At 40.5% G+C, this 72,089-nt stretch overlaps 1 protein-coding gene across 8 annotated transcripts; it reads right to left on the reverse strand.

Moving 5' to 3' along the window:
• Positions 1 to 2,847: 2,847 nt before the first annotated feature.
• WDR11 (WD repeat domain 11) lies at positions 2,848 to 57,573 on the reverse strand. Of its 8 annotated transcripts, none has more exons than XM_064269233.1 (29): positions 57,440 to 57,573; positions 56,285 to 56,396; positions 51,498 to 51,651; positions 50,372 to 50,545; positions 48,809 to 48,995; positions 46,382 to 46,547; positions 45,892 to 46,006; positions 44,248 to 44,443; positions 43,882 to 43,985; positions 40,100 to 40,276; positions 36,610 to 36,694; positions 30,836 to 30,942; positions 28,738 to 28,813; positions 23,924 to 24,032; positions 21,918 to 22,042; positions 20,934 to 21,081; positions 16,764 to 16,870; positions 16,217 to 16,331; positions 15,677 to 15,848; positions 12,284 to 12,392; positions 11,056 to 11,118; positions 9,868 to 9,933; positions 8,889 to 9,066; positions 8,054 to 8,149; positions 7,408 to 7,573; positions 6,755 to 6,852; positions 6,183 to 6,328; positions 5,059 to 5,138; positions 2,848 to 3,854 (listed from the first exon to the last, which is right to left on the reverse strand). In XM_064269233.1, exons 1-29 carry the CDS (start codon positions 57,523 to 57,525, stop codon positions 3,697 to 3,699), a joined length of 3,675 nt encoding a protein of 1,224 aa, XP_064125303.1. In that variant the 5' UTR covers positions 57,526 to 57,573; the 3' UTR covers positions 2,848 to 3,696. The 8 variants fall into 8 exon arrangements, 6 of the variants coding, with proteins under 6 accessions (XP_064125303.1, XP_064125300.1, XP_064125299.1 ...); XM_064269231.1 differs by lacking the exon at positions 2,848 to 3,854 and adding an exon at positions 3,884 to 4,651 and having other exon boundaries at positions 5,012 to 5,138; positions 44,236 to 44,443; XM_064269230.1 differs by lacking the exon at positions 2,848 to 3,854 and having other exon boundaries at positions 3,883 to 5,138; positions 43,882 to 43,982.
• Positions 57,574 to 72,089: the final 14,516 nt, after the last annotated feature.

Raw genomic sequence — 72,089 nt, forward strand, 5'->3', positions numbered from 1 at the left:
TGACTTCTTGACTGCTGCCTCCATGGGCGTTGATTGTGGATCCAAATAGAACGAAATCCTTGAAAACTTCAATATTTTCTCTGTTCATCATGATGTTGCTTATTGATCCAGTTATGAGGATTTTGGTTTTCTTTATGTTGAGGTGCAATCCTTACTGAAGGCTGCGGTCTTTGATCTTCATCAATAAGTGCTTCAAGTACTCTTTACTTCAGCAAGCAAGGTTGTGTCGTCTGCCTATCACAGGTTGTTCATGCAACTTCCTCCAATCCTGAAGCCACATCTTCTTCATACAGTGCAGCTTCCCAGATTATTTGCTCAGCATACAGATTGAATAAGTACAGTAAAAGGATACAACCCTGACGCACACCTTTCCTGACTTTAAACCACACAGTAGCCCCTTGTTTAGTTCAAACACCTGCATCTTGGTCTACGCACAGGTTCCTCATGAGCACAGTTAAGTATTCTGGAATTCTCGTTCTTCACAATGTTATCCATAATTTGTTACGATCCACACAGTCAAATGCCTTTGCATAGTCAATAAACCACATGTAAACATCTTTCTGGTGTTCTCTGCTTTCAGCCAGGATCCATCTGACATCAGCAACATCCCTCATTCCTCATCCTCTTCTGAATCCAGCTTGAACTTCTGACAGTTCTGTTGATGTACTGCTGCAACCACTTTGAATAATCTTCAGCAAAATTTTATTTGTGTGGGATATTAATGATATTGTTCAATAATTTCCACATTCTGTTTGATCACCTTTCTTTGGAATGGGCATATATATGGATCTCTTCCAGTTGGTCAGGTAGCTGTCTTCCAAATTTCTTGACATAGACAAGTGAGCATGTCTAGCACTGCATTCATTTGTTGAAACATCTCAATTGGTATTCCATCAATTCCTGGAGCCTTGTTTTTCATCATTCTCTTCAGTGCAGCTTGGACTTCTTCCTTCAGCACCATCCATTCTGGATCACATGCTACCTCCTGAAATGGTTGGACACCAACCAATTCTTTTTGGTACAGTGACTCTGTATTCCTTCCATCTTCTTCGATGCTTCCTACGTCGTTCAGCATTTTCCCCAGAGAATCCTTTAATATTTCAATTTGAGGCTTGATTTTTTCTTCGGTTCTTCCAGCTTGAGAAATAGCAAGTGTGTTCTTCCCTTTTGGTTTTTGATCTCCAGGTCTTTGCACACTTCACTATAGTATTTTACTTCGTCTTCCCAAGCCTCCCTTTGAAATCTTCTCTTCAGCTCTTTTACTTCATCTTTTCTTCCATTCGCTTTAGCTTCTCTACATTCAAAAGCAGCTTTCAGAGTCTCTTCTGGCATCCATTTTGGTGTTTTTTTTTTTCTTTCCTTCTTTCCTGTCTCTTTAATGACTGTTTGCTTTCTTCATGTATGATGGCCTTGATGTCATTCCACAACTTGTCTGGTCCCGGTCATTACTGTTCAATGAGTCTAATCTATTCTTGAGATGGCCTCTAAATTCACCTGGGATATACCCAAGGTCGTATTTTGGCTCTTGTGGCCTCGCTCTAATTTTCTTCAGCTTGGGCTTGAACTTGCATATGAACAATTGATCATCTGTTCTGTGGCTGGCCGCTGGCATTGTTCTGACTGATGATATTGAACTTCTCCATCATCTCTTTCCACAGATGTAGTTGATTTGATTCCTGTGTATTCCATCTGGTGAAGTCCATGCGTACAGTTGCCATTTTTGTTGTTGCAAAAGGTATTTGGAACAGGAAATTGTTGGTCTTGCAAAATTCTATCATGCAATCTCCAGCATCATTTCTATCACCAAGGCTGTTTTCCAACTCCTGCGTCTTCTTGTTTCCAACTTTTGCATTCCAATCACCAGTAATTATCAATGCATCTTGATTGCACGTTTGATCGATTTCAGACCGCAGAAGTTGGTAAAAAATCTTTAACTTTTAAGGAAGACCAAAGAAGAATTGACACCTTTGAATTGTGGTGTTGGCAAGAATACTGAATACACCATCGACTGTGAAAAGAACGAACAAATCTGTCTTAGAGGATGTGCAACCAGAGTGCTCCTCAGAAGCAAAGATGGCTAGACTGCGTCTCACATACTTTGGACATGTTATCAGGAGGGATCAGTCCCTGGAGAAGGGCATCATACTTGGTAAAGTAGAGGGGCAGCAAAAAAGAGAAAGATTCTACAAGATGGACTGACACAGTGGCTGCATTAATGGGCTCAAGCATAGCAATGATTCTGAGGATGGTGCAGTACCATGCAGTGTTTTGTTCTGTTGTTCATAGGGTCACTATGAGTTGCAACCAACTCGACAGCACCTAACAACAACAACAATGAAAGTTCTGGGCCTGAAAAAAATGGCTCGATGATATAAATCCCACCTTCGTGTATACAGAGGATTTAGTTTGTCTCTGGCAGAAGACATTAAATCCTTTTGCATCACCAGGGTCAGATCAGCTCAAAGAGGCCCTTGCAGCTGTATTCTGGAAAGGAGCAGCCTCTGCGGCTCAGGTGCTGACACCCTGCAAGGTTTAGACCCTCGGGTTACCCATGGCCCTGCGATGCAGCGTGCTCCAGAAATCCTATGGGGAGTATGGTGTCACCACTCTGTCCCTGCTTAGAATGGTGTCCTGTACCCAGCAAGTCCCTCTGAGTCTGTCAACTGTGCCCCCTGCAAAGCACTTAGCACGTACCCTGGTATTTAGTCCTGTTGTGCTCTGTCGGAATTCCTACAGCCCGGCTTCTCTGGATACAGCAGGCACAGCCTGGACTTGGAGCTGGGGAAGGTGGGCTGACTCCTGAGGGGTCAGAAGATCACCCAGCCTCACACACAACAACACGGGACGTGAAGGCCTGGACGGAATCTTTATTTTCACCTTTGTAAGTTCTAACATTTAAATTCTTAGCAATAATTTATAACAGTCACATCACATATATTTCAGCTATTCGGACAACAGAGACGAGAAATGAAAGCACAAAGAGACTTCAAAAATGAGGTTACTGTAATGCATCACAGAAGGGGTTAAAATTCAAAATATCAAAGACCCCACATCCTGGAACAAAACATAAAGCTTAAAAACTCTCTTTGAGCTCATGGGCCTGAAACAACAAAATTTAGCAACTGCCTAAACCACGGTAACAGTGCTGCGTTTTCAAGGTAAGAAAACACAGAAGGCTTTGGCCGACCACCTTTCAACTCTGTCTGCCCCGCCTGCGTCTGAAATGAGCGTCCGCACACAGGCACAACACGAACGGGAGGAGAGCTCTCATGAGCCTATTTCACTACAGATTTTTCAAACATCTTTCAATCTGTCCAGGAGAAAAGCAATTCAGTCTCTTAAATTTTAATTAAAAAAAAAAAAAAAAATTAAAAGTATTTCCAGGGACTCTTAAAGCTCTCCTTCTAAAATGTATAAAATGTTACACACGTTCAAAATCTGAAGTGTTTACGTTTTTCTCTGCAGTAAATACAGGATGTAGGACTTGCTGCGAACGTTGTAAATGCTCATGTACTATTGTGCACAGATGGCTTTGGAGACATGTTGGAGACGCAGCTCGCCAGGCCCTGCCTGAGAAGGTGCACTCGAAGGGGTGGCCTCAGCCTCCTCCACTGGACTGGGACCTTGACCATCACCAGACCAACCGCTGCCCCGCCCTGCTTCCAAGGTCAGGTATTCCTGGCATATATTAGCCCATCACTCTCCTCTGCGTTCTTCCTTGGGGCATTCAAGCTCATTCAATAAATCCTTGCCAGCTGCTCCAGCTTTTGAAGCAAAGAGAACTGCTCCCTGCTTAAAACCCAGGTTCTTCAGACTCCGGGCATAATCTGCATAGATAGCAAAGACGAGTTTCTGTAAACCACAGTTAAGGAACAGCAGGGCAGAAAGGGCTGCGACCGTACTCCTCACAGGAACGGAGGAGTCAGCTCTGCCAGGCTCCTCAGGAGGGGCCGAGAGCAGAACCACCTGGTGGACAGCCATGGAGGAACGCACAGGCCTCCTCTCCGGGAAAGGCACCCTCTCAATGGTAACATCAGTGTACCTCATACCCAGCTGAGCCCAAAGCTGCTTCTTCAAGGAGGAGACCCGATGACGATCCCCCAGCTTCTCTCATAACCTACACTCAACTAAAGACGGGAAAAAGTAAGATGGCACCATGGAAGTAAAACCTGTTTCTGAGTAGACAGAGCTTCAGCGAGGGGTTATTGATGAGGGTCTGCCCCAAAGCAGGTGCTCTAAATATCTAGGGGGTGAGTCTTTAGACAGCCCTGTCCCTTTGTGTTCTGATATTTGACATGGCTATTTTAAACCCGTGTCAGCTTTACCAGGGACGAGCTATAAGATCTTGGTTAAGTTTAGACTTAAGTTTAACATTCTGTAAACAATGTAGACAAAAGACAAAAGCAAGTAGGTGGCCCGTAAAATGAGGCTACAGTGGAACACTACAAGAAAAAGGTGCAGTGAGAAAGAACAGGGCTATGCACACAAGAGGAACTGGGAGCTGTATTCTCAAGCCCATTCTTTCCAAATAAAAAATGTGACTCCGGTGACGAGAAGAAATAAAGTGTTCCTGGCTACAGGGGGACCACAGTGACTTGCCTGCATGAAATGTCTTGGAGGTGCTGTATTTTGTTCCATATTAGGCTCCTCGCTGTGGGTAACAGGGAGAGTCTTTTTTATTTATGCCAGTATACATTTTCCAGAGAAATACATAGAACTATGCCACAGAACACATTCCTCCAAAATAATACTTGTGAAAGAAGTAGCCCTCTAACCTCTCCTACATTATTCCTTCTATCTTTACCTGAAGTTCAAGCCAATATTACACAACTATGGTTCCTTACCCTCTACATTCCTTCCTGCAAACGCCAGTGAGGCAGCGGGCTTCTTCCCCATCTTTCCCCTCTCTTTCTCCCTCTTTCCTGGCTTTGGTGAATCAGAATCCAGGTCTTCCTCAATATAACACAGTTCCTGCCTAGGCAGCACAAGAAAGAGGAATTCTAAAACCCACCATGGCACTTCTTTCCTCCTCAGCATAAACACCCTTGGAAAGGATATCCGTCTCTTCATTGACTTCCATCGTCCCATACTGCAGACAAGCTTCCACAAACAAGGCTGCTCTGTCAAAGTACCTCATGCTGCCAAAGAGACCAAAGTAAGGTTAGGTCTTGGTATTTACACTGTATTTCTACATAAAAACTTGAACACATGTCCCCTGGAAACCTGAGTGCTATGTCAGGTCCTCGCACTTCCTTAGCTGTGGTTTATAAGGGAAAGGGGAAAATATCTGTGTTCATCTTTGTCTCTCCCAACCCCAAGATTTTTTTTCGCCAGAGATTTTTTAAATACTTAAAAAAAAAAGAAGTGAAATAATCTAAACATACAGGAATCTACAGAGATATGATAAGTACACATTAGTCGTTAATATTCTGCCACATCTGCCTCAACCTACCTTAGTTTTAAATAAATAAAATGCACCAGAATAAAGTGATGGGTATTGCTCTTCAAGATTTCCCAAGGGGGCACCTCCACCTTGCCACCCTTTCCATCCCCTTTCCTTCCCCTTCCTACTGCCCTCTGGGGTTCCTCTTAGTTGCCTTCTGGAGGCTGAAGTGCCCTGACTCCCTGAAGACTTCTTTAAAAGCCTACTTTAATAGGCACCTGTGCTGCAGTGGGTAAGAGCTCGGCTGCCAAACAAAATGTCAGCAGTTCAATCTACCAGCTGTTCCTTGGAACCCTTATGGGGCAGTTCTACGCTGTCCTAGAGGGGAGCTATGAGTCAGAATTGATTCGATGGCAACCGGTTTAGTTTTCTTTTTTTCTTTTGGTTTTGCTGAGTTTAATTAGCGCATTAGTAGGAAAATATCACAGCTCCTAGACCAAATGAAGAATTAATCAGCATGGATGGTTCCCTTTTCCTTTCAGTTTTTAAATAAACCTGCAGTGCACTTCCTCCACACTCTGCCCCCACTCTTTGAGTACCACCGTCCACTGGAAGAACCTGAAGCTAGTGTGAAGTAATGCATCTCAGCAGCCCCCAGCGGCCCCTCAGCAGCCCCCCGGCAGCCCTCACAGCCCCCGGCGGCCCCCGGCAGCCCCCGGCGGCCCCTCAGCGGCCCCCCGGAGGCCCCCCGGCGGCCCCTGTCGGCCCCCGGCAGCCCCCGGGGCACCCTGGGGTGTACCTGTGCAGCGTCTCGGCCACGCTGGTGAAACAGCCCAGGGAGAGAAGGACCAGGAGGGCCTTTGACTTCTGATTGACTTGTGGAGAGCACAGATGGTCAACCCACCGCTTTAAGACATCAGCACACTCTTCGGAGTTTAAACGAACCTGAGAAAGATGCCACATTAAAAAAACATCCTGCATAATGGAGAGGGAAAAAAACAGGAAAACAATTCAAACAAAATGGGATACTTCCTCTGGAACAAGCGCCAGGTTCTGCCCTGCAGCTGCTGCTCAATGTGAACAGCGGTGACTCCGGCCCAGGCCTGCAGGATGCAGGGACCGATAAACACCTCCCAGCTGGTGCCGAGCTCGGAGAGGAGGCACCTGCAACCACTAAATCACCACCAGAGCAACCTCCATGTTTCAATACGAAGAAATGTCATCTACACTCATAAAGAACAGGAGGAGGGGAGAGTTGCAAGGAAATATCTGCAGAACAACTCTGCAGGCCAGAAAACATTCCCAACTCAAGAGCAAAAGCCAACACTGGCCCTTCACCCCCAACGCTCGAGGCCCTTGGACGTGACCTACTTTTGCAAGCCAGGCGGCCCGGCTCCACTCGCCGTAGGTCTGCAGGTAGCGGCAGGCGTCTGCGGCTTTGTCAATCAGGCAGAGCAACTGCACGCCCTCTGGAGGAGAGAACAGCAGCCCTGGTGACAAGCAGCTCACCTCGTTGTCAAGTCACTAAGTCAAACCTCCACAGCTTGGCCCAGCCCCGTGTATGTCACACCTGCTGGAGACATTCCCGGCTCAAATATCAAAACTGAGTTCCACGATGTTACCACTCAAGAAATCCACGTCAGATGTATAAACAGAGCCTAAAAAATTGTGAGATAAAGCACAGCTCACTTGCTGGCTTTCATCGTTCTGGTTTGCCCAGGATTGTATGATTTACGCCTACTGTCCTGGTACAGTTTTAGCTGTGAGTCAGAACTGACTCACTGGCAGTGGGTTTGGTTTTGGTTTGGTCCTGGTATAATTATTAGTAGTGCCCCCTTCACTGTTAAAAACAGTTTTGGATGACTACATTATATGGTCACTAGCAAGTAATAACTTGGATTTTTTCTTGAGCATATATAACAAAGAAAAAAAATCTCCCCAAAATCACTTGCCTGAAATTCTTTCCTGGGAACAGGTCTGGTTTTCCAGATTATTAACGAATATACCCACAAAGCATGCCTCACCTGCCAACTTGCCATTGGCAATCATGTTAGTTGCCACCAGCTTAATGGTGCTCTGAGAAGGGCCTGAGGAGGTGACGGTTGTGACCAAGCAGGCTTTCAGGGAATCACAGTAATAATGCTGGTTGTCTGCACTGGTCTCCAGCAGCAGCTGCACAGCTCTGTCCGTCTAACAAGGGAAACGGTTCCTCTAATTATGAGAAGATCTTCCTCCAAAGGAACACTTTTTAACCCATAATATGGAATACTGACATTTGTACCTGAAGGAAGACTTCATTTTCAAGAACTGCCCTTGAACGCTTCATGTTCATGTACAAACCTGAACAAGGTACTGCCCTGCTGCTCCGAGACAAACATGAAACCACAGTCTGGCTCAGACCCTGGCTCAAGTCACTGCTCCCTTTGGCTTTGCACAGTCAATTCAGGCACCAAAACGAATAGCTGGGCTTCGTCTGACATTGCAAAAGCCAAAGGTACAAGCCGATTAACCATGTGCTTCTGCTTCCTTACAGACCTGTGGGTAGTCTTTTGAGAGAAAGTCTCGATTTACACTTTCAGGGAAGGAGACACACTACAGAGGAAAACGCTATGCTGTGTGTGTGTGGTGCTCAGAAACACTGATCAGCTAGCAACCCCGCCAAACACATACCTGACCCAACAGAAGGAGCTGGTCTGTGCATTTCCTTGTGTGATCGTAAGTTGACCGTTTCACTTCCTGTAGATTAACTCTTTCCAGTTGAAATTTCTGGAGAAGAGAAACAAAAGAAGCCTGAGTCTGGATTACAAGATGTTGAATTATTTAAATTTAATTACTTAATAAAGTCATTTTAATAAATATTATTTGACTTCTGAACTTGCTAGAGAATCGACACTATAGAAACCCAACAAATGAATAAGAATTTGAAAGGTAAAAAGTTGAAATGTAATATCATTTCTGTGCATGTGTGTCTGCTTATAAAAACTGGCACTTGAATAGAACTAGATAAAATAAAAGCCCTATGGATTAAAGTACTCTAAAAACCAAACCAAATCCATTGCAGTCGATTCCGACTCAGCCACCCTACAGGACAGGATAGAACTGCCCCATAGGGTTTCCAAGGCTATAATCTTCCAAGGCAGTCTGCCTCATCTTCTTCCCACAGAGCAACTGGTGGGCTCGAACCACTGACCTTTCGGTTAGCAATCAAGCGCTTAACCTACTGAGCCACCAGGGCTCCCTTTGAAGTACTCTACTGAAGCTTAAAAAAATTATGAAGCTACCTTTATAAATTCAGAATAGTAAATTCAAAACAAGTGAATGAAATATTTGTTCATGAGCTTTTCAAGTCCTGAGTCAGACCTTTTTGATGCTAATATGCCAAGCGACTTATTTCTATCACATGGACCTTAACTTAGTGGAAAAGTTACCTAAATTTATGATAGTTACAAAGGTATAAGTAATCAAGACGGTAGCTTTAAGGGTTTTAATGCATAAGGTGTAGTACCTGAAAATAGGTGTTTTCACAGAGTATATCATAACATATGTCGAGGGGGTTGTTCACGGTTTCCCGATGGGTAGCCTCCTGCGCCGCTGCTGTGGTGGTTGACTTGTCCTGGGAGAAGCTGTGCAGATAGTGGGCAGCCACCGTCCAGAAGTGTAGCTCCGACTCATCACCATAAAGCCTGAGAAGGGTGTTGTCCGTTACAGTGGCGCTTACGCACTGGCCTGGACAGGGCTTCCTAGAGTAGCCTGAAGGACTAGGGACACAGTGCTGCCTCTAGAAAGACCACCTGGGACACTGGCTTGGTGCCTGGCAGGGGTGAACCAAGCTCTCAGCCCTGCTACGGGGTCTCCAACAACACAGGGCCTGACTGCACAGGGCCCCTGCGGGTCCAAACGTCTCCCTGCTCCGTGTTACGTTCCATACGATTACGTCTTACTATAACAAGTCTTAAGTTGTCCATGTTAAGATCAACTCGTTTGTGTCAAGAGCAACACTGAAGCCTGGGCAGATTATTTACCTGGCTTGTCACTAGCACACCTTTCGCATTAGGAAAAAGCTCCTCTGGGGTAACTGGCTTGATAAGATGAGAAAATACATTGCTACCTACTCTCTAGGAGTGGAGGGGGCGGTCACTGACAACACTAGAGTCAAACAGCACAGATTACTGCTTTTAAATGGAACTTCTGAGTGCACTTAAATACGCACCCTTTGTGTCTGCTGTTTTAAAACACATTTTTAAAAAAGCTGGTAGGAGGAAGCCCTTTCAGTAAAGATAGCCTTAAGGCCTAGATCTCACCTTCCTAATCTGTTTCCTATGTCTATTAACTACCTGCAAAATTAACTGAAAATCCAATCTAAAGTGTGAACTGAGATCTTTTTCTAAAATCTGAAAGAGCTCGGCCTTAACTAAAAGCGCTCATTAGAGAAATGATCAAGTTTGAAATTCTCTGTCTGGCAGAGAAGCTTCTATCGGTGTTACCTTGAAACAAGCAGGCACCTCTGCAAGAGGGTGAATTCTGGATCAAGTAAGAGCTTCTTTACGTCACTGCAGACAGGAATCCAGACAACAGAAGGGTGACCATTTTGAATTAAACAATAATACAAGGAGTTCAATCACTACGCTCTGGAATGGGAAAGTTCCTCTCAAAGGATACATTTATACCTAACAAAAGAAAAGTGCCTTTGCCACGGCCCTGAAATTATGCAAGCATAACAGGGCTTCCGGTGTTTCATGCCTAGAGATGCAGTATCTCCCAACCACCACAGGAGGCCAGAAGGTGCCGATTTGGGCTTACGGTCTTGCAACAGTTCGACTCGTATTTTGAAAATATGAACAGTTTCCTAAGTATACAAACAAGGGTGCCATCATTGATCATTATTTTGCTGGTCACCAGGAACAGTATATACTTCAGAGGAGATGGTACTCAGAATTCATTTGTTAAACTATTCAAAGCCTAGTGTTTTTATAAATTGGTGTTTTGAAAACAGCCAAATATAAGAAAATCATAAATTAGAGGGGAAGGCAGTCTTTAAATCTGCAGTTTTTCATTGAAACATCAATGTTAATCTTTGGATGGAGAACACAATCAAGTAACTATTTTGAACATGGGATCAATAAAACATTCTATTATGGTTAATTTATTAAATATACGACTTGTGTGTGACAGAACTTGTTATGTTTCACCAAGCACTCCCTGCTTATCCATATTTTTCTACTTCCTTTGCAACATTATTCCCAATTCATAGTTTGAAAATGCTCCAGGCTCTAGGGAGCACATTAACTTGTCAGCTAGAACTGCGCACGCACAGCCCGACAGAGCAGGCTCACTGAGGAGAGCTGACAGTCGTGGGGCTCAGCAGGGACGAGTGGGGATGCCCCCTCCTGCCTCCCCCCCCTCCCTCCGCAGCATCTCGCTCTCCCTGACTCCAGACCAGGGCAAGCTGGTCCTTATGACCTCCTTGAAGACAGATGCTCTGTCACTGTCATATTAAACAAAAACACCTTCAAAAATGCTAAAGGAAAACAAACCCCTATGAACAGAATGCTGTCTCCTTGGGCCACAAATATTTTCCAAAATGCAACTCGCTTTCTTTTTAAAAACCTACACTATTATACTTTTCTTTCTTAAATTTCTATCTTCTAATAAGGTATGCTCACAGTGCTTACTTTGACAATGAATTCAACTGCTCTTGAAGGAGATTCTTCATTTCTTCATTTTCTGGATAATCACTGCATAGAAAAAAATCTGAATGAGTTCATTAACTCTTTACTTAAAATCATTTATTCCTTCACCAGAAAAAAGTTGTGGGCCATGTTAACACAGAAAACGGCCTTTTGGAGTCCTTGGTTAAAAGTTTGGTTATAGACTAAAACAGCAACAGTCCACTCAGGGACCCACCCCACCAATCATCTTTCATGTCTGCTCTGATCTTACTGAGTCAAGACGTAGGGATGAGTAAAGACAGGCTCTGGTTTTCAAGAAACCAGAAAATTTATTAGCAGACTCCAAAAACTATCAGATTTAGATTCATTTAAATAAGGAATTTAGGAGCCCTGTTGGCGCAACAGTTAAGCTCTAGGCTACCAACCGGAAATTGGCATTTTGGACCCACCCAGCTGCTCTGAGGGAGAAGGACCTGCTGATCTGCTCCCGTAAAGATTACAGCCTAGAAAAATCCTATGGGGCAATCCTCTGTCACATGGAGTCGCTGTGGGTTGGAATTGATTCGGTGGCACCCAACAACAACAAAATGAGAAACTCAGCAATGACTAAAAGAATATGCTCATTCTCCTCTGCAGAATTCATTTTTCTAAATAGACCATTCCTGGGGAATACAGACCTCACCGCATTATGATGTTAACTTTCCTACCCCATGCCTACCTGGGCACTACACATGGTATAAGCCCAGTACACATCTGTTGATTCAATCAATAACCACTAATTATAGTTTCTGCAAATACTTTTTTGCAGTAAGGCAGGCACTGAGATTTATAAAAACATGATAAACCTCTAAAGCGGCCCAACGATGTCATTTTCAAAAAGAATGAGTCCTGGCCCCCAAGTTCCCCTTGGCCTCCATCAGCCCCGTCCACACTCATCCTTTTCCTAATGGTGACGTGCTCCAGTTCAGACCTTAGGACAACCACACAGCCACCAGACAAAAGTTTGTGTCTTCACAGCTTCACCACACACCCACGCTGCCAAAAGACCCCAGAAACAGATGCGAAAGAGAGGCTGATCCTTTTAGTCTGTCTGCCTCCTCTGCCTTAGCCTGGTTTTGAGGCTTAGCTCCACTAATTTTAAGCCCTGGAGTATAGGCCACTGCTGATTTTCCTGGGCGTCCTTTAACTCCAAGGAGATGAAGGCAGGAAAACAAAAATGGGCACTACTTACACTTGAGAAATGTCCAAAGAACACTGTCCATTCCAAGGCTGGTGTAGTAAGAAGGCTTTTAAGGCCAGGGAGGCCCTGGGAACAAGGAGATATGGGCACCACACAGGCTCTAGGACAAAAAGGTTTGTTTGTTTTAAATGTAGTTTTATACTGCTACAGACAGCTTACAGGGGTGTCAGCAAGGAGCCATGCATAAATCTGAGGGCCAGATTCAGGTGGGTCACTTCTGACAAGAACACTGCACAGGGGATACCATGTACTTCCCTCTGCACCACATCCGAAGGGACACCTTAGTTTGTCTCCTTACAGGTACCACTGAATTGGATCATCCAGTTAAGGTGGAATTCACCAGGGCGCTCTCTACAAAGATACCTTTCCCCCATTAAAATTAGTCACATGTCGGGGAGACACTGTGAGACAGTGAATTTCCTAGACCTGAACATACTTTTACCCAATGACTTAGCATCCACTAATGATCCTTGCGTATGAGCCCTGGAGGCACAGTGGTTAAAGTGGTCAGCTGTTAACCAAACGGTAGGCAGTTCAAACCTAACAGTGTTTTGTGGGAGAAAGATGTGGCAGTCTGCTTCTGTAAAGATTTATGCCTTGGAAACCCTATGGGGCAGTTCTACTCTGTCCTATAGGTCGCTATGAGTCGCAATCAAATTACTAGTACCACCGTCAGCTACTTCAGTAAAGTTTAAAATTTCTTTACAGTTCTTTTTGTCCTTAGCATATAAACCTCTAAAGGTATACAGTCAGGGTTCTGTGTTTAAAAGTTACTTGAAGGGAAGGACAACACACAATATAGGGGTAGTTAGCGCAACTGGACCAAAGAAAAGCACGGAAGTTTCCTAAGAAAAAAAATAAAGATAAAACTTACTTGAACTATTTGTGTGTGTACGTGCGTGTATGTACCTGGTTATGTTACCAACTGTTATACAGTAAGGTTCAATTGTTTCTTGTATTCAATTTTAGGAGTCACTGCATTCATTGTATCTTTGAATGTATACAATTAAGTCATTCAAAAGTTATACCTATTAAAAAAGGCATACTCAGAGAAGTTCATTCCCATCCCCATACCCTCCATCTTTCTATCCACTTCCTACAGATAAAAATTTATTAATCTCTGGATTTTTTTTTTTTTTAAATAAGCAAACACATACATTCTACACACACACACACACACACACACAAACCTGCCTTCAGAAGGTTTCTTTCTATGCATGCTCACTTAGAAAAAACGTGTTCAGCAGTGACTGTCGGAGAGAAAGTTAAGCGAGCCCCCGAAAGCACGTCAATGCACTACATAGAGCTGGCGGAAACTGCGCAACACGTGAATGTCACTAAACAAGTCTCACGCTCTTGATTCTCTCAGATGCTGCTAAAAAGGATACCGAGATTAGGCTGCAAGCAAGAAGGGTTCTCAGGCTCGGAAATGGATTCTGAACTCCTCGGTCTCTCTGACCCTCCCTTTACTGGGGGTGGCAGGAGGAAGAGGAGGAAGGCGGGCTATCTAAGCTGTTTGATAAAAATGGACAGGTATGAGACAATATATTATCATGTTCTCTAATTGTTATCGAGGAGGAGTGAAGAAAATAATTAAATACTGATGTATCGATGCATAGGATTCTAGCTGATTTTATTTTTATCCCACATCGAAAAGCCAAAAGTCTGATTTCCCAGAATAGAACCATATCACACGTATTTTCCCAAAACCAGACTGCCTGTATGTGGAGGTAAACACAGGCATCTGTTTCCTACCTCCGCATTTTACGCCACCACAACCTTTCAGTCTTGAACATTTATCAAGTGCTGTCCTGAGTTAAAGTTCAATTTGAGAAATGTATGCACAATTTTATTGACCTTTCCCTATTATTGTTTTTAAAATTTTTCCTTTTCTGGCTGAGACTGCACCAGTAAAGATTTTCAAAGAAGACTTGGGTAGAAATGATTTTTTTTTTTTTTTTTAATTAGAAAAACTTTAAAAGCGCAATCTGAAATCTGGCTACAGGCCAACTATTCAGGTACAGTGTTAAACACGGTTTAATATGACGAGCTCCAATTCTGTAGTCAGTTTAATTTAAGAACAAGCTACCTTGGCTTTGGAGCTTTTTAGTTTCAAATTTTAAATTAAGGGTGAAAGAAAAGCTTTTCAAACACTGAGATTATATTTGCACATGTCTTTGCTTAGAACTAGTAACTAAATTAAAAAAAGACTTTTCCTTAATAACTTCAGGTTGAAAATTCCTATCAATGTTCACCCTTTTCTGGGAGGAAGTCCTGATCCCTCCACGGGGCAGCCAGTGCCCAGGGACAGACATGGGACTGCACGGCTCCCCTCAATGGCAATCACAGCTCTGTAGCTAAGACGCGGTGGGACCCAGGTATAGTGGCAGGGGTGGAGTTGTCAGCAGAGACAAAAGTTAAAGGCAGCCCAGCCAACGTTAGGAAGAAGCTTGGTAGTGCCTAAAACACAGACACCACATGAAGGGGCAGGTTTTCAAACCCTTCCTGCCTCTGGAGGCACCACGTGCTGTCTCTGTAAGGGCAAAGGCAATTTCCAGAACTGTTCCCAGGCCATTCTGAGAGTTTACGCTGACGTTCAGTAAAGTACTGAACGGGAGTCTTGGGGAAATTCTCCCAGCTCAGACAGCCCTGAGCGCACACTGCGGGTATGCCTGGAGCCACACTTACTGCAGGACGCTCCCTGTTCAGCCGGTTTGGGCCAGAATGTCCGCCTCCCTCCCTCCCTCACCGGCATCTTCCAAGGATGAACACTGCGTTCCATCGGACAAGCCTGCCTTTCACGCTGACTGAGGGACGCATTCACAATCCTTCCATCCTTCTTTTTAAAGTCACATGTGAGGTTCTTTTTACTACAGTATTTTTCATTTTGGTAAAATAAATCTCAAAACAACCATACAAAAAGAGGCAAGATACTAGAATCATCTAATTTTGCTTTGACTGGCCATTTAACAAGCTGAAAGATAGGCTTCAAAACTCTTGATGCTCAGGACACTCTCCGCAGTGCCTTTTCAACGATCAACGGCTGCGAAAGGTGCACAGATCATCATCAAAAAACCAGCAGCCCTCCTCACTAGCTTCGTGGCCTCTGATGAGTGCCATGTTCTTTCCTCTTGTTGACAAACCACTCAGAAGGGGGTAAAGAAGGGGCACTTATAAAACCTGAGCTAGGGGATGAATCACATCCATAGTCACAAAGAGGACAGTATCTCAGGGACAGAAACACTCAAGATTTAAGCTAACATGTATTCTTAAACTCAGATTCTTTGAAAATGAGCTAAATGAAACAGCTCTATCCCCGGAAGACAGCAGCCTGTGGCCAAGTAAAGACAAGCTTCAAAGCACCCTCTCGCTAGGGTTCCGTACCGGTTAACTCTTGTTCATCCATCCTGAAACACGTGGACTTCATCGACATCTCCAGGACTCTGATGCATCCGTCATCCGATGCCAAGATCACTTTATCTGACGTACACCAGTCCACGTCCAGTATCTGAAAGTTCACATTTCTTCCACTTCTTAAACTGCTCACCATCTGAACCTTCAAGAGTAAGTCTGATTGTCATTTTCAAAGCGAAAAGGAAGTTGTTTATTATTCTGAATCAAATGGTCAAGGAAATGCAGTGCCTGCGGCAAAGGCCCACGGCCAGTTGAGAACTGAGCAGCCTTGTGCAGACACGTTTTAAATGTCTGGAAGACAGCGATAACATAAAAAATCATCTGTTGTGCTATCATCGTTAGAAGAGAAATATTGTAAAAGTAAAATTTTTTAAAAAGGAGAAACTAATTTGCCATAATAACTTGGCAAACCCCTTATGTAGTTTTCATTTCTAAATCAGGAGGATTTTAAACCCACAGTCCAGGTGAGCAGCAGCGCATGTCCATTTCATTGTCATGGAGCGGGCCTACCTCTTTGGTGTCCCACACTTCAGCTCCATCATTGTACATTGCTATTAGTTTTTGGTTTCCTTTACCAGGGGCAAAGCGAATCTTCCTCACCCAGCTTCGGTGTGTAGGTATCCCTCTGAGGACAAACAAAAATCACAAGCCAGAAAACCAGTAAGATACTCGGTGCAACACAGGCAGTGGAAACAGTGTTCCAAGTCTTATCCTATTTCCGTTTCTCTCAAGGCCTGATGAAGCGAGAATCGTTCACTTCCTGGATAGGGACGTGTGACAGAAAGGATCTGTCCTTGGATGACAGCAGGAATTATGTCCCTGCTCTTCTACACAGACCACCTGCAGATCAGTCTTCCATGACTGACCCAGGGCAGTTCAAGAAGTCCTTCCTTCCAAATTCAGGTGACTAGGGACCTGAGGGGCCAAATTATAATTAGCCACGTCTACTGATCCAAACTACACTTTCCAAGTCACAGCCTCCAATGGAACCATGTTTATACAAATCAAAAGGTTGTGCTTTTCCTTAACCAAATAAAATTCCACTCTTGGCTCGTACCTGGATACTCTGCCTTTCAAATCCCAAAAATTTAAATTTCCGTCCATATCGCCAAGAACTAATGTGTCACCTTTCCAAGCGATGCAGGTAATACTTCCCATACTTCCCTGGAAAACGACAACAACAAACACAAGCTGACTACACACAAACATCACAACAAAAATGCTGCTACTTAATGGCCATAATGAAGTCATAAATATATTGTGGTAAGATTTCACTACAAAGGGTTTTGTTTCAGCATGAATGCCATCAAACTCTCACAGACCTCAGCGCTGAAAGAGCTACATGCATATCAATTTAAACTCTGAAGAAACAGGAGAATTCAATTTGACAGACAGTAAGTTATTCGAGATAGTTTTAGAGAGGAAGAGTGTCTTTTGAGGACGAAATACCTTAGAGGAATAAAAGGAAAAGACACCCTTCTAGAGATGGGTCTTATCTTTAACTTCTCCATCCTGTCTAACTTACCTAGCACCACGAAAGGATAAATAAATCCATTTCGAGGGAACTCAAAGCTGTTTCAGGGCTAATTGTACAGCAATTTTTCCACCGATAAAAGGACCCAGAGCTGCATTAGTACCTTCTGGAACTTTACAGAAGAGAGGCTGCTGATTAAAGGCATTTGCACAATTTGAGTTCACAGAAAGCTTTGCAAGAAAGTTACATATACGAAAATCAAATACAAAAAAAGCAAACACCCCATCATGGCCGTGAATCTACCACGGGGTGAAGACGGGAGCAGGCGGCGCTGGCTAAGGCGCAGGTGGGGTGTAGTGCAGACTGAGGGGCCTGGGCTGTCATCTGAGCTTTGCCACTTCAACTGTTGTGTGTTTGGGGCCAGTTCCTTTCACCTTTCTGAGTCGTGGCCGTATCATCAACGGAACGGGGTGACAGCATGAAACTGGAGGAGCTGCTATCGGTGTCATCACATTTATGCAGATAAAGCCGTAAAGCAAGGCCTGCCATGTTGTAAACGGTCAATACATGCCAACTATTACATAATAATTTTACAGCTCACTTATTTCTCAGCTTATTGACAGAAATCCTGTTTTTGCCATTTATTTAGAGTACAATATAAAAATTCATGTGTTTTGCTCTCAGGATGCTTATATAGTGAGTCTTTCATGCATCCACAGGAAGGAGTAGGACAGCTCCAATAGTCTGCCGAGTTGACCACTAATAGACTAACAACAACAAAAACAAACAAACCCGTTGCCATCGAGTCAGTTCTGACTCACAGTGACCCTACAGGACAGAGTAGAACTACCCCACAGGGTTCCCAAGGAGCAGCTGGCTAGTGGGTTTCAACTGCAGACCTTCTGGTCAGCAGCTGAGCTCTTAACCACTGTACTACCAGGGCCTAGTGGCAGTCAGGAAACAAAAGAAAAACTGAATTAAATATTAATACTATTATAATGAATTCAATTAAAAAAAAAAAAAAACCTAGAAGTTATTTAAAAAAAATGAAATTCTGGGTAATATGAAGCAACACTCCAAGACAATCTTACTTCTTTTTGTCCTGACCATACTACCAGAAAGTTTAATTAAGAATTTGTCTTTAAATTTACTTTTTAGTCTTGAGAACTTTTATAATCTTACTTTCTAACTTCTAAAAGTTAGAGTACTAAACTTTAAATTATCCCAGAAACCAAAGCAATACCAGCGTAGAATCAGAATGTGATATATTAATACACCTGAGTAGATGGAGCAGACCTTCCTAGCCAGGTGTTTACCGATGGGAAACCAACCACAGGGAGCTACCCGGGTGCCTTCAGAGGATGTGGCACAAAGCAAGCTGCCTTACAGCTCGAAATGACCCTGAGGGGAGAACAAAGGCAAAGCACCAGCTCAGCGGAGTATTCTCATTTGACATTGATACGTCGCCTAGGGATGAAATGAAGAGGAAAAGTTTCAACTTAAAATGAATGCTTAATACTTTACATTTGAAAGAGTGGGAGTAAGACAAATACTGGATTAAAACAAACAAAAAAATCTCTATCTGAATTCAACATTAGTCACTAGAAAACATTAATTCCATAAAATAAAAATAATTAACCAAACCGATTTCCCATGTATTATATAGTAGATGCTCAATGCCTTTTCCCCAAAAATAGCCTGCTCTAAGGTATGTACTAAATTCATTGGCGGCTGGATCCTTACTAACCTGGTCATTCCTGGAGAAAGTGACTCCTGGTTGTGAATTAAAGGGGTCTGGCTGGCAGAGCAGGAGCCCTGGTGGCGCAGCGGTTAAATTGATTGGCTGCTAACCAAAAGGTTAGCAATTCTTACCCACTAGCACCTCCGTGGAAGAAAGATGTGGCAATTTGCTTCTGTAAAGGTTTACAGCCTTGGAAACCCTACAGGGTTGCTATGAGTCGGAATCGACTCAATGGGAGTAGGTTTCTGGGGTTTCTTTTTTGACAGGAAGAACAGAGACTTGCCATATCCTGACTTCAGGTCTCCACAAATAGAGATGGGACCTTAAAAGCTGTGGGATGCAACTATCCTGAAGGAAGCACTAAAAAAAGACTCATGTGCCACAATGTCCATAAATTTTAAACTGCTATCTCAAAAATTAGAACGCGAACTCTATTGGATTGTTTCTACATTCTGATCTCAAGTAGGAAGTGATGAGAAAACACAGGGCCTGGGCTCAGAGCAGCGCCAGAAGAGCTCAGATGGGGTCCCTCCAGGTTCTAAAGGCAGAGCAAGCTGACTTTCCAAAGGTCAGCTACTCTACACGGGAACCCTAAGTCTATATTCTTTCTACACACTTAAAGTTACTTTTCTATTACAAATACCTATAAAACATAAAACTTTCCACACTTACACTATTATTTTTATCCTTTCAAACTACTGGCAATTTTTGGCAATATTAGAGATATTTTAAAATAGACCACAGATTCAGACCTACCGAGTCGCATATATAGCTTCCTCCATGTAATAAGAAAAATGAAAGTCTACTGTCTGTTACAGTTGAAAAACACTTCCACATTTTAGCTTCTACTTTTACAAGTGGTGAAGGCTGTTTGGGGGACGCTTTTAGTTGGTAAAATGTGGAAGACAGCCTCTAAGAGGCTCCCGTTGATTCTGCCTTTTGGTATTCATGCCCATTTGTAGTCATCTCCCACAATGAAGGGTTCATCTGTGTAACCAATAGGATAATGTGAAAACTAGGCCTTCAAAGACATTGACACTTCCGTCTCGCTCTCTCTTGGCTCACTGGCTTTGGGGGAGGCCAGTGGCCATGTTGTGAGGACATGCAAGCAGCTGTACGGAGAGGTCCAAGCAGAGAACTGAGGCCTCTCACAAACAACTGGTGTTAATCTGCCAGCCATGTGAGCGGGCCACCACCTTGGTAGCGGATCCTCCTGGCCATTTAACTTCAAATGACTCCAGCCCCAGCTGACATTTTGATTATGACCTTGTGAGACCCCAAGCTACCTATAAAATATGGGGATTGACATTCTACTAAAAGTTCCATTTTTAGATGGCAATTTTAAACATATATGTGTATACATATATATTTTTAAATCATCTCATGCATACATTTAACCATCATAGCAACCTGCATTAGTCAATAAAAATTGTTAATAACAGCTTTTGACATGCATGCTGATACAAACTACTAACTCAAAAGCCTTAGTTAAAAGACTCCACGGGGCCATGAAAATGATACACAGAAGTTAGTAAATATTAATAATACTCTTTACAGTTACAACCTGATTACTACTATCCAAAATAATACTAGATTGTAAGTCAAATCCTTCAGGATAAAGCTTGAAATGGATAGAAGACAGATAGTGGAGTCAGACACAAAGACCTGAGTTTAAAACACATCTCTGCCATATACCCAAGCTGTGTGACGTTGGGAAATTACTTATTCTCCCTCAGTTTCGTGAGAGACAAAATGGAGATAATTCCTCAAGGATTATTGTGGGGATAAAAATGAGTAGCAAATGTAAGTATTTAATTAAAACAGGTACAATGCTGTTCTCTAGCAGTATGGTATACATTTCATCATTGATAACCTCTCTCAAATAGTAAAGCTTGTGACATTAAAGTTTTCCAAGAGAGCTTCCCAACTAAATTGTGGCTTCACTAGATGTGGAACCAACAAGATCTCTGATAAGGATTCCTGATTAAGATTTAATCCAGGGTTGCACTCACATCTGGTGGAATCCGAGCGCTGTCTTTGACCGAGTTGCCTTCAACAGTGAGATGATAAACCTGGCCGTCATTATCAGTAAACACAAAATGCTCCCGGGCAGAGATGTTCTGACTGAGTTCAGACTTGCTTTCTGCTTCCTGCAGCAAGCTTTAGGACAGAGAAAAATAAGATAAAGATATTTCTTTCTTTAAAATGCTGCCTATAATTAATTAACTCACCCAAAATAGAGATGTATTAATTAAAAAAAAAAAAGCAAACCCGTCACTGTCAAGTCTATTCCAACACATAGCGACCCTATAGGACTGAGTAGAACTGCCCTGTAGGGTTTCCAAGGAGTGCCTGGTAGATTGAAACTGCTGGCCTTTTGGTTAGCAGCAGTAGCTCTTAACCACAACACCAGCAGGGTTTCCAAATACGTTAATAGGTGGTCCAAAACCATTAAAAAAAAAAAGTTTGAAACTAATCTTTCCCCAACCAATAACAGAAAAACACAAATCACTCTCAAAAAGTCATACAATGAAAGACAGTTTGCCCCCTACGGCAGGACCCAGGAAAGAATCCTCTTAGCTCTGTTTCTGCTGCAGAACACTGACCAGCAGAAGAGATGCCTTACATCAACCCATCACTACCTTTGAAGCTTTTTATTTGTAAAACTGGTGGGACAGGACTTAAATTCAGAATTTCCATTTTCTTTGGCGTCCACAAACGGTAATATGGTCTGCTAGAAGCTGAAGGTTATGGAACAGAAGGGCACCAAGGATAATTGTATTCGCTAATGAATGCTGTTTTGTAGATGTAACTACATACATTATTGACTGCAGGAAGCAATGCAATAATAAAAGTAACTTTTCAGTAATCTGGGTGTACAGTAAAATACGAAACAAAGTATGTTCAAAAGCAGGTGCCTCTGGATGGCACTTGTTAAGCCCCCAGCGATGATAATGACATTACAAACAACAATGGCAGGAAACAGTGCACTGTACCTGATCACAGATGACTCGGCTACACTCAGCTCTGCATCTGAGACCACGGTCTGTCGGGCCATGGCCTCTCGGGTAGCGAGCTGCTTCTTCCTCAGGCTCTTCAAGTTGTGAGAAGGTGACCACTCCTGCACACAAGACAGACCAAGGCAAGTGCCAGGTTTCTTTCTGTCAAAGCATCCTTCCAGAAAATCTATGCCCAGTATTACTTATTATTACTACACAGAAGTCACACAGTTTTCGTTAGGCTTTACCTATTTATATACAGGTATTTTAATTGGAGCTTGAGGTAGCAGATTTGAATAACATAAAAGTTTAATGGCAAACTTCTGAGAGGTCTAACCTTTTGATGCTTTGATTCACAAAACGAAATGAATGAACGCAATTTTGCTATCTCCTACTCCCATGGAGACAAGCCTCTCCTTCTCCACCTCCCCCTTAGGTGCACAGGGTTGAGACAAGCATGCCCCTCCAATCGTGGCCCATTTTCATGGATAGGTCCACAAAATCCTCTTGCTTTATTTATTTAGTCCCTCATACTACCACTAACTGTAATGCATTTAAACCAATATTTTCCCACATGAGTACGTTCTTTCTTAATGTGAAGTTACTGCGCGTGCATTTGTGATTACATCAACAGCGCTGTTACGCATCTCACTCTGTGTCTTACGCTTTCCACTCAACACGAGGCACCTTAGTCCTGTCTCTGATGTTTTGGAATGCTCCATGGGTACAGCTGTCACTTTTTAATCTGTCTCTTCTCTCAGCGGATGACACCCAGATTGTCTCCAAACTCTCATCATAACCAACAATACTGCTGTCAATACCCTCGTAAAAGGTGCTTTACCAGCAGATGCTTAACAGCTGGAGCACAGAATAAGTCTGTGTTTGCCAAAGTATTGCCAGTTTGCTCCCTAGAACGGCGGCACTGGTCTACATTCTTCCCTGCAGTGCACGAGGACTCCTAAACCCCGGACTGTTGCTCACTGGCTTTCTAGTTTTGCTAGTCTAAAAGGTGTATCAGGGTTATTTCACTTTACACACTTCTAAAAACTGATGATGTTGAACATTTCTTCAAATGCTTATGGGCCTTTCTGGTTTCTCTGCCATTCATTAACTCTTCACATACTTTACCCACATTTCCATTGGGGTTCCTATCTTTTCATTACTGATTTGTAGGCGTTCCCCTCCCTTGGTTCTGTCAGACATTGGAAAATTTCTTTTTCCAATCTCTCTTCTATATTTAACTTTGACAATGGCGTCTTTCATTGAATAAAAACCATTAAGCTAGGAGTGATCAAATTCTTTTTTTTTTTTTTCTCTTTCTGGTTTGAGTTTCTGATGTCCTCTCCTGCCAGGTCACAAAAATATTCTTCTATATTTTATTGTATTAATTTTATAGTGTTATGTTTTCACATTTAGGTCTTAGTCTTGGTGGCAGCCTCCTTTGTATGTGATATTATATAGGGATCCAGCATTTTTCTCCATGTAGTGAGGTAGTTTCCCCAAAACTGTCTAGTAAACAATCTGTCCTCTCCCCGTTGAGTTGTGTGTTACTTTATCGTATATTACTTCCCCAAATATTCATGGATCTAGTCCTGGGCTCTTTATTACGTTGGTCCATTTTTGTTCTTGTGCCAATACCACACTGTTTTTATTACTATGGTTTTGTAATATGCATTAATATCTAGCAGATGGGCACCAGCCTCACCTCTTATGTTTACTCCCCGTTTTTAAGGATGACTTAGCTATTCAGGAACCTCAATCATTCATAAACATTTTAAAATATGTTTTTCATATTCCTCAAAAAATCCAAATGAAATCTGGATTAGAATTGCACTAATATTAGGTAAGCTCATCCATGAAAATAAGATTTATCTCCATTTATTTACATCATTTTGTTTTCAACAAGAAAATACATGACATTAATGATTTCAATTCAAACTAAAGAAACACATTTACCACATTACATACATTATAAACGATTTTGTTCTTAAATTATAACTTACCAAAGCAGTTATTGCAGGGAAATTTTTGGACATTTCTCTAAGGAGGGTACAAGTCCTAACATCCCATAACTCCAAGGGTTTATCTTTGAATACAACTGCCAAATACTGCCTAAAATAAACAAAATCACTAAATAAGGCCCTTTTGCAAAATTTTGACCACGAGTTAGCACAAAAAGCTCAATAAATTAGAGAACTCAGAGGATACGTTCTATACCCACAGAATTTAAACTAACATTTAACTCCTCTTGTTAACAGTCATAAGAAGGTAAAGCTGTAAGATGACCATTGAGAGCATATATATCCTCATATAATTAGGCTAGGAAACCAGCTCAGAAGAGAAAAGGCATAGGTTCAAATCCTGACGCTACCACTTACACTGACGCTCCTGAGGCTCAATTTTCTCATATACGGCCTGAGAATAACACCATTTAACTCAGTGGATTGGTACGTAGGTGTCTTAGTTGTCCCGTACTGCTGTAACAGAAATTCCACAAGTGGATGGCTTCAACAAACAGAAATTTATTCTCACAGTCTAGCAGGCTGTAAATTCGAATTCAAGGTGCCAGCTCCTGGGGAAGGCTTTTTCTCTCTCTGTCAGCTTTGGAGGAAGGTCCCTGGTGTAGGAGTTTCTCAGCTCAGGGACCCCGGGTCCAAAGGATGTGCTCTGCTCCTGGCACTACTTTCTGGGTGGTCGGAGGTCCCTCTCCTTTCTGCCTGCTCCTCTCTTTTATATCGCAAAAGAGACTGACACAAGATAAAACCTAATCTGGTAGGTTGAGTCCTGCCTCATTAACATAACTGCTGCTAATCCTGCCTCGTACATCATAGAAAAACCCAGTAAAAAAAAAAAAAAAAATACATCGTAGAGGTAGGATTTATAACACACAGGAAAATCCCATCAGATGACAAAATGGTGGACAATCACATAATCCTGGGAATCATGGCCGAGCCAAGGTGACACACATTTTTGGGAGACACAATTCAATTCATAACAGTAGATTATGGCAAAAATTAAAAAAAAAAAAAACAACTATAGTTTCTATCATCCTACCACAATAGGTATTCAACAAAAGTCAGTTTATTTATTCCCTGTCAAGCCTGGAGGAACTACTGAATGAAGTCAATGAATGCAATTCAACACACATGAACTGAGCCTGGATTATACATAACCACTGTGAGGAACTAGAAAATTATCAGTAAACAATCACTTGCGTTGAAGAAATGCGACAGAGCAGGAAGAGCCCTGTACCTGGTGCGTCCGAGGACTTAACACTCCCGCTCAGGACCAAGTCCGCCACTTGATAATTATGTGGCCTCAATAAGCCATGCGACCTTCCCGAGTGTCATTCCACTTATCTTTAAAATGGTGCTAATCATATCTGTCCTATATATCTCATTAAATGCTGTACATGTTAAAAATTAATATGGAATAGCACACACCAAAAATTTAATAAACTGTGATGGATGACACAAATGCAATACATTACACTTTTTATTATATTTAATATAAATGCATATAAAAGTATACGCACGAATAATATAAGGCAGAATTTGGTTAATGCTAAAAAGATTCACTGTGATAAGGAAGGTTAATTTTGACAAAAAGCAAATGGCATCCCAGACAGAATTACAAATGTGTAAATGCGAAAAGACAGGAACGGACACAGGGTGTTGGGGAAACACAGCGCCTGAAATGCAGAGTATCTGAAGGCAGTCATGGGAAAGAAGGCTAAAATGATAATTTTGGGTCACATTATAAAACGCTTTAAATGCCATGTTAGGGCACATCAGGATTTATTTCTCAGTGAACAGTGAATCACTAAAGGTTTTGAAGTAGGGAGGAATAAAGCAGTCAATTGTTTTAGATGTATTAATTCAGCAACGTGGCAGATTTAAACACAAGCCATACTGATAAGTGCATTAAACGTGAATAACTAAAACACTGCAATTAGAATACAGAGATTGTCAGGTCAAATAGAAAGCAAATGCCAATCGTACACTGTCTGCAAGAAAACAACTTTAAATGTAAAGATACAGATAGGTTAAGTGGAAGGATGGAAAACAATGCACCATGTAAGCGCTAATCAAAAGTAAGCTCTCATGGCTACATTACTATAGGCAAACAGACTTCTGAACAAAGAATATTACTAAAGATGAAGAGGTATATTTTATAAAAAGAAGAGTCAATTCATCAAAAGGACATAGCAATCCTAAATATGCATGCACCTAGTGACACAGCTTCAACATACCCAAAGCAAGAACTACAATTCTTCAAAAGAGAAATAAAGAAATTTACAATTAGCTTAGAGATTTCAACACTGATCTCTCAATAACTGATATAAAAACAGGCAGAAAATCAGCAAGAATATTAGAAAACTTGAATAACAGTATTAACCAACTTGACCTGATTGACATTTATGGAATGCTCTAATTAACAACCACAGAATACACCATCTTTTCAAGTGCACATGGAACATTCATTAAGATATGCCATCTTCTGGGCCATTAATCACAAATCACGTTAAATTTAAAAGAACTGAAATAATATAAGATATATTCTCTGACCCCAAGAGAATTAAGCTCAAAATTAACAACAGGAAGATACCTGGAAAATCCCTCAAATATTTTGAAGTTAAACCTATAAATATTCCAATGGAAAGAAAATATAACACGAATTAAGTTAAAATAAAAACATACTCTATCAAAATTTGTAGAATAAAACAAAAGTCAAGTAGTGTTTATACAGCATTCAATGTTTATATTAAATTTTAAAGATCTTCATTCAATCATCTAAGCTCCCACCTTAAGAAAACAGAAAAGAGCCCATTAAATCTAAGGTAGGCAGAAGGAAGAAAATAAAAACTTAGTAGTGGCGGTCAATGAAATAGAAAACAGAAAAATCAATGAAATAAAAAGCAGTTTCTTTCGAAGGATCAATAAAATTGATCAACATAATTTACTGATATCAGGAATGAAAGAGACATCACCAGAGATCATACAGACATTAAAAGCATAATAAGAGAACAGCAAGTTTATACCAACAAATTTAACTATTTCAGTGAAATCAACAAATTCCTTGAAAGACAACAACTACCAAATCTCACTCTAAAAAAGAATACAAAACAAACGAAAAACAGATAACCTGAAGAACCCTATACATGAAAGACACTGAATTTGTATTTAAAAACTTTCCATAAATTCCAAGCCCAGGTGGCTTCATTAGTGAATTCTTCATATTTAAAGAGCACATAGTCTCAACTCTACAAAAACTCATCAAGGAAAAAAGAAGAGGGGAATATACTTCACAACTCATTCTATCAGATCGGCATTACCTGATACCAAAACCTAAAGACAAGGACATTACATGAAAACTAGACTAACATCTTTCATGAACATAGATGCAAAAATCCTTTATAAAATATTAGCAAATCAAATCTAGCAATATATCAAAAGGGAAATACATCATGACCAAGTGGGGTTTTTCCAAGAATGTAAAGTTGGTTTCCAACATTTAAAAATCAATGTGATTCACCGTATTAGCAGACTTCAAAACAAAACAAAAAAACATATGATCATCTCGATAAATGTAGAAAAAGCGTTTGACAAGGCTTAATGCCTCTTTATGACACAAATTGTCAGCAAACTGAGAAGAGAACTTCATCAGCCTGAAAAAAAGCATCAATAAAAAAAAAAATCTACAGCTAACATTAGAGTTGGTGTTGAAAAGCTGAATGCTTTCTCTGTAAGACCCAGCAATAGAGCAAGGGTATCAGCTCTCACCACTCACATTCAGCATTGTACTGGAGGTCCTAGTCAGTGAAGGAAGGCAAACCACTGGGAAAAAAAAAGACACAAAAATGTCTATTTGCAGACAACATGATTGCCTATATAGAAAATCACAAGAAATCAACAAAAAAGCTAATAGCACTATAATTAAGTTTAATGAGGTCACAAGATACAAATCAATATTCAAAAATCAATTGTATTTCAGAGTAGAAGTAACAAATAGCTAGAAACTGAAATTTAAAAAATAAGAAAAAAAGATGCATAAGACCTACCTATACAGTGAAAACTACAAAATACCGCCGACAGAAATTAAAGACAACCTAAATAAGTGGAGAGACATACCATGTTCATGAGTTGGAAGACCCAATATTACTTCAGATGTCAATTCTTTCTCAAATTATCTATGAATTGAATTTAATCCTAATCAAAGTCCCAGAAAGCTTTTTTTGGTAAAAACTGACAAGATGACTTTAACATTTATATGAGAACACAAAGATTCTAGAAAAACCAAAACAATTTTGAAAACTTTTGGAGAACTTATGACTTATTTCTTTGCTCTTCTGATTGGTTTTCATTTTAATAATTCTACTTTACATATATTTTCCCTTGGAACAAAAACACTAAAAAAATTGCTAGAAGTAAATGGATCTAAATTATAAATAAAGAATATGAGTTCTTTCACTCAGTAAACCCATACGGTGGTGGAAATGCCATGGGAACTTCATCAGATGACGAGGAACATTTTCTGAGTGGACGATGCGCATTTACATCAACTTAGCTGTAGTGGAGCAAACGGGGTTAATGGTTTTACCAACTCGTCTTTTCAGAAGTGTGGAATTAAAAGTGGTAGCAAATTAGCTTTGTGATCAAAATGTTTCCTCTGATATGGCTATACATCACCATCTGCTATCACTAAGAAACTATATTCATTCTAGCATATTATCACTTACTGAAAGATAAAGCATTCATGAGATTCCATTATAACACCATGGTGCTTTTTTTTTTTTTTTTTGGCTGTCATCACTTACTTCAAATGAGATACTTTAATCATTTTGATGGGTGATTCGTCATTGCCACGTTCACCGCGAAAAGCGATGCTCCTACCTTTAGTTGTAAACATCAAAGAAGGTGAAATAGCACATAAAACATTTAAGAAACAAGAAGCCATGCCAACTAACTTGATCAATTCTATCCTCTATCTTCCCATTCATTCTTTCGTTTGCTTCTTAGCTGTTTCTAATAATCTAAATTCAAAGCAATTCTCAAAAAAGGCACTAAAAGCTAATGCCCAGTAATATACTACTTGTATTCAGGTATCTATTTTATGAAAGTGTACTTTTATCTATGAAGAGTTTCTTGAAGGAACGGTTTCTTTCAAATAATTCACAAATAAGGTGAGAGTTTCTTTCAAATAATTCAATTTTAACCCAGTAATATCAATTCAAAAATTTCAAAGCACAGTAAAGCAACTATCTACTGTAAGAAGTACTCGTTTTAAGGTAATACACACATCTCCATGTTTACAAATACTAACTAGTGAGAAAAAAATACTCTTTAAAAAAAAAAATGATTTCTTGTCCTATGTGCAAAACACTTAACTCAAATATTTTGATATGATTCTACCAAAAAGATTCTATAAGCTAAAACTAGCAAGTGAAATAAATAAAAAAACTGGGAAGTGATAACTACAGTGTTCATGTACACTGTAAAAGATTTCGTTGAGTCAGCTGCCAAAGAAGCTAAATGGTTTTTCTCTGAATAAAAAATGCAAATTCTACCTTATGTCTGAACAAATATATCTGGATACCTTTTCTCAGCCTTTGAGAGAGAATATACTCAATAATCCAAACACAACTCGAGGCCTACATGCTCCTTGCTCTTCCCTGCCATCAAGCTGACTCTCACTATGCTCGCTGTTATACACCAGTCCCCCCAAGTCTTTCCTGACTCTACTAGTCTGCTTCCCTCCTTCGGAAACAAAACTGTAAGCCTATAATCTACGAACTCAAGTGTTCCACTTACTACTACAACACAAATAGTAACTACTACAACACAAGTTTGTTTCTCAAAAATAAATCTGTAAAAGAAAGGTTTTAAGTTATCTAACATTCCTGAACTTAAGCTGACTAGAAAAAACAAACAGGCTTTTGGCTTTTGTGTTTTAGTGGGTGGCACCAGAGAACAGCATTTTATCCCTGGGCTACCACGGAACTAGAGACAGAGTCAGTGCCAGTTTGCTGGCAAGTCAGGGATCTGGGGATAAGGGTCACTGGGGAGGTCACTTTCAATGGGACTAGGGTGGCACTGAACTACAGGTGGGGATGGTTCCTTAAAGTTCAGTAACATACTCTATTAGGTAAGAATGACACACCCATGAGAGCATAATGAAGCAGCCATATGCCTTATTTGTTATACACACATCTTATTGGTTAAAATCATCCACACAGGCTCATACTGCCACACCGTTTTAAAGAAATTCACCATAATTCTGTTAAAAATCTATTTGACATCATCACATATGCTATAATTAGAAACTCTCACCTTATTATGTTTTCAAGTTATTTATTTTAAAAGTCAATGGGTTCTGGGTTTTTAACAATTTCAAACAAAATACTTCATTGAAATGTTTCCTATTATAAAGGTTTCAAACTCCAAAAATAAGTTTCCCTATTCAGTCAACCAGGGACTATCAAAAGTTTCAAATTTGAGCATTTTAAAACAATCATAAACCTTTAAAAGTTTTTGAAGAGTTTTCTACAAAGGTCAAAAATTTTAACAGAGACTCTAATGAAGTCTAAATACAAAGATTTATTTTAAAATGTATCTTTAGGTAATATATAACAATGCACTTAAAAGTAGTAACTGGCAAATTTTTTTTAACAATCTGTCTATTCAGGTTAATGATATTCCGTTGTACCATGCACTTGTTTTAACAAAATTTCCATATAACAAAGATGAGGATTTCTAGGGCAATTATTACAGAATAAGAAAATGAATATGTAAAAATACAAGAAAAAAATCCAAGGTGGAAGAAAGTACTTTGGAACATGTTTTATAAATAGTAGCATCTTTGATCAATATGACAAACTACATTTGAAATCTTTTTAACAGTCTAAATACACAAACCTGTTGGAAGATCAACCAACTGAAGTTCATTTCTCACTAATCCCATGTTGTTTGGTGTTGAGGTGGCAAAAGAAAGAAAACCAGTCAAACTTATCCATTCAATACCTCTATAGAGAGAAATTAAACAAAGATTAATACCCTGTTTCTGTTTGAAATTTACTTGAAAAAATAAAAGATTTTCCTGCTAAGATCTAAATTTTAATTACACAAGTTAAATAAGAAATAATATTAAGGTGACCTTTTACTTAGGGATTTGTTGCTGTTGTGTGCCATCAAGTCGATTTCAACTTATAACGAGCCTGTATAGGAGCAGACTGCCAGGTCATTTCTCCCGTGGAACGGTTGGTGGGTTCGAATCACTGGCTTTTCATAGGTTAGCAGCCAAGTGCACAACCCCCGTGCCACCAGGCATTACATTACCATAAAAATCCTACATGTGAAATTATTTCTAATTAAAACTCTTACCTCCCCATGTAATGACAGGTTGGTTTTGTTATTAGGGTTCACGGCAGCAGTAAAATGACTTAAAATCTGGCCAGGGATAGAGTCACAGTAGTTTCCAAGAACTGCAACTACTTAAAAAAACAAAAACAAAAAACCAAACCCATTTCCAACTCATAGCGACCCTACAGGACAGAGCAGAGCTGCCCACAGAGTTTCCAAGGAGCACCTGGTGGATTCAAACTGCCAACCTTTTGGTCAGCAGCCATAACTTTTAACCACTATGCCGCCAGAGTTTCTGAAAAAAACAAGCCATACGGGCATCATTCTGAGCAAACTGCTTAATGCTGGGTATACTTGGGCATTTTATCAAATTTTATAAAAACTTCTAGGTGGTTAAAAACCAAAAAAACCAAACCCACTGCCACAGAGTCAATTCCAACTCATAGCGACCCTACAGGACACAGTAGAACTGCCCCACAGGGTTTCCAAGGCTGTAATCTTTACAGAAGCAAAAGGCCACATCTTTCTCCCTCGCATTGGCTGGTGGTTTTGAACCACCAACAGTTCAGTTGGCAGTTGAGCGCTTTAACCACTATATCACCAGGGCCCCTTTCTAGTTGGTTAAAATCCAAAAAATCCACTGCCATCAAGTTGATTCCAACTCACAGCAACCTCTACAGGACAGAGCAGAACTGCCCCATGGAGTTTCCAAGAAGCAGCTGGTGGATTGGAACTGCCGACCTTTTGGTTAGCAGCCAAGCTCTTAACCGTTGTGCCACCAGGGCTCCTTCTTAGTTGGTTAGGGAGCAGAAATTCCAAGAACAAAGAATATGAAGTAGGAGGTTTGGTTTAGAAATGGATGAAATTCTAAATGATCTATCAATTAGGGAAAAGCACAAAAGAGAAATACCGAAGAGAAAGACTTATGAGAAGAGAACCACCTAAAAACCTGACACCTGGGAGTCTTCTTTACGTGGGACTGGTCTCAGGTGATTCCACCTTTTTTCCCCACTAACCTACCTGGAGACTGTACACCATCACAGCTTGCAGAGAATGAAAACTGGAGGGGGCCACACCGACAACACCATGGACTCTCAAAGCCATCAGAGGACACATTGCTTACAAGGTAATAGAGGCAAGTTGAGAGGCAATCCCTGCCAAACCTCTGCTGCATTTGCAGCTGCTCATCACCACTGATGAGCAGTGATTTTTAAAAATACATCATCTATGGGTGCTTTCGTGTTACAAGGGCAGAGGTGAGTAGTTGTGACAGAGACTGAACGGCCTGCAAAGCCGAAACTATTTACTATCTAGCTCTTCACAGAAAATGTTTGCCAACCCCTGATCTAGTCTCTTCACTTCTACGCCTAGGACAACTAAAATCCGAAACGCCAGTCACTGAATGTTTCCAAGGATGCAGAGCAGCAGAACCCTCATTCCTGGCTGGTGGCAACGTAAAATGTACAGAGGCACTGTGGAGGACAAAGTTACACACAGGCTGTGGTAGGACAGATGGTTCTAATACGGCCTTTCTAGCCATGGTCTTATAAGTCCCACCAAATGACTGGGTGGAAATACACAAATAAGGTGCTTGTGGCCCACTAAAGGGATTGGAAAGTTTGCTAATAATGCAAATAAGGTATATGGCACTCCTGTGAGGGTGGGACTATGCAAATAAATTACACACAATGCCCATGGGGGTGGGCCCATGCAAATAAGGTATATGGAACCCTTATGAGGGGACTGGTCCGTTTTACCATTCCGCTAGGCTTCAAGTGAGCCATCCCCGAGGTAGAAAGTAGGGACCTCATTACCACCAAGAAAGAGGAGCTAGGAGTGGAAATCATCCTTTGGACCTGGGATCCCTGCGTTAAGAACCAACTAGACCCAGGAGACAGAGAGAGAAGCTGTAACACTTAAGACAGTGAGGGATGGTAGCACAGCAGCAGCAAGAGCAATAGTGGCTCGAGATGGCAGGAACCAGGAGACCCGCACAACACAGCCGCAGTGGGGCTTGCCAATCCAGAGCGAGAGGGCTGAGTGCCTTTGGGCAGGAGACTTGCTGATGCAGTGGGGTGCCTCTGGGTACTTACTGACAGAGCTAAAGAGCTTTGTAACACTTGCCCAACCAGGGCAGAGGCCAGGCCGAGAGGCTGAGGGCCAGAGAGAGGCCTGCCTGCCGGCATGGCTGAGATGAGGGTCTCCTGACCAAAGAACTGTAACCTGAGTCATTTCTGATCCTGAACTATAACCTGTTCCTTCCCTCATAAACCCCATAACTGTGAGCATGGTCTATGAGTTCTGCGCGGCCAATGCAATGAATCATCAAACTCAGCAGAGAAGCAGAGAACGCTGTGGGAGGAGCCGCTAGTGTCAGAATTTGTAAAAAGGTGGACAAGAGGAGGTATGTCTGACCTCTGCCTCACAGGAATCAGCCCTGGGCTACTGACCTTGATTCTCCTTCCCCCTTGGAAATCAGAGGAGGTCAGATGGCTCCATCACGCCATTTTTACACAGGCTTACCATGTGATCCAGCGATCATGTTTCTTGGTACTTACCAAAATGGAATGAGAAAGTATATTCACATAAAAGCTTACATATGAATGTGCATAGCAGTTTTGTTCATAATAGCCCAAAATTAGAAGCAACCAAGACGTCCTTCAATAGGTATAAGGATAAACAAACTGTGGTACATCCATACAATGGAGTACAGTGATTTAAAAGAAAAAAAAGCTATCAAGCCATGAAAAGACAAGGAGGAAGCTTAATGCACACTGCTAAGTGAACGAAGCTAGTCTGAAAAAATACACACTGTATGACTCCACACAGTGAAATGATCAGTGGCTGACAGAGGTTTAGGGGAGGGGGAGGGGTGTACAGGTGGCGCCCGGGGCACCTTCAGGGTGGTGAAACTATAAAGGTGTACACATGACATTATCCGTTTGACAAACCCCATAGAAGTGCACAATACAAACAGGGAACCCTAGTGAACTATGAACTTTAGGCAGTAACAATGTATCCATCTTGGCTCTTCAATTGTAACCAATGTACCACAGGATTGCAAGATACTAACAGGGGATGGGGGTAAGTGCCAACTCTGGACTTTCTGCTCAATTTTTCTATAACCTAAAACTGCTCAAAAAATAACACCTTAAAAAACCCATGGTTTAAAAGAACACATACACAACTATTCGGTTAGGCCGTCCCTGGCCACGTGAATGCCTAAGACTCAAGTACTTGTGATTATGTGGTTTGGAAAAAACATATTCCGTTCAAGGGAGAAAACAAACTTTCTCAAAGCTGGCTTTTTTATTTGCATGTGAAAATCTATAATGTATTCCGTTTATTGCTAATAATTTCAGTAGCTTCTATAACACATCTGAATTTTTTATTATAGCTTTCAATTGTGATACTATAATTACATTAACTAAAACAAAAAGACAGCAGGATTTTAGCATCCTCTTGGACATCATTTCTGGATATAAAAGTGGATTATCATTGAAAATGGCAATTAAGAGGGAAAATTCATGTAAAAAAATGGAGTGTATCTCTGTGATCATTTACAACACCAGCCTGTCTGAGTAGGTCTCTTGGAGTTACTTGGTATCCCAGGTAACGCTTCAAATGTCAATGCTACTCAACCATGAATATTATTATAGCATGTCTAAGTCATGTGTTTACTGATACTTATGACCTGGCTAATTGATTCAAGATAACCAATCTTACTTAAAATCAATTGCTTGCTGATAAACCCGCTATTGTGTCTTTATTAAAGACTTCAGCGCTCAGACAACAACTGAGAAGTACTTGATTTTTCAGAGGATGTTTGAAACTCCTAGCGTGAACCCAGGCTCAGTCCACACTCGTATTTTACTGCCATTATGTTTCTTCCCGACCTGGGTGTACTTTCGGCTGGAGACCCAGCACATGTGCTACATAAGTGTATAAAATAAAGAGTTCAGGGTGTGAACTCAGAAAAGCCCGGACTGAGTTCCATCTACCTATTTCACAGATGACTCTCCGATTCTCAGTGTCTTCTTATATAAATTGGGAATAGTAACCAGGCCTCCCTCATAGGGTTCAGTGGGGATTTGATGAAATGATGCATGTAAAGTATTAATATTTAGCACCTGAACAAGTATCAATTAAAAGAAGAGTTCTGATTGGTTGGTGTTGGCCACAAAAGGGAACACCAAACACAGAAGCCAAGGAAATGCCAAGGGAGAAGAAAACAAAGGGAGGAGATACCTGCATGGCAGCAGGGGTTACTGGGAGCAGTGCCCGGATGGCAAACTGCAGACACTCTAACAGAGGAAAGAAAATGAACAGCTGGGAAGGGTCCAGGTACCTGAGCTGCTGCCCTGCAAAAAGCCCAAAGCTTTGGAAGACATGACTGCTCCAGGTAAACGTGTTTGGATACTGGATGGCACAGCATGGGGCAGTAATAAACACTCACATGGGCTATGCCACAAAACAACGCACTTGATCGAATAAGGCAAGGTATTCGTTCACATGAAGAGTTCTGACACTTACCCCTTCCCCACTCAGAAATGTGTCAGGATAAATAAGGTGTTCACTAACAGTTCACTAACATTTAAACATATATACGAAATCTACAATTATGTCATGTGTAGAGGACAGAAGATGATTCTTCTTATACCTCAGTTAAAAGACCATGAAGAACTACCATTTAATAAATTTACACACGTGTAACTTTACAACACAGAAAAACAGCCACACGCCCAGTAAAATACTGCTAGGGAGCAGATATGTATGGACAAGGCAAGGGGTGCTCCTCTCTCCATTGAGCCTTCCCACCCATCTCCACATAGGCGCACTCACGAAACAGATCATGTCTCAGAGTCAAAGATTAAATGCTACATTGTTTTGGTTCTTTTCTGATGATGTTTTAAAAAAGAAATGAATAAGATTAATTAACAATTAAAACAACTTAATTAAATTTGTCATGGGCCGCCCTACCAATGGGTCTTCATTATAAGAGAAGCAAACTAAACCCGAACAAGGGAACACATGATTTCTGGTGAGAAAACAGCGTGGACCTTAGGGGTCAAATAGTAAATAAGATGCAGAAATCAACAGAAAACATTCTCTATGGCACAATATCCTTTATAAAGCTAGGACTCATCCTGGATTAATGTATCCATTAGCTGGACAAGAATATTTATTATTCAAGGTGTTCAGTCAAATAATCAGACAACTCTCAAACACCATTGCAGAGTATTCAATGTAGAAAAGTCTCTGAGATTTGACCCTTCCTACCTCTGTGATCTCAGCTAAGATAAGAACTACGGTCACAAGGACATACTCACTTGACTTCACAGGAGTGGACACTTAACTCCTTGTGCAGCAGCCCGCTGGTGAGATGGTACACCAGGACAGAGCCGTGACCTGTGCCTGGCAAAAGGATGCAACAGGAGAGTGTTAACTGAGCGGGGCTTCCGGATCTTTCCAAAAAAAAAAAAAACTTTCTCAAGGTTTTAATCATTTTATACTATTTATCTTTTATAAAAGGGAGCTGAGTTACCTGTTTAAAAAAAAAAAGTGAATTTCTCTGATCTTCCTTCCCCTTATCAAAACTGGGCGTAACTGCAGGTGCTCTGTAATTATACCTAACTCCAGGAATAAACTGTCACAGACAGACTTCACGACCTAACTTGATACACATAAAATCTGAAGAAACACTTTCCCAAAGCTTTCCACACCTGGGAATTTATACTTTTTTGAGATTCACAATGTTTACCATAGTCCTCAAAAAGGCAACCTAGCAGAGCTCATTAACCAGATTTTTAATTTTTCTTTACAAGGCTTTTGCGTTTTGCTTTGCCTCTATATTAAATAAATCATAAGGAGATAATAAATTACAGTGGTTAACTGTAGATTTTAGAGTTAAGAGGCCTGGGTCCAAGCCCTGGCTTTTCCCTATACTCTTGGTTAAGTTACTTGCCCGGCTAAATCACTGTTTCTGTCTCTTGAAAACAGCAATAATACAAAACCTCCTTATTGGAGATTAAATCAGAAAACATATGTAAAGAACTCAGGACAGCGCCTAACACACTGTAAGTGGTTAGTTAACTCACTACTTCTGCTATTGCTGAAATTATCACTTGTAGGTATTATTATATCTACAGGTCTCAGGTAGTGTGTCTAAAACTTAATTAAAAGGGACATGGGTATACTTAAGAAAGTAACGTTTCAGTCCTTTACAATGTTTTTATAAGCAAGAACAGTGAGCGGTGGAACTGTTTGGACAATTGCTTCCTCGTTGCACATGATTTAAATGGATTCATGGATTCACACAAAGCAACAGAATGGAAGTGTAACGCTAGACAAATTCCAATTTTAGCATACCTGCCGAGTAAATCTCCAGAAAACTTTTACAAAAACATTACAGAAAAACACAGTATTATACTTGTTTATGTTTATCATTTATTCCATAGTAATACCTCTGGTACTGAAAAAGTAGCTAAAGAATTACTAAGATTTTTAAATAAACAGGTGTTTATAATAATCCAATGATTTTTACATTATGCGGTTTTAACAATGTTGAGACTATGATCTAATACTCTAAGGTTACCACAAGGATAAGTCATTTTATAGATGAACTCTGCTTCTCTTCCCTAGTGACTCTGCAAAACAAATATAGAGACTCATTTTACATCTTTTACTTTGTTACTGCAATTCCATAAATTTAACACACAGTTTGATATTCACTGTATACCAGGCAACTGGCAATTTGGTATTTTCAATCCCCTGGTATACACTGAATATCAAATTGTGTATTGAATTTATGGAATTGTAATAACAAAGTGAAAGATATAAAATAAGTCTCTAAATTTTCAAGCGCCTCATATGCATGTGAAAGCTGGACAATGAATAAGGAAGACCAAAGAAGAACTGGTGACTCTGAATCATGGTGTTGGTGAAGAACACTGAATATACCGTGGACTCCCAGAAGAACGAACAAATCTGTCTTAGAAGAAGTACAGCCAGAATACTCCTTAGAAGCAAGGATGGTGAGACTTCATCTCATGTACTTTGGATATGTTATCAGGAAGGACCAGTTCTTGGAGAAGGACATCATGCTTGGTAAAGTAGAAGGTCAGCAAAAAAGAGGACGACCCTCAACGAGATGGACTGACACACTGTCTGCAACAATGGGCTCGGGCATAAGAACAATTCAAAAGGCTGGTGATTCAAACCCACCCAGGGGCTCCAAGAGAGAAAAGACCCAGTGATCTGCTCCCAAAAAGATTACAGCCCAGAAAGCCGTATGTGGCAGTTCTACTCTGTCACATGGGGTCGCTGAGTCAGAACGGACCAATGGTACCTAACGACATATGCCAGTATAAGATAGCTTATTCTACAACGGAAATCTCAGACCTTGACAAACTTCTTATTATACAGCTATATATAATGTACATTGGAGACCTGGTGGCACAATGGTTAAGAGTTTGGCTGCTAATCGAGAAGCTGGCACTTTGAATTCACCAGCCAATCCCTGGAAACCCTATGGGCAGTTCTGCTCTGTCCTGTAGGGATGCTGTAAGTCGGAATTGACCCGACAGCAACGGATTTGGGTTTTTTTTTGGTATTATAATGTACATCGTATATTCACACACACACACACACATATATGTTATATATGTATATATGTACACTGATTAATCCTAATTAAAGCCTCCAAAAAAGGTTTAATATGAATCAGCAGTTTTTAAAGAAAGAAGCTGAACATTTATATTAGTCTAGGCCCTAGTACCACTGAACCTTAAAATTCAAATCACTTTCAGAGGACAGTAATGGAAAAAATGGGAAAATAATATTACTGCCAAATATTAATACCCAAATGAGTCTTTAGAAGTCAATAATCAGTCATTAAACTAACAGAGACATATTGATGACAAAATAAATGTGGTCACGTTTTCATATTTAAAAAAAAAAAAAAAAAGAGAGCAATCATAAATCACGTGGCCAGAAGCCAACCGACACCATCATAAGAAGAAGTCTGAAATGTTCAAACAAGTAGACCATTTTCCAAAAATACTGCAGCATGTGTTTTAATCTTAGGTTTAACTTTGCTGTGAAATTAACGTGTCAGCAAGTTGAAACCCAGACTAAGTTTTCTATCTATAGCATAAAAAATAGCCAATTTTAGCCCAAAGGGCAAATCTTAGTTTGTAGAGACGACAGCCATTTTCAACAATGTTGATGATATAATTCTTAGAAAATGAAGAACACTGCTGTTGTAAACCTATTAACTCTGACTACTTTATTAGTTAACAAAGGCCCCCTACAAAATGCCACCAACAGGAAACGACTGGGGTTATCAAAGAAAAGACCAGGTGTAGGACTCAGCATCACAGGAACGGTCCTCCTGAAACTCTGGGACACAGAGCAACAGCAGCAGGGACATTACCCTCTGGCCTCGGGTAGATGAGCTATTACTGTGATCGAAAATAAACAAAAAGGCAGATGAAAAGGACAGAAAAGGTAAACAAAATGAAGAGAAATGATATCTGACGAATAGTATTTTGTACTTAACCTCTTCAAGCACTCTCAACTAAAAGGTTTTCTAGTAATTAAACAAAAAAAAAAAACCTGTTGCCATCAAGTTGATTCTGACTCATGGTGACCTCATGTGTTACGGAGTACAGCTGCACTCCACGGGGTTTTCTGTAGGGAAATAGATTGCCAGGCCTTTCTTCTGTGGTGCTGCTGGGTGTTCTAATAACCAGGCAACCTCAATGACTTATGAAGTGTAACACAGGCATGAAGAACCAAGAGAACAGGTCAAATACTCACCAACAGCAAGCAAGGGCTGATACATCTTGATATTTTTTGTGGTCAGTGGTGGGCACATACGGATAGCAAACTGTGGCGAGGGCAGTCCTGACAGCAGTCCTGTCAGCAGGAACTTGAGGTGGACTTCCTGCAGGATGGAGCCTTTGGGAGGTTCTTCTCCAGCAATTGCACTTTGCCCTGATTTGTAATAAAAAATACAATATACTAATTATAACATACGCTGACTTTAAAAATCTAAAGAAACTTTTTGAAGGGAATACACTTTAAGTCTAGAAAAAAACTGTAATATAGCATGCGAGGGGACTATAGCCATTAGGGACACAATGGTTCTGTAATTGGCAGTTGGATTTCAATCACATTTCCTAATACCTTAAAGACAGTTTACTCCAGAGTACTGCTATCTAGACTTCAGGGACCTATGTCTTCTAGGAAAGAATGTTTTAACCAAAATTCCTGGTGGAAACCCTGGTGGCGTAGTGGTTAAGGGCTACGCTTGCGAACCAAAAGGTCGGCAGTTCAAACCCACCAGGTGCTCCTTGGAAACTCTATGGGCAGTTCTACTCCGTCCTCTAGTCTTCAGAACAGATCCAGAGGACCTGGGTTAGAGAAGCGCTTCTGTGCAGCTGGATGCTGCTGCAACACGTTTCTGCTTCACTGCCTTTCTAGACGGTAACTTTTCTAACTGATGGACTGTGTAAACAGCACATAAAATTAGTGCCGACAAACAGTACGTTCAAAGAACTCATTTATGGTTTCTGATACAAAACCTTCTTAATGTGTCAATGTAAATATAAAATTTAAGCTTTACAATACTTTAAGCAAAAACCAAACCAAACCCACTGCCGTCAAGTTGATTCCAACTCATAGCGACCCTACAGGACAGAGTAGAACTGCCCCATAGAGTTTCCAAGGAGCACCTGGCGGATTTGAACTGCTGCTCTCTTGGTTAGCAGCCCTAGCACTTAACCACTACGCCACCAGGGTTTCCTACAATACTTTACATATATATAATATACAAATATGAATAAACACAATATAAACTGTTACTGTCAATAGTTAAGTGGCATTACTTTCAAATACTTAGATTATCAAGTCTCAAACTAAAAATGACTCCAATAAAAAAAAAATCTAACACGATGTGAAAATGAAGAGCACGAAGAAATTAAGACTGTTAACTAAAAAAAGCTACACAAATTTTTTTTTATAAACCACTATTGAATATTGAGATTAACGTGTCAAAAATACATAATATGTGTGTATATATGTTTATACATACATACACAAAGTATATACACCCACATATTTACACTGTGAAAGGGAAAATGTAAATAATTATTAGTAGTAGGTGATGGGATTATGAATATAACTTAATGAGGCTGTAAAGTTTTAATAAAAATATTTTTGCTAAATCTGTAAGATATGTATCGTATCTTTACACAAATAACTTGCCCCTTCTACATTTGTGTGCCCTTCACTCCCTCCCTCCACAAGATATTTTTATAAGCATGCTATGCCAATTTTTTTTAACAGCACCATGTGAAAAAAACTGGCATAGCGGCTATTTCAAAAATACCTCAAGGGGAGAAGGAGCGGCTGGGAAACAAATATAGGAGGCGGGCTGTATTTGCCTAAAATACGGTAGAAAAAGTGGCCATTAATTTAATCCAATTAAAATAACCCCTTAAGATTAGCCATACAATCGATATCAATCTTTCTGCCTAAATTTAGTACCGAAAATGGGACATAAAGGAATGGGAAGCTTAACCGGTAGGCACCATGTATAACCCGTTGCCGTGGAGTCGATTCCAACTCATAGCGACCCTATAGGACAGGGTAGAACTGCCCCATACGGTTTCCAAGGAGCGCCTAATGTATACCGACCCTATTAGCTTGGTGCTGACTGCCGGAAATGGCCACATTTTCCTTTAAGCTTCTTCCATAAGAGGCAATTCACAAAGTAAGACACATTAGGCCTTAATAAGCAGCAGCCTTTACCCAGTGAATATAAATTAGGCCTCTGTATTTAACTGAATTGTTTTCAATTATCACTAAGCACATGCTGAATTTCAAATTAAAAGTTTTAATTAAAATGTTTTCAAGTAACAAAGCTTTATTTAATACTTTTAAATCAACTACGTTGTCAAGAACTACTCTACAATCTGTACCATTTTGTCTCTTAACGAGTGTAATTTACATCTCTTACAGCATAAAATTTCAACCTCTTACAGGCTTCATACTACTGATTAGTTCTGCATGTCTGTTTGTAATTCTTTTCACTTTAATGTCTTATATTAAGTATAGACAAGGTCAATTAACTCAGAATTGTGTTATCGATAGAATGAATTTTACAAAACAAACGTGAGTCTAAACTTCCTCATGTGGATTTCCATCTGAAGGGTGACTAGAAAGAATTTTAAATGTACAAGTTAGCACCATGGAATAAAAGGATTGTACAACTGGCAGGGACCATGAGAAATCCACAGCCTGGAGAGGTCTGGGTCTTGCCCAGGACAAGAGAAGAGCAGCCAGGGCTGGAAGTCACTTCAGGGCTAACGGCCCAGGCTCCAAAGCCAGGATGGTGGGGTTCACATTTTGACTCTTCCACTTACTGACTGGGTGATTTGGGGGAAGTTATTTAATCTCTCTGGGCCTCCGTTTCCACATCTATAAAATGGAGATAATAATATTACCTAACTTGCAGGTCTGTGGGGAGGAAACACATAGATGATTTGGCCTAGCATAGTATTACGCACTCAATAAGTGTTAACTCTGATTAAGACAATTAATAAGGTAATGTGTTTTCTAATATATTATCTATATAGCATTTAGAAAAACCTACTGAAAAATATCCATTTTCAACTACATTACGGAAGAATAAATGATATAGAAAATACCTTATAAACCATAAGAAACCATAATTTTAAAAGAATCAGACATCAAAATTGTTTGGTATATTTACTCATTTCAACCCTACAATTTCAACTTGTATAATATCTGAAATCACAGCTCCTCATTCTTTCTTTAACATATACTGTCCCCATAATAATTTAACTTTGACACAATATTTTATCTGCAAATAAACATTTGTTAAAAGAACCTCAAACATGAAAATAAGGAAATTTACATGCAAAAAGGTTAAAATAATTTTTCTAATATTGCTCAGTTACTTTATTCCTTCAACAAATCCTTACTGACCAGCTAGAATGTGCCGGGCCCTGTGCCGAATGCTGAGGGATACAAAGTTGAATAAAACACCGTCCTCGCCCTTGTGTGCACAAGTAAAGGCACACTTACATGCAATACAGCTGATAACTATCAGGGACCAAAAAAGGAATATCTAAATCAGGCTTGAAAGATAAAGAAAGCAACACGTGAGCTGCATTCTGAATTATGAACAGCAGAAAGAAGGAGAGGAGGCGAGGATACTCAATTCCTGGCTGAGGGGGTAGCAGCGTGGAGGCAGTGGTGGTGGGGCCTGGCTCAGGAGGAACACAGACCGAGGATCCAGGTGCCTAATTTCCTCTCTTTCTTGAGATCACAGAGTCCCTCATAATTGAACATTTTTTAATTCCAACAACTGTAAAGCCTATCTATGCTTCCTCAGGCACCTTTATGCTTAAATGTTTTATACTCCTCTGACTTATTTAGGAAAGAATGGTTTTACATTTTAGTTTTCTCAAGCATTACTTTGACTTTATAGTAACTGCAAATTAGTGACTCTATTCGTTTAGTCCTTCAAAAAGCATAACTAACATGCAGGTGAGAGAAAGGCAAAAGCTTACCAATCATGTTATCTAACGAAAGGTCGGGCAGCTTATTCTGCAGCACTCCTACAGGGATTCCACAGAAAGACACCGGGGAATACAAAGGTGACACTCCAGAGCTGCTGCAAACGCACAGGAAGTAGATGGTTTTACATACTTGAAACCTGCCTCATAGGTCAGTCATTCAAACTGTTCATTCCAGATCATGGCATCCTGTCTATTTTTATAATATTTATTAATCTTACCCAAAGGTAACATAGGTTACATAACTCTGTAATAACCTAAAGCCTTAATTATCACTTTAAAAATATTTTTAAATGCTTCTGGTAATTACAAAAAAAAGAGGAAAAAGAAAACACAAAGAGATCCTACCGGTTCACTAACCTGTTCCGGGAACCACGATTACAAACAGCAGACTTCAGTTCCCATATCATGACCCTCCCGTCGCTGACTATGAGGGCAGCCGCATTCTCGTTGACAGGACAGCACACCATGCTGAATGGACGAACAGTTTTTGTCACCCTGATCGCGTCGCACTGGCTTCGTAAGTCATAGGTCAGCTCCTGAACAGGGTCTGGGTCTTAACATAAAAGTGTTTTCTTTCAAATATCAGAAAGCAACCACATCAGTATCACTACTATCTGCTTCAACTTAAATAAAAGCCCAACTAAAAAAAACCATTCCTTCACTAATGCAAGATCTGTCAAGAATGGCTTCACTTTTTTAAATTATTACCAATGTCTCCAGAAAATAAAGATAATTTACTTAACAACAGTACATACAAAGTTTAATCTCTCAACAACTATGCTCAAGATAGCTTATTTTTAATATTTTTTAAATGAAGAAAATTGAAAAAGGATCAAAGGTGATACATGATTATAAAGAACATCACACTGCAGACCATCATAATTTGCAGTGGTCTATGATAAACCTAAAAATAACTGTTCTTCACAAGAGATGTGAAATCATTTTTGCCTTTACAGAGTACATCATTTCACAAAAACATTACTTCTATTGTCCAGGATAAGATAGTAACTGATAACAGAATGCCCTGGAGACTTAGTAACCTATGTCACTGTACAATGGAAACTCTCAAAGCAGAGGGGAAAAGCCAAAGGGGTGTAATAATAAAGATATATGTCATGGATTGAATTATGTCCCCCCAAAAATGTGTATATCAACTTGGTTAGGCCATGATTCCCAGTATTCTATGGTTGTCCTCCATCTTGGGATTGTAACTTTATGTTAAAAGGATTAGGGTGGGATTGTAACACCACCCTTACCCAGGTCACATCCCTTGATCCAATGTAAAGGGAGTTTCTCTGGAGTGTGGCCTACACCACCTTCTCTCTCTCTCTCTCTCTCTCTCTCTCTCGAGAGAGAGAGAGAGAGAGAGAGAGAGAGAGAGAGAGAGAGGGAGAGATAAAAAGGAAAGGGAAGCATGCAGAGAGTTAGGAACCTCAAACCACCAAGAAAGCAGAACCAGGAGCAGAGCACGTCCTTAGGACACGGGGTCCCTGCATCTGAGAAGCTCCTCAACCAGGGGAAGCCTTCCACCAGAGCCAACAGAGAGAGCAAGCCTTCCCCTGGAACTGACGCATTGAATTTGGACTTATAACCTACTACACTGTGAGAAAATAAACTTCACTTTGTTAAAGCCATCTATTTGTGGTATTTCTGTTATAGCAGCACTAGATGACCAAGACAATATACAAGGTTGGACTTGTGCTGAAGACTAATTTGCAAAAAAAAAAGAAATGGTAACAGCGATTTGGCCCATGGACACAGTCAAGAAGGAATTAGAAAATATTACTTTCTTTGTTGTATACAGGAGGTACACTGTTATAAGACCAAGAAATTAAAGAAGTCTTGGGCTAGTACTTTTTTATGCCTTTTATTGAAACCATTTCCTAATACTTTCTCAAGGCTAGGATAATCATTAACTCTGTGGATTGGCTGGCATTTACTACATGAAGCCTTATAAAAGAATTCCAAAGAAAAATATAATTAATAATACTGTGAACTCACCTGGTTCCTCATTTGAAGTGCTGCCAATACTATTATAAGATCTTCGAACACGTAAGGTTATACAACCATTTTCATGTAGGCAAAATAAACCATCACGCTGAAAGCAGGGTATTACCTTAAATAGAGGTATTTATTTTTTAAAAACATAATAGATTAATAGAGTGTATACTGTGATACTCAGAACTCATAATTAGGGGATGTGGGCAAAAAAAAAATGCATAATATTAAATGAACACTTAAAAAATTTGTATGTAATCCAAAACTCTGCCTTGACTGATGTAACTTAAATAGCTCAGTAATATCTCCTGATAGTCAAAAGAATTTCCAGGACAAACTGAACCAATCGAAAGTACAGGAAGATAAGGAATATAAAATAAGATTGTCAAAAAAAGGAAGTAGAACAGAGAAGTTTTGCAAGATTAGGGTTTATCTCTGATAAGAGCTGAGTCGTAATTAACTTCGGGGAACGTAACTTACAAACTGCAGGTACCTGTAGGAACGGAACTCCTGTTCGCTCTATTGCAATCACACCCACTGTCTGATTCACCTCAAGGTCAAGGATTAAAATCTCTCGAGGATAGAGTAACAACATGTGATTCCTCTTTGAAGGCAGATATGCCAACTGAAGGCAATCATTGAGAGTTATGAATTCAGCACTGAAAAAAGTAAACATTTACTGAGGCATCATGAAATGAGTCAAACATATCATTCGCACAAGAAACAGCTAACCAAGTATTGAATTTTGTACTTTCCACATTAAAAACTGTCAATGAGAAGGTACAACTACTTTCTGAAATGGCCAATGCAGGCTAGTATTCAAAACTTAGACTGCCACTACCTGCCAAAATCCAAATTATAATGAAAATATTGTATGCACTGGGTATAGTCTTCAGTGTTTTATATTTCTGAAAAATTTAAAGCAAAGCACTAAGCATTATGTCTGTGATATGAGATGTAACAAGTACAAGTAAGTAACTGGCATTCAAAGGGCAGTAGTTTTATTTTTGTTTTGTAATTAAAAATCTAGACAGACCACTAAAATGAAGACTCAGGATTAAAACAAAACATTCAAGGTATTTAAGCAGCTGGACTATGAGTCAATGATACTAACTATCTGCACGGCCTTGAGCTAGTCACTTCCCCTTCTTCACCTGCAGTTTTCTCAACTAGAAACTGAGGGGCACACCACCCCATCTCTACTTAGGGTCAGCTCCCGGTCCCTGAATCCAGTGGTGCTTCTACTCTGCCCTCATTCACTCTTAAGCTGTGGCGAAATAGTCTTCAAAACAAAGTCGTGTATTTACTCATTTATATCACAGCATTTCCTCCAGAGCAAGTAGGATTGGTCCAACTACATGAGGATTGCAAGAGACTCAAAGAATCTCAGAAAACCATTTTGCTATTTGTGATTAACGGTTATATATAACCACAACCATTTTTATATTATCTACCACCAGGAATAGATGTAATAATCATGCACTATTTTCTTTTTATAAAGCTTTATTAAAAGCTTTTGAAATTTAAAAATAAATCTAGAGGATTAGAAAGAGAAGGACTTGGATTGCATGAAAATCCTGGCCCTACCGCTTCCCACTTGGGGGAACTTGAGTAACACATTTAAAACTATCTGGGACTCAGTTTCCTCATATGCAAAATGTGAAAAGTATTACTACCCAAGATTGTAGTAAGATTACATTTAATAATGTAGGTGAAAGCACCCAGAGCAGTTCTAATTGAAAAGATAATTTATTTTCTAAAAACTCAAGATGCATATATGATTCATGTGAGAGAAAATATGACACATATAGATTATAACTTATAAAACTATTAATACTATAAAATAATTATTTATAATAGGAAATCGATGAAAATTAATTAGAAAGTTCTCCTAAGACATTTAAGGAGCAATCTTAAACCATTTTGGCAGAAGATAGAGAATAAATTAGTGTTTTCAACCAGTGTATGATTCAGTACACAAAATTTACACACAAATTCAGAATGCATTTATAAAGCAATTTATATTTTTACCATATATTTTTCAGATAGTTATACACAAAATCTAGATACCAAAAAAAAAAAAAAAAAAACTACACAAACAATCATCTAATTTCAGTGTCACAAATCAAATCTTATCTCATCAAAAATAACGACTATAAAAACAGAGGCCAAAACACCAGCCAGCAGGATAAAAACGTCAGAACAATCGTAGCTCTAGGTAAAAGAGAAAACCACTTCTAATGCACACAATTAATCACTTATAACAGAATTTTATTCAGTAGCAATTTCTCAAATAAATAATAGCCAGCATTTATTATTTTAAGTACTTAGGTTATTACATGTATTAATCCTTACAGCACCCTATGAAATGCCTTAAAACCCTATTTTAAAGATTAGAAGACAGAAATTTGAGTGCTATTAAGGAAATTTCTCAGTCATGCAGTTAGGGCTTCCCCCAGAACCGTGGCCCTTTTTAACCAGGAGGGGAAACGTGCTCACCTGCATGGGAAAATCACCCATAACGTACTGGTTAATGAGACAGGACTGCATCTAAGTCAGGGAGATGTATCTGAAGGGAAAATCCAGCTGCCGTCTCAGAAATTTAGTGTATTCAACAGCCTCAACATTAGAATCTTCATTTCATATTATCAAAAATAAAACCGGAAGTCAAAAATTTTATTCTATAAAAATCAGTGGGGGCAATTCTGCAAAACTAATGGAAACAAAAATCATGTTAAATGCTCAATCTCCTCTACTAAGGAGGCTACGAAGAATATTTTTTCTTTCATAAATCCAAAAATATCAAAGACACCAGAAGGTTACTGGCAGAAAAAATCAATCTTAATACATTTCTTAAAAGGATATTATCATATCTGGTAAACAGAGGAAGGTTGGTGTTCATTTTGCACTTATAACTTACCTAGGTTTCTCTTGAGTGATTAAAATTTTCACTTTATTAAGTGCCTTTTGGGCACCTGTGGCTGCAGCCAGCTTGTTATGAGCTGGGCTGGAGTGTGGGCTGGATATGTATACTTTTTTCCCGGGGCCAGAGGGCGGCTTGGATGGAGAGAAGTCGGAGATGAACACAATACCCTCACTGGTGAGCACTATATGGAAAGAAACAAAACTCTGATTAAAGTTTAATCATGTTTGGCACGGAGTTTTCTTCCAACACAATTCTGAGAGCAAGGTAAGGATAACAGTAACATAGAACTGGCAGCATTCTGTGCTCCAAACACGGTGGGAATGTTCCCCAAGCCGAGCAGAAACACGTGGTCCATCACAATTCATCAGAGGCCTCCAAGCTCAGCATCCTCATTACTGTTTTATATCAAAGACACCAGAAGGTTACTGGCAGAAAGAACAAATGTTTGCTCTTTTAAATAAACTCAGTGCACGAACTCTCATTAAAAAACCTCTTCTTATTGCATCCCATAATTTCAAATTTCAATGACTTTTCAGAATAAAAAATTTACAGAGGAAAAAAAAGGCCCGCATATAAGAGGTTCTACATATGATAATTAGCTGAGTTCAAATATTTGTTTTGCTATACTAAAGTTTTTATGATTATCATGAGCTACTAAGTCTAGATACATTTCCTTTTTCTTCTTAAGCATCAGATTAAGTCTTAGATTGTGTAAAAAGTGTCCTTTTCTATTTACATTTAGGGGACAAAGTGAGGGTGCAACAATGGCTTGCTAAGTCTAACAAAAATATTCAAGGCAGGTGGCACCACATTTAGCGGTACCTAGTCTTCCTTTTTACGAGTGAAACTCTGTGAAGGCAGGAATCCTTGTCTTGCTTCGCTGGTAGATCTCAGGGCCTCAGAACAGGGCCTGACATGTAGTCTAAGAGCTCAAGGACTATCTGCTGGATGACTGAATAAACTAGGTTATTCTAAATAATTTAACCACAAAAATATCTTTCTAAAAGTCTAATTTTTAGATTGGTCGCTCAGTAAAATAGCAAAAACACACCGGTAAAAACAACCTCTTCAAGAAAAAAAACCCCCTTGGGCTTATTCTGTTCCTTAACTACATGCATCTATTTATGGAACTCAACTAATGGTATAAATTAGTATAATTTTTTTTCAAAAGGAAGAACTTAATTTGGTCATAGACTAAATAAAACCTTTAACTCAAGTTCTTCATGTGTTTCAAGAAAAACAAATTTAATTATGCCAGAATTACAGTATCACAGCAACTCTCTCCCTGGCTAGTCTAATTCTGTTCACAAATTGAACACAGTGAAGGTGAAGCTTGCTGACTCAGACTTCTAACTATCAAAATACTCCCAAATGGTGTGGGCTGTGATTTAGTATCTGTATTCAGGGGCTACAGATACACGGACTAGATGTGCTTCTCCACGTTGCTCAGTCATTTTAACGTATTAGGTACGTAACATACAAATATATGACTTATGTATACAACACTAACTGTATTATAAATGCTTTCCTTATTTTACACCAGCAAATACTACTCACATGTTAAGTGTGAGGGATCAAAAGGGTCAAAAGAAAAAGAAAGAATGTTATCTGCATAGCTCTTCTTCCAGAGTTTGGTGCCAGTGTCTGCGTTCCACAGCACAATGTAATTTGGAGGGTGGATAGCCAGCAGTAAGTCCCGGGAAGCATCCTGATTCCACAACCACTGCACATCTGTGAAGACCAAGCAAATAAAGGTAAAATCCAGAAACCATCCACTTCAAAAAACTTTGCTAATTTGCCCTTAATATTTGTTTTTTTTTAAAAACATGGTCCTTAAAATCTTAATCCCTCCAAAATGTGATGTGTGTGTATGTGTGCATGTGCGTGTCTGTCTGTGAGAAGGCTGTATTAATAAAGTTAAGTTTATATAAAAATAAGCTGTCTGGTTAAAATCTCAAGTTTGAAATTTTCTAGCAATTTGAAATATAACTTCAGAGAAAATAAAAAAGCAATTTGCGTTAATAATTACTTAAAACTTTACAAAATCAACATGTCAAAGACTCTCCTAAAGATGGTTCTGTGGAATTACTAATTGGGACTTTGTTGTTTTTTCATGATTTTTCATTACAACACACTAGATAAAGATCTAGTTCAATACCTAGCATACATTAAGTCCTCAGTAAATATTTTTTAAATAACTGAGGAAACTATTCAGACAAAACCCTTGAGTCTAAAGAATACTGTTCTGGCTTTAGGTGAGAACCATAAATAAATAAACACACAAACCAACCAACCATCTATGTAAAAATGAGAATAAAATCTTGAACATCCCTGTGAATAGAAGAAAGCACCAAAGGTTAATTCGAATTAGCAGTTCAGTCAAGTTTCATGGCTTGTAACAGCTTAATTTTTCTCACGACGCAACCTGACAGAGGCTGATGTTGACATTAACGTGCGTTGCCAAAGCACAAATGAGCTGTTAGGAAATGTGACCAGAGATGTCCCGATAAAAGAAAGCCAGCTTCAGTTCAGAGAACAGGCTCAATGCAATCATCAAGAACAGACGACTGGGTGACAGGAAGAGCTGACCGGGAAGTGATGAAATCAAATCAACAAAAAGTGACAGGCAACTCCGAGAGTCAGTGAACCGGCCCACGCGCTGCGTGGAGCTGACTTTCCTCACCCTGGATAGGTTTGGTGTGCTCCTGGATTTCACACTGAGCTACTCCCGCTGCTACATCCCAAACGATGATCTTCCCGTTGACATCAGCAGAAGCTAAGCGCAAGGAATAGGGTGAGCCGATGTTATGGTGATAATTTTCCCTGGCCCATTTGACCTAGTATCAAGAAGAAATCAAATCAAGTAAATACTCGCAGCAGATGAAATGAAACGTAATTTTCCCAAAACAACCAGAACTTAAAAATTACATTATAAGAATATTATTTAGTATGAATAAACAGGAAACTGGAATCCATCTTCAAAGTTATACATTTTTATTATTTATAGTATATTTTTAAAGTTGTAGTTCATATTTTTTTAAACACCACAATGTCCTTGCCTTTAAGATACAAAAAATGATGCCTAGCTTTAATAATCTATGAAATTCAAGTTAAAAGCTCCAGAATGCCATGGAAATTCATTTTCCTAAAATTTAATTATGATACCAAAAAACCAAACCCATTGCCATTGAGTCGATTCCGACTCATAGCAACCCTACACGACAGAGTAGAACTGCCCCACAGGGTTTCCAAGGAGTGGTCGGTGGATTCGAATTACCAACCTTTAGTTTAGCAGCTGAGCTCTTAACTACTGTGCCATTAGGGCTCATAGAACACCTAAAATCCTAAATTGCTAAAGAAAATGTTCTTCTGTATTCTATTCTCCCAACTAAGAGAAAAGGACTTACGGATAGAAAAAACTTTGCTGGGGGAAAATTAGGAAAAAAAAAAAAAACACAAAATTTGGGTTATTTTTCTTTTACAAAATTGGAAAAAATGCAAGTTTTTTTTCCTAAAAAAATTGTATCCCTTCATACCTCTAAAAAAAAAATCACAAGAATAGAATTTGTAAATAAAGAACACAAGAATTCTAGGACACCAGCAGCTGGTTAAATTCCTAAACAGTCAATATCGACACAGAAAGGAATAAAGTACACAGTCCTTGCCATATGCCAGGGCCTTCCTATCTCAGCACCTGCCTTGTTTTCTTCAAAGCATTCACCAGACAATTTGTAATCAATCAATCAATGTATTTACCTATCACCAACCCACAGACTGTAAGCTGCACAGGGCAGGATCTTATAGGCTTTGTTTACATTTCTATCCCCAGATATTAGACGGTACACAAAGCTGGTGTTCAACAAATGAACTTAAACACCATGAAGACTTCAAATATATACATACATATATATATGCACACAGACATATATGTGTATACACACATACATATAAACATAAGCACACATAAACACATGCACACACACCAGCGTGTGTATGCATACCCACACATGTAATGCTGAGGTGGGAAAGTAAGCTAACCAACTGCAATAGGTAACCATGAAAAAGGGAAACAGGAACGTTTTCTGAACTTCAGTGTTAACAAGCCTACAGTTTTACTGTATAATAAACTTAGCTTTTCTTCAGGCCAAAAAGAAAATTTAATAAAATATGTGTATATATATATGTGCATGTACATATATGCAATACATGTATATGTTTGAATGTGTATCTGTGTATGTGTATATATTTCTGATGAGTGTGTGTATATATATGTGTATAGTGCTTGAATTACATCTATGTAACCCCCCAAAAGGGTATATATTTAAAAAAAAAAAAAAACACTAAAAACCTAGACACATCATTGTCGAACTCCTGAAAACCAATGGCAAGGAAAAAATCTTGAAGTTAGCAACACAGAAAAAGATACACTGTATACAAAGAAACAAAGATGAAAATTAGAGCACTTTTCCCATCAGAAGTTACACAAGCTGGAAGACAGCACAGTGACATCTTTAAAGTACTAATAACCAAACCGAACCTGTTGCTGTCGAGTCATTTCCAACTCATTGCAACCCTACAAGACAGAGTAGAAGTGCCCCATATGGTTTCCAAGGACCACCTGGTGGATATGAACTGCCGACCTTTTGGTCAGCAACCATAGCTCTTAACCACTATGCCACCACGGTTTCCAAAGTACTAATAGGAAAAAAAAAAAGGTTAATCCAGACTTCTATACCCAGTGAAAATATCTGTCAAAAACAAGGTGAAATAAAGACTTTCTCAGATAAAAGCTGAGAGAATCAACTAACATCAGACATGTACCTCAAGAATTTAAAGAAAGTTCTTCAGGCAAAGGAAATATAATACTAAGGTGAAACTTGGATCTATACAAAGAAATGAAAGCTCCAGAAATGGCTAATTAAAAAAAAAGAGGTAAACAGAAGGCATTTTTGTCAAAAAAAAAAAAAAAAAACCTACACCTAACATCAGACTTACTAGTGAAAGACCAAATGCTTTCACTGTTCTATTAAACATTGTACTAGAGGTCCTAGCCAGTGTAACATTGCAGGAAAAAGAAATAAAAGACGTACAGATTATAAATGAAAAATTGTCTTTATTCGCAGTGACACAACTGTCTACGTAAAAAAATTCCAAAGAACCTACAAAAATACTACTAGGTCTAATAAGTGAGTTCATGAAGATCACAGTACACAGGTCAATATACAAAAATCAACTGTAGTTTTCCCTACCTCACACCATATATAAAAATTAACTCAGAATGGATTAAAGACATAAATGCAAAAGCTAAAACTATACAACTCTGAAAAGATGCTCAACATCACTAGCCAAAATGAAATGAAAACCTACACTACAGTGAGATACCACTTCATACCTATTAGGATGGCTATTATCAAATAATGGAAAATAACAAGTGTTGTCTAGGATGTGGCAACATTCCAAAAAAAAACCCATTGCTGACGAGTCGATTCTGACTCATAAACCAAAACCCACTGCCGTCGAGTCGATTCCAACTCACAGCAACCCTACAGGACAGAGTAGAACTGCCCCCATAGAGTTTCCAAGGAGCACCCAGCGGATTTGAACTGTCGACCTCTTGGTTAGCAGCTGCAGCACTTAACCACTACACCACCAGGGTTTCCTCTGACTCATAGGAACCTTCAAATAATGCTGCTGAGAATGTAAAATACTGTAGCCACTTTGGAAAACAGTCTGGCAGTTCCTTAAATGGTTAAACATAGAACTACCATATGACCCCATAATCCCACTTATAAGAATGTGTGTGTGTGTGTGTGTATACATATATATATATATGTATACACACACACACAGGGTTGCTTTGAGTTGGAATCAACTGGATATATATATATATAATCACAAAACATATAGTATAATATATAAACTTCAAAAGAAACACATACGTTCATAGAAAAATATGTACATTAATGCTCATCACACTATTTTTAATAGCCAAAGAGTAGGAAATATCAAAATGATCATTAATGAACAAAATGTGGTAAATTCATACAATGGAATGTTATTCAGCCATAAAAGAGCGAACTACTGATACATGCTACAACATGGATGAACCTTGAAAGCATGTAAAGTTAAAGGGCCCGTCACGAAAGACCACATATTCTACGAAATTTACATGAAATGTATGGAATAGGCAAATCAGTCTACAGAGACAAAAACTGGTTAGTGATCACCTAGGAGTACAGAGGACTGGGGTGACTGCAAGACACAGGGTTTCTTTAGGGGGTAATGAAAATGTTCTAAAGTTGATCGTGGTGTTGGTCACACAACTCTGTGAATATACTAAAAAACACTGAATTGTACACTTTAAATGGGTGGATTTTAGGGTACAAATTATACCTCAATAAAGTTGTCACAATTCCACCTCTCCCCAAATATCATGACCTCAAGTCTCTATCTCCAACCTTGATCTTAAACATCAAATCGCTATGATTCAATTTCCCCAGGCATCTCAGACTCAGCATATGTTGAAAACTTAAACTCACTGATTAAATTCACACTCATTTCCTACAGTGGCAACCATAAACTCTGCAGTCATTCTGTTCTTTGCCTCTCCCTTAAATTGGTCACTAGGAGCTATCAAGTTTACCTCCTAAGAAAGTCCTAAGTAACTCTCCTTCATGCCTCTGCCTTATTTCCTGCCAAAATTACTGCAAAGACTACGGAATGATCTCCCTGCCTTCAGTCTTTCCTTTCTCCAACACATCCTCTCCACTGCAGCCAGGGTGCCTTTCTTCTAAAATGTAAATATGGTCCTATCAATCTCCTATTTAAAAATCCAAACTCCTTCGTAGTCTCATAAAACCTTTAGGGTAGGTGAACCTCTCTGGCTGCCTCTTTTACCACTCCTTCAAATGCATCCCATCTTAGCCATAAAGAACTAGTTGCCTTTGGCTACGTTCTTCCTTTTGCCTGCAATGCTCCCTGATTTTTCAGTTGGCTAACTACTGTTTAACTACTCCCTAAACTAGAAAGACTTCTGTGACCCTCCCCTAATCCCCACAACTAGGTGACATGTTGCTCCTTTGTTTTCCCACAGCATGTCATACATGGCTCACCTATCATACTGTGAATATTTGTGTGTTTTCTTTTTGGTCCTCCCCACTACACGGTAATTACCTGAGGGCTTTCATCAGCACACTAGTGCTCAAAACTAGTGGATAAATAAGTGGCACAGTAAGTGGCAGAATTAGTGTCTTCTATCAGCTTTCAAATGACCCAAGAACTAGTATTTCATAGCTCAGCCTGGATTCACACTAAGTCATACATTTGGAAATGCTAGCCTGCCCCAAAAGGATTATTATGTTTAAAAGCTATTCAACATTTTAAACAAATAACTTTATGAAAATATAGTGATATTTGAAACCGAAGAATAGAAAATATAATGTACTAGGATCAAGGTGGGCTTTGACTTACCTTGACAACATTAGCTTTGTGCTTTTCTAAAACTTGAAGAGTCTGGGCCGTGTTTGAATCGATCACTACCACAAGCGAATGACATCCATAAGCAATTAAACCTTGCCAGCCCCTAACAAAACAGTAATGTTAAAATTTAAAGTATATATATAAAAAAGCAAGACTTAACTTCTCTTGTCAAGAAGCATCCTAGATAAGTGACAAATCTAATTAAAATGTACTACCATTAACAAAATTATTATTTTAAGCCCAGAGGCCAGTAGTTTACATCATCTCGTTGAAATAAAAGGTCTAACTCAGCTTACGAATGCTTGTTGGAATTCATTTTCCATTCTGCAAAAAAGGTTTTAAGAGACATGAACATACAGCCACGAGGATGTATAAAGAACTGGTGGAGTCGTCTATGTACTTGTCTTTGGGGGCATAGGCCTGGCCTTATTCAACTTTGAATCCTTAGCATCCACAAAGTGCGGGACGCCGTATGGGTGTCTGTGGCTAGTGGTAACCGCTTCAACCAGATAAAAAGACAAACACTGGACCCCAAAGGAGGTTTCAGTTCTTTTGACAGCATTATCAGGAGCATGTGTCTATTAATTTTTCAGAGCTGCAGTGTTGTTTCTACAGTGCAAAGATAAAAACTAAGAGAAACGAGCTGTTGTGGATGCGAGCGTCCTCCAGAGGATCCAGGAGAGACAGAGGAGAGACGAAGGACAGGTGTGAGGACAAACAGACGCAGGGTCTGGCACGTCGATGAAGGGCACAGTGTCGGATGAGTCAAGGTGAGGAAGAGGGAGACGAGAAGGGGAAGAGACCGGGGAGAGAAAGCGGGACGGGGGCTGCGGGCAGGAGGAGGGGCCCCGAGGCTGGAGGGGCGACGGGAACGGGATGGCGAGCGGGAGGCGCGAGGAGAGCAGCGAAGAGCAACAAGGAAGGGCCGAAGGGGCCAGATGTGTCTGCACACGGACATTTCCACGTGCGCCATTTATGACTTTTATAACGACAACAGCAACAGCGTTTAAAAGAAAGTCTCCATCGTAGAGGGTGGCACCCTGTCTTGGCGAGACATAACGAGCCAAACGGGTGACACCTCTCCTTCCTTCCCTCCCCTCACAAACTTCGGCCGAGCCTGGGCGGCCTCGAGCACGTCGCCCTCACCAGTCCACCGCCGCCTTGTTGTGGGTGTTGAGGGCCCCGGTGAGGGTGCGAGCCGACACCTTGAAATTCACGGTGTAGGGCAACATCGCAGAGCCTGAACCCCGCCCTCCGCGCCGACCGGCAACCAGGAAGCGGAGGCCGCGGCGTTTCCGTCCCAGGCATTGTCCGGGTGGCCCCGTGGGCGCCCCTGACGGGTTCCGCTGGATTCCAGGTTCCACCGCCCACGTGTACCGTCGTCTCGGATTCCATCGCTTCAGGGTTCCGTCGCCTCGGGATTCCGCCGCGCCGGCTTCCGTTGTCTTCAGGTTCTGCGGCTTCCAGGTTTGGCCGCTCGCCGCTCTGCGCAGGTCCGGGCAAGTGCTTGTCGGTAACACGTGCTGCTACCTCCAGTCCTGTCTCTTCTTCAGGTTGGCACCGCGTTGGCTCTGCGCCCTGCTGGAAATCGTGAAAAGAAAGGGATAAATGTCCCAATTCTCCTTCCTGCCTTTGATTAGTTGACGTTGGGCGCCTACCAATGCCAGGCACTGTTGTTGACCTCAAGGGTGTAGCGATGAGCAAGGCCCCTGTCTCATAGACTTTACAGAATCATGAAAAAAATGGGAATTAATTAAATGAAATGGAGAAAGAGAATTAAATGAACGGTCTGAACGTAAACAATTTCCAAAAAGTAGAGACATGAGGTCTTGGAAACATTCCCTTGCACTTGGTGAAGATACAGCCCTAAACCTGAGGACTGAGCTGAACAGTGAATAAGGAAGACCGGAGAAGAATTGATGCCTTTAAATTATGGTGTTGGCAAAGAATATTGACTATACCATGGGCTGCTAAAAGAACAAACAAATCTGCCTTGGAAGAAGTACAGCCAGAATGCTCCTTAGAAGTGAGGATGGTAGGACTTCATTTCCCGTACTTGGGACATGTTGTCATTAGGGACCAGTCCTGGAGAAGGACATCATGCTTGGTAAAGTAAAGGGTGAGCAGAAAAGAGGAAGACCCTCAAGGGGATGGACTGATACAGTGGCTCAAGCATAACAATGATTGTGAGGATGTCACAGGATTGGGCAGTGTTTCATTGTGTAGTACATAGGGTCGCTATGAGTTGGAACCGACTTGACGGCACCTGACAACAGCAACAACAAAACCTGAGGCCACCTTACCTGTTGTTGAAGTGGCTTTCGTTTTTCAGTTTCTCCTCTCTCCACTCTCCAAATTGGAGTCAGTCTCCCCCTCCTTTGTTCTCAGTACTTGGTTTATGCTCTTTTGCTACAGTACTTGACTCTACTCCTTTCCAACAATGATTTTTGCAGATACCTTTCTCTCCTGCAACAGATTGTTAGCTCCTTGATCCACAAAAGGAACCAAATACTGGTAATTTCTTCGTCAGGGGTCTTTGTATGCACGTTAATCACTTCTGAAAAACAGCTTTCCCACAGATCACATCCAGTATTCTCCAAGTTGTTAAAGCCAAAGAACACCTTTTGGCTCTTATTTGTCCCCTTAATTACTTGCTGTGTGGCTTACCTTCTTTTTACCCACACCCTTCCCTAATGAGGCTTTCAGTCTTCTTCAGAGATGCCCATAGCCACAGATCTAAGTAGATCACTCCCCTATTAAAATTCTGGGAGGCCTGGTGGCACAGTGGTTAAGAGCTCGTCTGCTAACTGGAAGGTTGGCAATTCGAACCCACCAGCTGCTCCTCGGGAGAAGGATGTGGTAGTCTGCTTCTGTAAAGATTTAGAGCTGTGGAAGCCCTACAGGGCAGTTCTAAACTGTCTTCCAGCATCGCCATGAGTTGGAATTTGACTCGGCAGCAATGTTTTTTTTTTTTTTTTAAAGAATCTTTGATAACCTCCTGTGATAAAAACATTGATAATTGCCTCCTAAAATTCATCCTCCATACCTTCTTTCATAGGGACAGAACTGGCAGTTTATACCTGGAAACATTGCTGCTCAATTAAAAGATTACATTTCCCAGCTCCTCTTAAAACTAGGTCAGGCCATGAGACTAAATTCAGGTCAAAGAGCTGTAAGTGGAAGTTCCGGGTACTGACCTCTGAAAAGCCCCTCTTCCTTGCTAATTCGACATTTATCCCCTCACCTTGTTGTTACCTACCAACATGCCTGTCTGGTAGGTAACCGTGATGTAGTGGTTAAGAGTTCCACTGCTAACCAAAAGGTCAGCAGTTCGAATCCACCAGCCACTCCTTGGAAATCCTATGGGGCAGTTCTACTCTGTCCTATAGGGTTGCTATGAGTCGGAATTGATGGCAACGGGAGTATACTTAGATTCCTGGCAATGTAGTGGTCAAGAGTTCGGCTGCTAACCAAAAGGTCGGCAGTTTGAATCCCCCAGCTGCTCTTTGGAAACCCTATGTTCTGCTCTGTGGTAAAGGGTCATTATGAGTCAGAATCAGCTTGACAGTGATGGGTTTGGGTTCACTTTTTGTTTTTTGTTTAGTAGACTTAGAACTCCTCTCAAAAAGAAACCAAATCCTAGTCTTCCCTTCTCCCCAATACCACCCTTCTTGGCATGCCGCTGGTGCTCAATAAATGATCGATGCTACAGGAGCTCAAAATGCTCATTAAGCATGAGGTCAACTAGGCACAAGGTGACAGTGAGGATTCAATGCAAGAGCTCACAGATGGGGGAGGGCGGCAGGTAATAGGTCTTCCATCTCCCAGGTAAGAAAATGCCTCTTGAAGGAGGAGGAACTAATTAGTTTAAATCTGCAAACTACCTTGAGGACAGGAATATTGAATATTCAGGGCAAGGACAGATAACCAGCAGGGGTTGGGACAACAATGTGTCTCCCCTGGTACAAGAGTGTGCAATTAAGTATGTTAATGGATTTTTATGGCCTTCTCTGTAGCATCTGTCTTGGCCAGCGTGGAAGGCAGAATATTGGACACACAGTCAATGTCTTTAATACGACAGAGCCCATGCGCCTCTTTATTCCTGAAAAATTACCATTTCACCTCATGCCTGATGACATCACCGCCACAGCCTGGCAGTGTGGGCTCAGGGCATCTGCCACTGTGGCATCCTTTGCTTCCCTGAACAAGGACAACCTTGTTTCCCTTTCTTTTGGAGTTGGTGGAGACAAGAGCATGTAGCATTTCTGATTCCTATTCTGGTTGAAGCTGGGGCAGGGATGAGGACAGAGGGAAAAAAAATATATCTGACTGAATAAACCACTTGAATTTGTAAATAAACTTTCCAATGTCACTGGTAAGTTGGCAGATAGGTTTGCCCCAGCATGGGTGGAGATGGTGAGGGTGAAGATGATGAAGTCAATAGCTTACTATTGAGCAGTCATGGAGTGCCAGGTACTATGATAAACCTTCTATAGGCACCATCTCATTTAATCCACTCAAACTCTAAGAGTGCATTATCACAGGTATCCTGTACAGGACAAAATTAAGGCTCACAGACTTCCCCAAGGTAGACACGACCATTTGAAGGCAGAGCCAGGGTGGGCACCCAGATGTGCCTGCTTGTGAAACTCAGGCTTGTAACTACTGACAACTCCACGTTGCTTTCCATGATCAATCACAATCCACAGGCCAGTTGGAATGAACTCCAGGTGCCTGGGAAGCCTGGGATTTTTTTTTTTTTAATTAGTTTCATTGAAATACAAACCCCATACAATGCACCTATTTAAATTGGACAACGCAGTGGTTTTTAGTATTTTCACAGAGTTGTGCAATGTCACCATGATCAATGTCAGAACATTTTTATCACGCCAGAAACAAACTCCAGACCCATTAGCAGTCACTCCCCATTTCCCCCAGTGCCCCCAGCCCTAGGTGACCACTAATCTACTTTCTGCCCTTATAGACTTACCTATTCTAGACATTTCACATAAATGGGATCATACAATATATGGTCCTTTGTGTCTGGCTCGCTTCACTTAGCATGATGTTTTCCAGATTCATCCATATGGTAGCATGTAGCAGGACTTTATTGTGTGGATATACGGCATTTTATTTATCCATAAGTTGATGGACATTTGGATTGCTTCTACTTTTTTATTATTATGAATAATACTGCTGTGAACATCCATGTACGCATCTTTGTGTGGCTATATTTCTTCATTTCTATTCGATGCATACCTAGGAGTGGAATTGATGACTCATAGGGTAACTGTTTTTAACCAGACTGCCAGGCTATTTCCAAAGAGGCTACACCATCTTACATTCCCACCAACAGTCTGTGTATGAGGGTTGCAATTTTTCCACATCCGCACCAACACTTGTTATTGTCTTTTTTATTACACCCCCATCATAGTGGGTGTGCAGTGTGTCTTATTGTGGTTTTGGCTTGCATTTCTCTGATGGCTAGTGATTTTAGGTATGTTTTTATGTGCGTATCAGCAGTTTGTATATCTTCTTTGTAGAAGTATCTATTTAGACTCTGTCCATTTTTAAATTGGATTATTTGTCTTTTCATTATTGCATCATAACAGTCATGTATATTCTAGGTACAAATCCCTTATTAGGTATATGATTTGTGAAAATTTCCTCTCATTCTGTGGGTGACAGCAGGAACATCAAGGCACTTGGCTGAGCACACATTCCCAATAAGGTCAAGAGCTGTGGTCAAGGTCTTATTTCAAAAAATAAAAGAAGATAGCCCTGGCCTGGTTGTGGCCTGATTGTGCAAAGCAAAGGGAACACAATTCTGATGCTGACTTTTGTTTGAGACTGGATGTGCTCCCAGAAATAATGGAATTCGCCTTGGATTGTTTTATTTTTTCTTTTTTTTTCTCTTATAGTTTGTTTATTTTTGATGTCTGTTTTATTTCATTTCAGCTTGAAATGGCAGGACTTAATGATGAGCAACTTGGGCACACTGGGGCGGTTCTCAAGTCCTGCACAAGTAAGCATCACGTGACCTTCACACTGGTCCAAATACCTTCCAGCCCACGTGCTTCTGTGTGCGTAAGTCTGTGAAATCCACACACTGAAGGTGGTCCTGAAAAGGCTTCTGGGTGCCCTGTGATTACTAACACCGGATTTCATTTATTGAGAACTTATCCATGTTGTAGGCAGTGAACTAAGCCTTTTTCACTCTTCAATCCTCACCGTGAGCTTTCTTCTTCTGGCCATAGGGAGTCATGGAAGGTTAGTATTAGTGATAGAAGGGCATTCATTGTGACTTTGGGCAGATTACTCGGCCTTGTTGAACCATCTGTCTTAGTCACCCGGTGCTACCTGCTGTAACACAAATACCACAAATGGGTGGCTTTAAAGAACAGACAATTATTTTCTTAACATTTCTGGAGGCTGAAAGTTTAAATGAGGAGCTCAGCCTTGTCAATTCCTTCCTTGTCGACAACCTTGGGCATTCCTTGGTTCCTTGGCTTGTCTCGGATCATAGACGAGCCTCACGTGGTGTCTGTCTGCTCCAGTTTGTGTGTGCATCTGTACTGCTCTTTTTATAACTCAGAAGTGATTAGGATCCACCCTACACGGGTATGACCCCAACTGACCAGTGGATTACATTACACTAGTTTACATCACGGAAGGTAATCTGCTCTACCCCAGGCCAACCGGTTCAATCATGTGGTTAAATCATAACTGCCTGTGACCAGGATTTCAATACATATTTGGGGAGGAAACAATTCAATCCCTAACACCATCCCCACATAATTAAAAGCATTAAATTAGATAATATATTTAAAAAGCCTAGCGCAGCACCTAGTCTCCTACAGCATCTTATTACTTGCCGAGAGAGCTGGGGCATAAATCTAGGCATTCTGTTTTCAATGACAGTGGTGGTCCCTCTAAACTATACCACCCTGAACTTGAAGAAAAACATTTTCCTCTGTAAGGTGAGACTTGCAAGAGAAGAAGTAATAAGGATTCGGATAAAAGTAGAGTTGGATTTGCTGCATCAGCCACCAGGTACCAAAACCACAGTGGCCAGCTTTAAAATGAGGATTTTAAGGGGATAAACACACTAGCATTTCAGCGCTTAGTGAACATCTTGACTAAATATAGTTGTAAATTCCTTAAATGTAATATTTCTTAGATTATATGAATACTAACAACAATGTCATTTTGTAAAATCTTTCTACATTGAATTATAACAGTATTGGTTACAACATTATTCATAACTGAGCAGAGGCCTGTTTTATTTTTCTTCTTTTCCTTTAATTACTACTCCATTCTAAAAAAAAAAGTTCTTGATATAGGTTCACAAATACTAATTACCACAATATTGTAGCTAAAACACCAGAAAATGTGACAAAATGGTTGACCGTAAAGGCACTGGCAGTAAACAACAGCGCGTACTTGTACTTCCTGCAGATGAAACCGCTCTTTATAATTGCGTAATAATGACAGCTCTGACCAGAGGGCATTAGAAGGTTCAAAAAATAAGTTAGCATAGAGTTTCAGCCTTGTAGGTATATTGATACAGTAAGATGGGCTTATGAAAAATGTTTTTGTTATCACTAACTACAAAAATAATAAATTTCTGCTGAAATACTGCACAAAAATTTTAAACAGTCATTTTGGTGTCACCTTTCTGACACTGTGATCTGGTGCAGTCCACATCCCCCGTCCACACGCCACTGTCATCACCTCTGAGCTGTGGGGCCTTAGCAAGCTCATGGGGACAAAAGTAACACGCCATGGTATCATTATAGGCGTTAAAGGACATACTATATGTAAGGTGCCAAACTAAAGTATGTAATCGGTAAATTGTAATTAATATAAGAGAGAGGAAAGAACACCAGGCTGGGAGCAAGGTGATCTGGGTGTTGGGTCCAAATCCGTTAGTTGCTGTGTGACCTTGGGAAAGTAACAGAAGCTTGCTGAGCCTCAGTTTCCGCATCTGTACAACGGGACTAATAACTGGTAAGGTAGCCGTGAGGACTAAATGAGGCAATGCATGCAGTAGAGTGTCTGGCAGGGTGCAGGGGTTTTTACTGTTGTCAGGAGGACAGAGGCCAGTCTGGAACTGTAGGCCATTTTGCTGGACTAACCTCTAGCTCACCCCCTGTACCAGGGGCAGAGCCCTGCTCACTGTAAACTCAGCCACAAGCGGGGATGTTAGGAGGGGTGAGTCCTCTAGAGCTGGGACACTTGACCCTGAGTGACCCCACTGCCACACTCCTGCCCTAGATTCTCCACTGTAATTGACATCATCCTGAGTATTAAGGATGGGCAGCTGGGTCTGCCCCTTCAGCTCCCAGCCACCCATTCTGCCCTTGTTTCTCTTTCCAGCAGCACAAAGCTCACCAGCTGACCTCCCGGCATGTCTCATTCCTGGGCCACTTGGATCCCATGGGCGTGTGTTTCCGCAGTCACTGGGTGTGTTAAAGGAACACTAAGCTAGAGGACTTTTTTATTTTGTTACTTAATCAGAACGTTATTAGTCCAAATAAACGATGCCTTAACATTATGCTCGTGGAATAGCTTTTCATAAATTAGATTAATCCAAAAGGGTGTTTCTGGTGTGTAATCACTACTTATGGAAAAAAAAAAAATGATTCTATTCACTTTCTTAACGTGCCAGACCTTGGTAGAACTAGGTTTGTCAGACAATCTAACAGGTTAAAAGATCATGTCTGGTCTTTCACCGGAACCTCAGTTGTTTCGACTAAAGACAAATGTGAATTTGCCTGTTACTTTTTTTTTTTGGATCTCTGAGGGTCATACTTTTGTTTCTGTCCGGGGCAAATGACTGGTTTGTAACTCGGAGTCGGCCTATAAGAAGCCTGGGGTCTGGAGAGAATGAATCAAGAGGCCTAGGCACCCTAGTGGTTAAGAACTCTGCTGCTAACCAACAGCTCGGCAATTGGAATCCACCAGTCGCTCCTGGGAAACCCTATGGGACAGTTCTACTCTGTCCTATATGAGTTGCTATGAGTCAGAATCGACTCGACAGCAACAGGTTTCGGTACCAGCATGAGCTCAGAGGACTCCAGCGCCCTAGACTGTACAGAAAAGGGCTTTGAGACTACCTCCATTGACTGCTCTTCAATATGAAGAGCAATATAGCAATATATTTTTTAAAAAGAAAAATTTATCTATAAAATTCATTTGCTAATGAAATTATTTTTATATTTACATATTGTCTCCTAGTTCTTATCCAAATGCAGACATACTTTACATAGTTGCATAACGTGCATACATTTTGTTAGCCTTTGGACAATCTATCATTGTTGGGGTTGTTGTTAGGTGCCGTCGAGTCGGTTCCGACTCATAGCGACCCTATGCACGACAGAACGAAATACGACCCAGTCCTACGCCATCCTTACAATCGTTGTTATACTTGAGCTTACTGTTGCAGCCAGTGTGTCAATCCACCTCGTTGAGGGTCTTCCTCTTTTCTGCTGAACCTGAACTCTGACAAGCATGATGTCCTTCTCCAGGGACTGATCCCTCCTGACAATGTGTCCAAAGTATGTAAGACGCAGTCTTGCCATCCTTGCCTCTAAGGAGCATTCTGGCTGCACTGCTTCCAAGACAGATTTGTTCGTTCTTTTGGCAGTCCATGGTGTATTCAATATTCTTCGCCAACACCACAATTCAAAAGCGTCAACTCTTCTTCGGTCTTCCTTATTCATTGTCCAGCTTTCACATGCATATGATGTGATTGAAAATATCATGGCTTGGGTCAGGCGCACCTTAGTCTTCAGGGTGACACCTTTGCTCTTCAACACTTTGAAGAGTCCTTTGCAGCAGATTTGCCCAATGCGATGCGTCTTTTGATTTCTTGACTGCTGCTTCCATGGGTGTTGATTGTGGATCCAAGTAAAATGAAATCCTTGACAACTTCAATCTTTTCTCCATTTATCATGATGTTGCTCATTGGTCCAGTTGTGAGGATTTTTGTTTTCTTTACGTTGAGGTGCAATCCATACTGAAGGCTGTGGTCTTTGATCTTCATTAGCAAGTGCTTCAAGTTCTCTTCACTTTCAGCAAGCAAGGTTGTGTTATCTGCATAACACAGGTTGTTAATGAGTCTTCCTCCAATCCTGATGCCCCGTTCTTCTTCATATAGTCCAGCTTCCTGTATTATTTGCTCAGCACACAGATTAAATAGGTATGGTGAAAGAATATAACCCTGACACACACCTTTCCTGACTTTAAACCAATCAGTATCCCCTTGTTCTGTCCAAACAACTGCCTCTTGATCCATGTAAAGGTTCCTCATGAGCACAATTAAGTGTTCTGGAATTCCCATTCTTCGCAGTGTTATCCATAATTTGTTATGATCCACACAAACATCCTTCTGGTATTCTCTGCTCTCAGCCAGGATCCATCTGATATCAGCAATGATATCCCTGGTTCCACGTTGTCTTCTGAAACTGGCCTGAATTTCTGGCAGTTCCCTGTCGATATACTGCTGCAGCCGTTTTTGAATGATCTTCAGCAAAATTTTGCTTGCGTGTGATATTAATGATATTGTTCTATAATTTCCACATTCGGTTGGATCACCTTTCTTGGAAATAGGCATAAATATGGATCTCTTCCAGTCAGTTGGCCAGGAAGCTGTCTTCCATATTTCTTGGCATAGATGAGTGAGCACTTCCAGCGCTGCATCTGTTTGTTGAAACATCTCAATTGATATTCCATCAATTCCTGGAGCCTTGTTTTTTGCCAATGCCCTCAAAGCAGCTTGGACTCCTTCCTTCAGTATCATCGGTTCCCGATCATATGCCACCTCTTGAAATGGTTGAATATCGACTAATTCTTTTTGGTATAATGACTCTGTGTATTCCTTCCATCTTCTTTTGATGCTTCCTGCATCGTTTAATATTTTCCCCATGGAATCCTTCACTATTGCAACTCGAGGCTTGAATTTTTTCTTCATTCTTTCAGCTTGAGAAACGCCGAACGTGTTCTTCCCTTTTGGTTTTCCATCTCTAGCTCTTTGCACATGTCATTATAATACTTTATTTTGTCTTCTCGAGAGGCCCTTTGAAATCTTCTGTTCAGTTCTTTTACTTTATCAGTTCTTCCTTTTGCTTTAGCTGCTCAACACTCAAGAGCAAGTTTCAGAGTCTCCTCTGACATCCATCTTCGCCTTTTCTCTCTTTCCTGTCTTTTCAGTGACCTCTTGTTTTCTTCACGCATGAAGTCCTTGATGTCATTCCACAACTCATCTGGTCTTCGGTCACTAGTGTTCAATGCATCAAATCTGTTCTTCAGATGGTCTCTAAATTCGGGTGGGATATACTTAAGGTCATATTTTGGCTCTCGTGGACTTGCTCTGATTTTCTTCAGTTTCAGCTTGAACTTGCATATGAGCAATTGATGGTCTGTTCCACAGTCGGCCCCTGGCCTTGTTCTAACTGATAATATTGAGCTTTTCCAAGATCTCTTTCCACAGATGTAGTCAATTTGATTTCTGTGTGTTCCATCTGGCGAGGTCCATGTGTATAGTTGCCGTTTATGTTGGTGAGAGAAGGTATTTGCAATGAAGAAGTCATTGGTCTTGCAAAATTCTATCATTCGCTCTCTGGCATTGTTTCTATCACCAAGGCCATATTTTCCAACTACTGATCCTTCTTCTTTGTTTCCAACTTTCACATTCCAATCGCCAGTAATTATCAATGCATCTTGATTGCATGTTTGATCAATTTCAGACTGCAGCAGCTGATAAAAATCTTCTATTTCTTCATCTTTGACCCTAGTGGTTGGTGCGTAAATTTGAACAATAGTCGTATTAACTGGTCTTCCTTGTAGACGTGTGGATATTATCCTATCACTGACAGCGCTGTACTTCAGGATAGATCTTGAAATGTTCTTTTTGATGATGAATGCAACACCATTACTCTTCAAGTTGTCATTCCCAGCATAATAGACTATGTGATTGTCCGATTCAAAATGGCCAATACCAGTCCATTTCAGCTCACTAATGCCTAGGATATCAATGTTTATGCATTCCATTTCATTTCTGATGATTTCCAATTTTCCTAGATTCATACTTCGTACATCCCAGGTTCCGATTATTAATGGATGTTTGCAGCTGTTTCTTCTCATTTTGTGTCATGCCACATCAGCAAATGAAGGTCCCAAAAGCTTTACTCCATCCACGTCATTAAGGCCAACTCTACTTTGAGGAGACAGCTCTCCCCCAGTCATCTTTTCAGTGCCTTCCAACCTGGGGGGCTTATCTTCCAGCACTATATCAGACAATGTCCCGCTGCTATTCATAAGGTTTTCACTGGCTAATGCTTTTCAGAAGTAGATTGATGGTCCTTATTCCTAGTCTGTCTTAGTCTGGAAGCTCAGCTGAAACCTGTCCTCCATGGGTGACCCTGCTGATAACTGAATAGCAGTGGCATAGCTTCCAGCACCACAGCAACACACAAGCCCCCACAGTATGACAAACTGACAGGCACGTGGGGGTATCTATCATAATCATGTTTATATAACCCCATTGTCATGGAGTCAATTCTGGCTCACAGCAACCCTATGGGACAGAGTAGAACCACCCCATAGGGTTTCAAAGGAGCGGTTGGTGGATTCAAACTGCCAACCTTTTGGTAAGCAGCCAAGTTCTTAACCCCTGTACCACCGGGGCTCATCATAGTTATCATTTGGATTGTCTCATTTTGGTAGAGTAGATATACAACTTATTTAACTACTTTACTATTAGTTGAAATTTGTTTCCAACTTTTAATGATAAAAATAAACCTATAGTAAATACCTTAATACTTACAGCTTTTTAAAAAATTCTATTAAATCATTTTCTTAAGATAACTCTCAAGAGTGAATAGAACAATTTTTCTAATGATTAAATTTTCCTAAATTACAAAATAAATGAATTCTTATTATAGAAAATATGAAAGTTCAGAAAAGCATAAATGCAAAAAAATTAATTATATTATCACCAGTAATAAGGGCTTCTTTTAAGTGACTATATTCTTCCTTTTAAAAAACTCATGTATGTCTTATTTTTATAAAATTGAGATCATAATCTAAGAGCTACTTTTACTCACCTTTTTTCTGCTCCCTTATCTGGCGTAATCATTTGGAAATACTTTCCAAACTTACCATCTGTGCTTCGTTTGGTATATACATTTCTTGAATATTGAAACAACATTATTTATGGAACAAATGCACTAACGTTTTATCCCTTGAGTGCCAGTGGACCATTTGACAGGCCGGTGTTCTGCATTTGGGATGGCGCCTCTGACTCTAGGCCAGGCATCAATCACAGAAGCTCAAGGAAAGTAACTCTTTCTCAAGTTCACAGGTGATTGCCAATCTGGAGCTTAGTGGGTGCCGGGTCCAGGAAGTGTCATCCCGCCTTCCCTCTAACCCCGCTCCTCTCTCTGGCCTGTTTTTGTTCCCCAAGGGGGCATCTGTGCAGTGTGAACTATTTCATAGAACCATACTTCTAGTTGGGGGCCCGTCCCACAGCAAGCTTGGGCTTCCCAGCCTCCTCCTATTGTTCTGGTCTGTTAACAAAACAAACAAAAAACCAAACCCATTGCCATCAAGAGGATTCTGACTCATAGTGACTCTATAGGTTTCCAAGGCTAATCTTGACTGAAGCTGATTGCTCCCCGGAAGCTGCTGGTGGGTTATGAACTGTCAACCTTTTGGTTAGCAGCCGAGTGCTTAACCACTGCACCGCCAGGGTTCTGGTCCATTAGGACCATCATTTAACTCAACACGTGGGAGGCGGGTACAGGCAGCAGAGACAGCTGCCAAACCCACGTATGTGTCTCACCACAGGCCTCACTGGGTGATCAGCAAAAGACCCCATGACTGTAAACTTGGCTCCTGCTGCTGAAGCATGCTCTTTTGAGGGGAAGTGTGAAGCCCAGGGGTCCCCAGCCAAATTAGTTAGGGAAGCCATATCTGACTTTGCTACCTGCCACATTTCTCACGCTTGTCTTATTTACATATAGGGTTTCAGTAGAAAGCAGAGAAGGAAAACAGCAATTAATCTTCCTCATGGCAGAATCTAGTGGTTACAAAATTAATTCTCTGTAGGAATCAGGCTTAATTTCACTTACAATATTTTTAAAGGGAAAACCGCTAGGATTCTTGCATCATGGTAGAAAGGGACAGCCTATAAAACTTGGTGGGCTCAATAAAAGTGCTGTTTATGGAGACTCAGTACAGCGAATGGAAATCTGTATTTGTGATTTTACGTGTGTGTGTGTATAAAATGGTAGGAGCTAAAGATAAATGTGTATATATACGTATATAAAATGTTTTAGTTCCTACCATAACTTGCCATCAAGTAAAATGGCAATGATGTTAAAAGGTTCCATTTTGGAGTCTTGTCTTTCATATCGGAGTGCCCTCTGGGAGCTCTGGGGTAGAGGAGCTGAGTTACTACTGCTGAGAGCCAGAAGAGAACAGACCAATGGAGCAGCCATTACTGAAGACAGTTATGGTGTCTATGACTGAGGAATCCCTTGGTTTTCTGCTTTATTTGGCCCATAAGCACAGTCTATAAGTAGCAGTACGTTCACGTTGGAGTTTTATTGGTATTGCAGCATTTGCATGAGGGCTCATGAACCTACAACTGCAGTTAGTGGGCACCTTGATGTGAAGTTCAGTGATTCAAAGAAGTGATAACATACATCAGTTTTTACACTGGGGGAATCGTTCACCCCTGAACAGTACCTTTTCTTCTAAAATAGAGAGTGCTAGGTACAGTAATTCCAGAACACTTAATTGTGCTCATGAGGAACCTTTACATAGATCAAGAGGCAGTTGTTCAGACAGAACAAGGGGACACTGATTGGTTTAAAGTCAGGAAAGGTGTGCGTCAGGGTTGTATTCATTCACCATACCTGTTCAATCTGTATACTGAGCAAATAATACTGGAAGCTGGACTATATGAAGAAGAACGGGGCATCGAGATTGGAGGAAGACTCATTAACAACCTGTGTTATGCAGATGACACAACCTTGCTTGCTGAAAATGAAAAGGACTTGAAGTGCTTACTAATGAAGATCGAAGACCACAGCCTTCAGTATGGATTGCACCTCAACATAAAGAAAACAAAAATCCTCACAACTGGACCAATAAGCAACATCATGATAAACAGAGAAAAGATTGAAGTTGTCAAGGATTTCATTTTACTTAGATCCACAGCCATGGAAGCAGCAGCCGAGAAATCAAATGATGCATTGCATTGGGTAAATCTGCTGCAAAGGACCTCTTTAAAGTGTTGAAGAGCAAAGATGTCACCTTGAAGACTAATGTGCGCCTGACCCAAGCCATGATATTTCAATCGCATCATATGCATGTGAAAGCTGGACAATGAATAAGGAAGACAGAAGAAGAATTGATGCCTTTGAATTATGGTGTTGGCGAAGAATATTGCATATACCATGGACTGCCAAAAGAACGAACAAATCTGTCTTGGAAGAAGTACAACCAGAATGCTCCTTAGAAGCAAGGATGGCGAGACCACGTCTTACATACTTTGGACATGTCAGGAGGGATCCGTCCCTGGAGAGAAGGACGTCATGCTTGGCAAAGTACAGCGTCAGCGGAAAACAGGAAGACCATCAACGAGCTGGATTGACACAGTGGCTACAACAATGAGCTCAAGCATGACAACGATTGTAAGGATGGTGCAGGACCGGGCAGTGTTTCGTTCTAATGTGCATAGAGTTGCTATGAGTCGGAACCGACTTGACGGCACCTAACAACAACA

Source organism: Loxodonta africana, chromosome 16 (genome assembly GCF_030014295.1).
Source record: "Loxodonta africana isolate mLoxAfr1 chromosome 16, mLoxAfr1.hap2, whole genome shotgun sequence".
NCBI classification, from domain to species: Eukaryota; Metazoa; Chordata; class Mammalia; order Proboscidea; family Elephantidae; genus Loxodonta; species Loxodonta africana.

Excerpts from the sequence above, each read along its gene's own strand:
- WDR11 (XM_064269233.1), bottom strand. The coding sequence starts at position 57,525 with ATGTTGCCCTACACCGTGAATTTCAAGGTGTCGGCTCGCACCCTCACC. Across the intron at positions 22,043-23,923 it reads TCCCTGCAATAACTGCTTTG|GAGTGGTCACCTTCTCACAA; the intron begins GTAAGTTATAAT and ends TCTTGTGTGCAG. Across the intron at positions 9,934-11,055 it reads CAGTTGAATTCATTGTCAAA|TGACGTAAAGAAGCTCTTAC; the intron begins GTAAGCACTGTG and ends TCCTGTCTGCAG.